The following is a 72,089-nucleotide window of genomic DNA, read 5'->3' on the forward strand; positions in this document are numbered from 1 at the left end:
TCACAGGAGCACATTGATTCCAAGGTCATCTCTGCGGAGTTCCCAGCCAGACAGAACTTGTGTTCTGCTGTCCCTAAAATGTTGAACTGTTTGGAAGTGTGTGGCAAACATAATGTACTGCCAGCTTCTTGAGTCCAGAGGAAGCCCAGGGGCAGGAGACGGCCTGTGTCAGTGCCCATCCATTTGTGCGTTTGAAGTCCTGAGGCAGCCTTGTCCTCTAGAGTCAAGAATCCTGACAGGATCTCAGGGAGATGTGGGATGTTTCCTACTAGTCATCTCCCCACTTTTAAGTCAGTTCTGTTCAGGTGAAGGAGTTATTGAATTTCTGGAGATGTTAGATTTCTCACTTTTCCATCTGAAAGAACTCATGACCAATTTCTTCAGAAGAGTTTGAATCCCCACTCTGCCACTTATTAATGGCCCTGAGCATCAACACACTCATGTGTAAAATACTTAATAAATCCACTTCTAAAGCTGATGCAAAAAGAAATAAGAAGACATATAAAGCTCAGAGCACAGCCTCTGGCCTATAGTAAGTACTTAATACGGGTTGACTATTATTGTTGTTGTTTTTATTAGTATTTTTTAATAGCATGACCTCTGGACTCTGGCCTTACTCACCTCTCTTTTGGCACCAGCCTTTCTCTCCTGGGAAGACATGCGTGATCTGAATCCCAGATCTATACTTGGGAACTGGAATTGTTCTTTGTTACTTCCAGTGGGTTTTTTTTTTTTTTTTAAATTTTTATTTATTTATTTATTTTCAGCATAACAGTATTCATTGTTTTTTGCACCGCACTGAGTGCTCCATGCAATCTGTGCCCTCTCTAATATCCACCACCTGGTACCCCAACCTCCCACCCCCCGCCCCTTCAAACCCCTCAGATTGTTTTTCAGAGTCCATAGTCTCTCATGGTTCATCTCCCCTCCCCCAACTCCCATCTCCTCTCTAACTCCCCTTGACCCTGCAATTGCACTCCTGGGTATTTACCCCAAAGATACAGATGTAGTGAAAAGAAGGGCCATCTGTACCCCAATGTTAATAGCAGCAATAACCACGGTCGCCAAACTGTGAAAAGATCCAGTGGTGTTTAAAGCTGTTTGTGGTGGATAATTTTATGTGCCACAAAAATATTCGGGCCATGATGCTTGGTTAAACATTATTTCTGGGTGTGTCTGTGGGGGTGTTGCAGGAAGAGGTCAGCACTGGATACAGTAGACTGAGGACAGCAGATCGCTGCCCTCCTCAAGGCAGGTTGGCCTCAGCCAGTCCACTGAGGGCCTGAACAGAACAAAAAGGCAGATGAAGGGACAATTTGCTCTCTCTGCCTGAGTGAGCTTGAACCTCAATCTTTTGCCCTTGGACCTGAATTTACAGCATTGGTTCTCCTGGTTTTCAGGCCTTCAGACTTGCCCTTGGACCATGTCGCCAGCTTCCTTGCATCTCCAGCTTGCGGAGAGCAGATCAAGAGACCTTGCGGCTTCCATAATCACATGAACCAAGTCCTTGTAGTAATTTATAACACATATAAATTCTTTACATACCTCTATCTATCTGGGTATCTCCTATGGGTTCTGTTTCTCTGAAGAACCTTGACTAAAACACCGATGTGAAGGCTCAGAGGCACCACCTCAATGATTAGGCCAATGGAGACTAGAGCAGGTATGAAGGATCATGGCACTCATGCAAGAACACCATCCAGAAGCACCACCATTTTCAGGATGTAATTGGCAGTAAATAACAGAGACAATAACAATGCCTACACGCAAGAGGCATCCCTGAGAACACAAGGCCACACAAGGGGAGGGCACAGAGATACAAAGTTGTGCTGAGTGTAGGCAGGCAACTGCACATGTGTGGGCAGTGGTCTGGGCCCAGACACAGAGGGGAGGAATGGGCAAGTGCATTGCCATCATGGATGTTTCTTTCCTGTGCTTTCTAAGACAAAGCAAACCTTTTTCCTTTACCTTGACTGTCCTTGATGCTAGGGCCCCAGCTTGGCCCTGGGGAAGAGCTGTGGTGGTTTTCCTTTTATTCTTTACCTTGTCTTCGAATGTGTAACTCCTTTGTTCTGCTTTTTGGGCCATAATGATAGGACTATTGTGATGCCTGCCCTCTTAAAAAATCATCAGAACTTATTACTTCTAGAAATGAAAAAGTTGCTATTTTTCAAATTAGATAAGATTTTAAATTTAATTAAAAGTAACTTAAAAAACTAGCAAAGAAAAAAACTACTTAGCAATCTTTTTTTTTTTTTTTTTTAAATTTATGTGGACCATTCCATCAGAGGCAACTTGGAATATAAAATACAAAGTTAGTCCTGTGTGCCTGGTCTACCATATGAGTGAAACCATATGGTATTTGTTTTTCTCTGACTGGCTTATTTCACTTAGTATTATCTAGTTCCATTATCTAGTTCCATTACCTATTATCTACTAGTATTATCTAGTTCCATTATCCATTATCTATCTAGTTCCAATATTCATTATCTAGTTCCATTCATGTTGTTGCAAATGGCAAGATCTCACTTTTTTTTTTATGTCTGAATAATATTCCATTTGTATATATGCGACATCTTCTTTATCCATTTATCAGTCAATGGACACTTGGGCTGCTTCCATAATTTGGCTATTGTAAATAATGCTGCAATAAACAAAGAGGTGCATTTATCTTTTAAAATTAGGTGGTTTTTTGGGTGGGGGGCAAATACCCAGTGTCATGATTACTAGATCATTGGGTATTTCTATTTTCAACTTTTTGAGGAAACTCCATACTGTTTTCCACACCAGATGCTCCAGTTTGCGTTCCTACCTTGAGTGCACAAAGATTCTTTTTTCTCCACATCCTTGCCAACACTTGTCATTTCTTGCATTATTGATCGTAGCCATTCTGACAGGTGTGAGGTGGCATCTCATTGTAGTTTTGATTTGTATTTCCCTGATGATGAGAGATATTGAGCATCTTTTCATGTGTCTGTTAGCCATCTGTATGTCTTCTCTGGAGAAGTATTTATTCATATCTTCTGCCTGTTTCTTAACTGGGTATCTCTATTTTTTGAAATAATTTTTTTTCCTCAGGACAAAATGCATGCTTATTGTAAATTATTTGGAAAACAGAAATAGTTAAATAAGAAAACTAAAATCACCCAATGCTTCAGGATCCAGAGGAAGGCCTGGCTTTGTCTGCTGTTACTGCAGTTTTCAATAGACTGTGGAAGTGTCAAGAAGCATAGCTTTCTTCTTCCTCTTTCAGCTCATCTTCTCTCCCCAAACCCCTTCCTGACTTCACCCTCCTGGTGCTTTCTAATGCCATGTCTCTTGTCCTGTTCCTTTCACAACATCATTGCCACGTAATTGAGTTTTGTAAAGGATATTAGAAGGTAAACTTCAATATATATTGTTGAACTCAGGAAGTCAGGAAGTCAAGAATTTGGAAGTAAATAAAAATGTTTAGTTACAAACAACAGGAGCCCATTTGTTCCCAGAAGCCCCAGTGCAACAAGACTCTCTTACAAGGCAGTATCCGGAACCAGCTGCTGGAAGGACCGAGGGGGCTCTTTGGGAGTTCTCTGACTCTCATTCAGCCCATCATGGCTTGCCTGTCTGCTCATCCTATGCACCATGGTGGCACTCTACTCTCTTACAAACTTGTTTGTTGTCTTTTCTCATGGCTGTCCCCACCTGCAGGAAGGCCAGGCCATCCTCTGACCCAGCCCCCTCCTGCTCTCTGCCTCTTGTCTCCTCCTTATTTGGTTCAGTGGGCTCAAACATCTGTGTTACTTCCTCTACGACCATGAATAAGATGGATTCTCCAGGTCATGAGTAAGAGCGTGCACATCTGCTAAATGATAGCCACTAGCCATGTGGGAGGGAGACTGAAGGAAGCAGGTAGAACATGCATTTCGCAGGGAACCAGTTTCCGTCAATACTCATGTCGAACTTCTCCACTGCCCTGCAGGTTCTCTGCCTTTCTGAGGATAGCTAATACCTGTTCCCACCTTCACCTTCTTTGTTGCATTAATTCTTTATTTACCAGCTGTACTTCCCTTGACAGAGGGTGAACTCCCAGAAGGGAGAAAATATTCTTTTTGTTTTTGTGTTGCGATCATTGTCCAGTGTCTAACACATGATAGCCTCTGAGTAAATATTCGTGGAATTAATGCTAAGAATGTAGGACCTGGAAAAGGAAATAAGAGAAGGAATACATGTTTTAAGAAATTTCTACACAGATGGGGAGCCTTCTCAAATAAATAGGTACCCCATATTTACATGAATAATGCTAGGTGTTGATGGAAGGACTAAATAATTTGTCTCTGATTAAGACTTAAAAAAAAAAAAAGCAACACACCAAAAAACTGTTCCTTTTTTGCCTGGCTTTGTTATGACTCTTTCTGAGGGCTTTGAGCATGATACGCCCTGGGAGAACGTGAGGATCTTGAGCCCTACATGCTGTTTTCCAAAAGGCATGACCCTGAACTTGAAGGGCATTGTGATAGTTCCAAGTCTGCCTGGGAATGTTGGTTGGGTTAAACATCTAATTAGAGTGGCTGGTCTTTTTTTATTTGTGGTTAGGTGCTGTGGATACTTGGCAGGCTGCAGAGCAAAGAAAACTAAAAAATGTCCCCAGTGAGTGAGAGGGAAAGCTTGAGAACTTAGTAGCATTTCCATCCCTGCAGGTTCTACAGATACTGGCTTTTACATTTTGACATGATTTTCCCAAAAGATCACCGTGGGTTGGCAGAGAGTCATACGTTTAAGAATGACAGTTAGAGAAATGGGTCACATAAATGCTGGTGGCAGTTAAGGAGGGACCGCATTAACTGTTGTGGACAGTCTAGTGTTGGGAAGAGCCCCAGAAATCAAACTATCTGCCCTCATCTGGACTCTGCCAGTCATTAGCTGTGACATTTTGTGTTGGTCACCCAAGTAAACATCACTACACTATACTATGAAGGGTAAAATGAGGGAAGAGAATGGCCTAAAAGATATGTGTCATTCCTTCCTACTTGATTTTAGAGTCTCATGCCCTAAATCTGCAGAACTGACCATAAACAACATTATTAGTACCATTTATTTTTGAAACCCATCTGTCGTTCTCAGTGTCACATTCATCTTTCTAATTCTCTTTGGTTTTTCTCCCTCCCATCCCTACACTGGCTTGTTTGCTTTATATTTTAATTTGGTGGACTAACTACTATTATGAAAGTCTATTATGAAACTACTATTAGGAAAGAGAGTTTAGCTCTCTTTAAGGTTTCTCTTGTGCCCCATTTTACCCTCATGAAATGCTCTGCTCCCTAGGTTACACAATCTTAGCTCAGTGCTAGGAAGTGTCAGAAATGAATGAACCAACTCCTTGCTTACAAGGACAGGACCAGGCAGGACCAGTAGGCAGACCGTATTCTCAAGCAGAATGTGATGTTTGTAATGGGAGCATGTGTGAACCTCAGTGAATCTCTAGTTGGCAGAAAAATCAGTGAAAACGGAGTGAAGATGTCAGACAGGACACTGTATTTGAAGATTTGGGGGAAAGGTCTTTTTCTATGCCCCTTAAAGGATAGCATGCAGATTGTCACCATTCTGCCTCTATGTATGTTTGGCTCAAACATAAAAGCTTCAGATAAAAAAAAAAAAAGCTTCAGATTAATTTCAAATTAAACTGCCATTCTCCTTTGGTTTCCACAATTACCTCTGAGATGACTTGGGTCTCACTACTTGTTTGATGACTAAAGTTGGACCAACGAACCAGTGCACATTCAGAGCTCCAGTTCACAGACATACTGTGCTGTCATGGTCTGTTCCTTAAATAAGCCTCAACCTGTCCAATAGTAATCTTCTTGCTAATTATCCAATTCTTTTATAGTTCTAAATACACTCTTTACCATTTTGTCCCACTCCACTGGAAGTTTATCCTAGTAGTTTATTGAAAGGGTTTTTTGACTTGACTTTACCCTCTCCACATTTTGCCTATCAGGCAATGCTCTCAGTAAACTTCCTAGGCGTCACAGATAAATTTCTTTCCATGTGACATGATAATCACCTCTCCATGATCTAGATACATTCTTTCTATTTCTTCACATACACTTTGAGTAAAAAGCTCTCTAAGAACGGATTGGGTCAGGTGCCAAGGAGTCAAAAGGAGCATTTTAATGCTTAAATCTTGCCAGACCTCCCTAATACGTGTGTCGAACCCCAGAGGCTAGGAAGTTTTATTCACTAGATCTTCAGAATCCTGAAGCCCTAGGGAATTTTTTTTTTTCCCTGTAAACATACCCAACAGATTAGACAATTATTATTCAGTCCTGCATTTCCTGTCAAGGTACACAGCAAATGTTTTACAGCTGATGTTTTAATTGGGTTGATCCAGAGTCTTGAAGCGGCATGCCACTCACAGATCATTTTTTTAAGCTATTAATTTGCTAGAGATGTCATTGAATGTGCTCACTCAGACATATTTTGAGGAGGCATCTCAGCTGTAAAGCTTGCAGGTTGCTAGTCTCCTTGAAGTTGGTGCCATCAGAACTCCAGTGGGAGACATTGACGGGACCTAAATGACATTTTCTCATTATTGATTTGATGTGAACACCTGGCCCATGTCTACAAGTGTAGAAATAGGTTATAATTGGTTTCTGAAGTGCAGCTTAAGTCTGGCAAATTATTATGTGCATTTAGGTTCATTAACTCTTTCTTTCTCTATGAATTAATTGTTATCATTAGCTTTGCCCTGACATGGAATTTGCATCTGAACCTGCACAGAATTTAACACTTTAAGTAACAAAAACAGTTTCTTTGTTCTGTTCTCTTTTACTGTGATGTTGCTAGGTGACGGATGATATACATCTTCATATAAATCCTCTGTTTATATGTAGGAACATGGTAGACATACATAACAACTTCCAGAAATCTTAGAAGAGGGTATGTCTTAAATCATTACGGGGTTCAGAAAGAGATCAATCAAATTATTTGGGGCCTTCTGAAAAGGTACCATCAGTGATCCAGCTGATATTTGCTGAACTAGGCCCCGTGGTGGGCACCCTACCTATATTATTTCATTTCATGCCACAGGCTCAAGAGGAAAGTGAGAAAGCGACCCTCCACTTTAGAGAGAAGATATTAAAACACAGAAAGGTTAAACAGTTTGCCAAAGAAACTGGCCATGGAACCCAGGTCTGAGCAGAGAGTTTAGATTAAGAACCTGGGCTTCTAATCATTTCGCCACCTGGTTTGTGTATAGGCAGCATGCCTAATGAGTAGTGGTACAAAGTCATTGGAAAAGACACCAGCTGTGATGAAAAGAGAAAGGACGTCTTTAGCAAGACACAAGACGACACGGTAAATAAACTGTGGTACATTCAGATAATGGAAGATTTTTCAGAACTAAAAAGAGCCATGGGATGACATGGAGGAAACTTACCTGCAAATAACTAAGTGAAAAAACCCATTGGTAAGGGCTTCAGGCTGTATGATTCCAACAATCCAACATTCTGGGAAAAGCATTCTGGAAAAAGCATTAGGAAAGGAAAAGATCCTTGGTTGTCAGGGATTGGGGGGAGGGAGGGATGAATACTCAGAGCACGGAGGATTGCAAGGCAGCGAAACTACTCTGTATGATACTGTAATGGTGGACATATGTCTTTAGACGTCTTTCCAAATGGACAGAATGTACATCAAGAGTGAAACCCAATGTGAACTATAGACTTTCTTGATATAGACAATGGGTGTGCCAGTGTAGGTTCACTGATTTTCAACACATGTACCACTCTGGTGCAGATGGTGGTGGTGGGGGAGGTTGTGCATGTATGCAGGTAGGGGTACATGGGAACAATGAACCTCCTGATTCATTTCACTGTGAACTTAAAAATCTAAACATGCAAGGACTTTAGTATAGTACCTGGTGGTTAGCACTCTGTAAAAAGACTATATAAAAGTTTATTAAATAAAATGAATTTCTGTATGTAACAGAAACAAAAGACAACAAGATGAGAAAAAAAGAAGGTGCAAGGATGAGATGAATAAAAAGTGTAAATCAAGGAACAGCCAAGAAGAAGATGACCCCAAGAGCAACAAAGTGAGCTGATGTGTCACCAGCAGTGGACTGGCCAACTGGTCCCTCAGCCTCCCTTATATCTTGGGTCTTTGGCCACTTTGATTACGGAGAACCCAGATGCCACTGCTCCCATCCTAGCTTCAGATTCAGCATTTTCCACCTCATTTACTAGCTCTGGGGTCCATCTTCCTCAGAGCGGGGCTGAGCCTTTGTCATGGCCTCCATCAGTCCGTCAGCTCAGGGATGAGCCTAACGTGACCAGACTCACAAGAACCCTGATTCCTTCTATCACTGCTAGGCACATATACCACAGGACCTGCATCATGGTATCTCCAGGGGCTGCATAGGGCCAGGCGGCATAATCTGGAAGTACCCGGGAGTCAAGTCCCCATATTATTTTCCTGGGGCTCCCATACAAAGTACCACAGAGATCTATTCTATCGCAGTTCTGGAGGCTAGAAGTCCAAAATGTTATCTGCAGGCCCACACTTGCTCTGAAGGATTTAGGGAAGAATCCCTCCTTGCCTCTTCTTACTTTCTGCTGGTTGTTGACAATCCTGCAGGTTTCCATGGTTTGTGGATACATTACTCCAATCTCTGTCTTTGTTGTCACATGTTCTTTTCATTGTGTGCTTGTGTTTGTTTCCTCTTCTTTTAGGGAAAACAGTCACACATTTGGACTCACCTTGATTGACTATGATCTTATCTTAATCATATCTTCAAAAATCCCATTTTCTTTTATTTTTTAAAAATTTATTTATTTGAGAAAGAGAGAGAGAGAATGAGAGAGAGAGAGAGAGAGAGAGAGAGAGCATGAGAAGGAGGAGGGTCAGAGGGAGAAGCGGACTCCCTGCCCAGCAGGGAGCCTGATATGGGACTCGGTCCAGGGACTCCAGAATCATGACCTGAGCCCAAGGCAGTCGCTTCACCAACTGAACCACCCAGGCTCCCAAAAATCCTGTTTTCGAATACCGCCACATTTAACAGGTAGTTGGGGTCAGGACTTCAACATATTTTGAGGGACAGAAGGACACAGTTTAACCCACAACAGTCTCATAGGATGAACCTTGACCAAAGGTTCTTCTTACACCTCTTCCTGATTCTACAGTAGACTGAGGAATAATGAGGAGGTAAGTATAGGGCAACTTTAATTATTTTTCTCTAAAATTATTTCCATCTCTAAATAATTCTACCTTTTTATCAGTGAGAAAATGTTTGTCAACTATTTCTTTTTCAGCAGGAGATAAAATCATTACATTGAAAATGAGCTGTAACTTTTGTTTCAAAGGAAGTCTTTTTGTTTAATCTTTGCTAAATTGCATCATTATGATTGGAAATTCTGCTCCGAAGTTATCTGTACTAGTGCCAATGTTGTTGTATTTCTATTTCACTGGTTTAGAAAGTCTTTGAGCTACAGTAAGAATTATTCCTCCAGTAAAAGCTTTCCTTTGTTTATTGTCCTTAGCTTCCTCCTGGAGGGCTGTGGCAGTGCAGAAGAATGCTTTCTGAATGAATGCATCTCTTTGTTCGAGAGTCACGATTTTAACAAAGTATCTAGTCTCTTTATAGAATAGGGTTTTGTTCAGCAAGCATTTTCATCAAAAATTGTATAGTAGCAATTGCGACAAGAAGGCTCCTTAACGTATCATTTCCTAAACACAGACACCACTGGGACACTGTGCCAATCACCATGAGTAGTGATGCAGAAGGACATGCCTTTGCTTGCTAAGATTTGCAAGGGCTTGCATGCGTCCAGACTCATGGAGAGCAAATTGTCTTGTCGTCTTACATAAATTGAGAAATTGAGTTTTCCATCTTCATTCCAAGATACAAGTAGTTTTACATTTTAAAAAATATTGGGATGCCAGAGTGGCTCAGTTGGTTAAGCATCTGCCTTTGGCCCAGGTCATTATCTCAGGGTCCTGGGGTCGAGTCCCACATCAGGCACCTCGCTGAGCGAGGAGTCAGCTTCTCCCTATGCCTGCTGCTCCCCCTGCTTTTGTGCACTCTCTCTCTCTCTCTCAATCTCTCTCTGACAAATAAATAAAATCTTTAAAAAAATGAATTTTTAAAATATCAAGATAATTGTATCACCATAAAAAATATTTGTATTTATTGGTATTTAAAAATTGCAGGAGAAATCATTGCAATAATGAGAAAGCCTATAATTTCAATCACCAGCTGTAGTACCTGTGATATGAACTGGCAGTATTTTTTTTTCTCCCCCTCCCCCTCATTCTTGCTGGTGGTAGATTGTACCATGTGGAAATTTTTATTTTCATGAAGTCTAATTCTTCATTTTTCATATATGGCTTCTGGGTTTGAGTCCTTGCTTAAAAAGACTTTTTTCATTCATATAAATATCACATAAATATCATTTATATTTCATTCATATAAATATTCCCATATTTTCTTCTGGTACTTTAGTGATTTTGGCTTTTTTTTTTTAAGATTTTATTTACTTATCTGTCAGAAAGAGAGAGAGAGAGAGAGCACAAGCTGGGAGAGGCAGGCAGAAGGAGAAGCGGGCTCACCACTGAGCAAGGAGCTAGGTGCTGGACTAAATCCCAGGACCCTGGGATCATGGCCTGAGCCAACAGCAGATGATTAACCAACTGAGCCATGCAAGCATCCAGTGATTTTGGCTTTTATGTTTTAATTTTTGATCCATTTGGAATTAAAGAATGGGATAAAGATTCAACATTATTTTTCTTCTCAGATGGATAACCATTTGTCTAAAAAATTTATCGAGTACTGTATCTTTTCTCCAGTGCAGTGCCTCCTTTATCATACACTAGTTGTTTATATATATTTGTGCTTATTTTTGGATTTTTTTTTTTTCTGAGAAAGAGAGAGAGAGAGAGAGAGAGAGAGCGCACAAGCAGGGAGAGAGGCAAGGGAGAGAGCAAGAACCGCAAGTAGGTTCTACACTCAGCATGAAGCTGGACTTGGGGCTCAATCTCAGGAGACTGAGGTCATGACCTGAGCCAAAATCAAGAGTCAGAGTCTTAACTGACTGAGCCACTCAGGCACCCCTATTTTGGGATCTTCAAAAAAAAAATTCATGGTTCTAAGGCCAGTAGACCAAATCCATACAGCTACTTGTTTTTGAATATGAAGTTCTATTGGAATAGAGCTATGCCCATTTGTTTATGTATTGTTCATGACTGTCTTTGCACTACGATATTAGAGTTGACTAATTATGACAGAGATTGATCCACAAAGTTGAAAATATTTATCCTGTAGATCTTTACAGAAAAAGTTTGCTAACTCCTATTCTAGTCCAACTGTCCATCCATACTGCACTGTTTTTTAATCACTGCAGCTTTATGTTTAAGTACCTCATAGTGCTAGTCTTTTTATCATTCTTCTTTCTCACAAATTTCTGGATATTCTTGCTTGTGTTTTCTCCATATGAATTTGGCATTAGCTAATCTAGTTTTTGTATATTCCTGTTGCTGTTCTTTTTTGGTGTGAGGGAGCCACCTTGATTGTGTAAGATTATCTAGGGACACTTGATTTATTCATGATGTTAATTCTTCCAATTCAACAACAGGATAGGGGCACCTGGGTGGCTCAGTTGGTTAAGCATCCTTCCAATTCTTGGTTTCTGCTCAGGTCATGATCTCAGGGTCTTGAGATGGAGCCCCATGTTGGGCTCCATACTAGGTGCAGAGCCTGCTTAAGATTCTCTCTCTCCCTCTCCCTCTGTCCCTTCCTAACCCCACCTGTACTACTCTCTTCCACTCACGCACACATGCACACTTTCTCTAAAAAGAGAAAAAAAGAAAACAGAGTATATTTTTCAATTTGTTTACATTTGACTTTCCAAAATATTTTATAATTTTTCTCACATAACTTTTTGTACCTTTCTTGTCACGTTTATTTGTTATTATTTCATCACTTTGGTAGAAATTACAAATGGTATCTTTCCTTTATTAAATAATAGGGATATTGATTATTATTAATTAATATTGATTATTAATTCTATTTTTGGTTCCAACCAACTTCCTGAATTTTCCTACCTTTTAAACATTTTTTGGGGGGGTTACTATCTTAGCTTTTCAGATACCTAATTATTATTATATGATTTTTATCTGGAATATAATATAATATGTATAATAGTACCATCATAGGCCATTTTACCTCTTTATTTTTCAATACTTATACCTATTTTCTTCTTGTGTGCCTTTGTATTAGCCATAATATAAATAATATAAAAAATTTTATGTTGATAGAGATTTTGTTACTGACTTAATGGAAATGTTTTCTCATTCTCCATCAATTCCTATTCTTCTTCTTCTTTTTTTTTTTTTTTTAGATTTTATTTGGCAGAGAGAGAGAGAGATCACAAGTAGGCAGAGAGAGAGGGGGAAGCAGGCTCCCTGCTGAGCAGAGAGCCTGATGCCGGGCTTGATCCTGGGACTCTGAGATCACGACCTGAGCTGAAGGCAGAGTCCTAACCCATTGAGCCACACAGGTGCCCCCAATTTCTATTCTTTTAAGAGTCTTTGTCTGAATCATAAATGGATGCTGATATAACAACAGCAGGAAAACTAACTTGTGCTATTAGAAATCAGAATTGTGTTTCTCTTGTGAGGACTCATGGACAGAAATGCAGCATACGGGGTTTTCTGGGAGTACTGATAATATTCTATTTCATCATCTGTCTAGTATATTCATTTCATAAATATTCACTGAGCTATACATTTATGATATGCTTACTTTTCTGTATGTATGTGGCATTTCAATAAAGAGTTGAAGAAAATGTGCTAAATTTTTTCAGATGCCTTTTTAACAAAGATAGCTCTAGTGTTCGGATTTTTTTAATTTGATATCTTGAATTATGTTAATAAATATCCTAGTCTTGAACCATTTTTGTATTCATGGAGTAATATTCATGGTGCCATAGTGTTGGTTTCTGATTGTTTATATTTCATTTAGTGTTCTTGTTTGGTTTTAGTTTTCTTTTATGAGCTATTCTTGTTGGGGTTTAAAATCTGTGGTAAGCAGAATTCTTAGAAAAGTGGGCAGTTTCCTTCTTTCATGTTCAAGTATAATATAATTGCATGCAAATTATTTGTTCTTTAAATGTGTGGAAGGAGTACTTTGAAAAATTGCCTAGAACTACTGGTCTTTAGACAGTAGCTTTTCAAAAACTTTTTATTTTTCTATTTAATTGGCACACTTAGATATACGGTTTCATTAATTTAGATTTTTTTTCCCTAAAAAGTCAACAGTTTTATTCAGGTTAGCAAATGTGTTTGCCTGGAGGTGACAGAAGCTGTCTGATGATTCATTATCTTCACTATTTGTGGTTGTTGCATTGTCTTTTTTGTTTGTTCGGTTTTCTTCCATGTTGTTTCTTTATTAGGTGTGCTAATGATTTATACTTTATTCATTTTTATTTCTTAGAGGACTAGCTCTTGCATTTGTTGGATTCTAGAATTTTTAAGTTTTTTTAAATGCATGAATTTCTTTAATTTTTTCTTCATTATGTTTCCTTAAGTTTATCTTGTTATTTTTATAAATCCTACGTTAGATGACTAATTTATTTTTAGTAAGTCTAATTTTCATCCATTCAATTGGGTAATTTAGATTGGGATATTTTCATTAATCAAATGTACTGTTCCCTGTACCATGAAAAAAAAATGTATTAAATTATTGGCAGCTCTACAATTTTTTTCATCAAGAAATCCTAATAATTAAGCAAAGATGAAAATGACATAAGCAGTAGCCATTATAGGAACTTCTACTTCATGAGGGCCCACCTAATCTGCAAAGAACAAAAGACATATGGGTGTTTGAGCTGGATTAAGGGTATTGAACAAGGAAGTGAGCAGCCAGAAAAAGGGAGGCTTCCTTAAGAAGACCCCAATAAAGAATTTTCTTGTTGAACTCAAAAAGAGGAAGTTTAACTTAACCTCATGGAGAGCGGAAGAGGCTGTAGGAGAGTCAAATGGACCAAGTTTGGTGGCATCAAAGGTAGGCATTAAATTTAGGGTCACAGAGTTAAGAATTCAGAAATTGAGTTATCTAATACTAAACAAAGGAAAATAAGAGGTATGGAGAGTGGAGGTTCCGAAGCAATGTTCTCAAATGCCAGTTAGCATTTGAAACTATTCCATGGCTGTCCTCACCAATAAGAAAGGGCTGGCCCAGCTCTAAATGGCTTACCTATGTTAGGGAGTAGCCATATTGGTCCCCTCTTCTGTCCCATCCTTCTGGTTCTCATGAAATATTCCTAAAGCATCCCCTCTGTTCTGCAGGAATTATTCCAGACCTGTTTCCTTCCCTATCCTCTCAAACCTTTCTCTGTGTTGGCAGCCAGTTTTATAATCTTCATCTTTTTTCTTGGACAGAGACTCGCTCTGTAGATTAACCATCTAGTTAAAGCTGCTTTCTTTTTCTCCCCCAGTGTCTGCATGTGGAGTTAGTTTAATATTTTTTCAGCCAAAATTTATTTAGTTAAATATGTTAATCTTATACACAGAGTAAATTCGACCCTCAGTATTCAGAGGTAAGTGTTGAGTTTCAGGTATCTCCAATTGTGGGACTTCTTAGTAACTCATTCAAATTCATGTTATGGGTGTTTTTCAATGGAAACAAATGAAATATTAGTCTTGTACTATCTAGAAAATAAAGAAATGTAACAATTTATTCATGAAATTTACTGTAAAATAAATTACATTTAGAAAACACTACTTTTTAAATTTTTATTTTATTATGTTATTTTAGTCACCATACAGACATCACTAGTTTTGATGTAGTGTTCCATGATTCATTGTTTGCATATAACACCCAGTGATCCATGCAATATAAGCCTTCCTTAATGCCCATCACTGGGATCATCCATCCCCCGCCCCCTTCCCCTCTGAAACCCTCGGTTTATTTCCTGGAGTCCATAGTCTCTCATGGTTTGTCTCCTTCTCTGATTTCTGCCCTCTTCATTTTCCCCTTCCTTCTCCTAATGTCCTCCATGCTATTCCTTATGTTCCACATGTAAGTGAAACCATATGATAATTATCTTTCTCTATTTGACTCATTTCACTTAGCATAATCCCCTCCAGTTTCATCCATGTCCATGCAAATGGTAGGTATTCATCTTTCCTGAAGAAGGCATAATATTCCATTGTAGATATAAACCACATCTTCTTTACCCATTTGTCTGTTGAAGCGCATCTCAGCTCTTTCCACAGTTTGGCTATTGTGGCCATTGCTGCTATGAACATTGGGGTACAGATAGCCCTTCTTTTCACTACATCTTTATCTTTGGGGTAAATACCCAGTAGTGCAATAGCTGAGTCATAGGGTAGCTCTATGTTCTATCAAATTTCTATCTGAGTATGATCATTTGACTGTAGCAGTGAAACCACATGAAAGAAAATTCAAAATTACTTTAGAAGAGAAATAAAAAGATTAACAGTGTTTCTGAATCAATAGAAGAGATTTGTTAAGTAGCAATGACAAATCTAGACTATCTAGAAATCAAATTAGAAGGATACAATTTAGTAATAAGATTCATATTTATATAGTGTACATTTATAAAAAAAACTATCCCAAGAACTATAATTCTTTCAGACTACCATTAGAGTTATTGTATAATCACTTTAAAAATAGTAATAAAACCAAAGGAGAAAAAGAAATAAAAATTACTGTACTAAATCCAAGTCCAAGAAGAAAGACAAAAAAATTCTTTGGTGGTTCTGGATTATTCAAATGGATTTGTCAACAATGACAAAAACACTATAATTATACTACCTAAAAATAGAATCAAACAAAAGCAACTGATAAGATTTACATTTAAATGATCTATAATTACAAAACATTATCCTTAGAATTATAATTCTACCAAGCTTCCAGTGAGCCAAAAGACTGCCTTCATTTTGATTTGACATTACCTTAAACTGTGGATTCTGGGAACAACTGCTAGTTAGTTTCACATACTGTAGTTGTCTGCAAATTATGCCAAATCGTTGGAAGCAGCTCAGAATGATATGATATGGCAACCATAGCCTGGCCTTTATCTGCTTCTCTTGAGAATAAGATTGACACAAATAATCAGCAATGGTGGAGGTTCATCACATGAAGATGGTCATACATTTATTTTGGGTGAGCAGACAAAAGAGGTGCATGCTCCTTGGACTACCCTTAAGGCAATGCAACAAAAAACAAGGTAAAGAGGTTATTGTGATTATTTGCTGGTATAGTCCACAGTGGAGCAAGAGACATTGTAGAACAGTCATTGCAAAAAAAAAGGGGGGGGAGGTGTATGTATATATACATATATACATATGTATATTCATATAAGGGCAGTCTGAACTGAACAGGGCTTCTAACTCTGACTTTTTTTTTTTAAGATTTTTTATTTATTTCAGAGAGAGAGAGAGAGAGAGATCACAAGTAGGCAGAGAGGCAGGCAGAGAGAGGGTGGGGAGCAGGTTTCCCAGTGAGCAGAAAGCACAATGTGGGGCTCGATCCCAGGACCCTGAGATCATGACCCGAGCCAAAAGCAGAGGCTTAACACACTGAGCCACCCAGGCGCCCCTAACTCTGACTTTTTAATCCAGGAACTTTTCTAATAACTAGTCAACAACATTCTTTCCTTCTCCTGAACTCTAATTATGCATTAGCTGGACTACTATTTAAACTTTTATCTTACACTATCTTGTGACATAATTTCTTGTTGACTTAACTTTCAACTGTTATTTAGCTTTCCTTAAGTACAAGGCTTCTTTATGCAAATCAAGTGAAACAGTTGCTTAGAACAGGTACTAAATCTTTCCTTCCATAATAAGGAATAAGTTACATTGCCTAAAAAAGGAAGTCAATAAATCATAATTTATTTAATTCCATACTAATATGTGTCATTTTAATTTTTCTAGACTATCAGGACCCAAAAACTTTTCATTAAACCAATGTGGCTAGAGAGGAGACCAGGAGCCTGTCATGTAAACAATGGAAAGGATTTTGTATTTTCTTTCAAATATTATAGGAAGTCTTAAACAGGAGAGTGTAGCTAATGGATTTGATGTAAGCTGTCCTGTTTGGCTATGGTGGGAATAGACAATAGAGGGTAAGAGCAGAAACAGTGATCACCTAAAAGGTTCTATAAGTCTAGGCTTGTGATGATGGTGACTTACATTATGGTGTTAGCAGTGGGAGTGTAAAAATTCCAGATTCAAAATTAATTAGAAGATGGGACACCTGGGGGTTCAGTTGGTTAAGTGTCCAACTCTTGATTTTGGCTCAGATCATGGTCTCAGGATCATGGGATCAAGTGTTGCATGAGGTTCCATGCTCAGCACAGAGTCAACTTGTCCCTTTCCCTCTACTTCTCCCCATGCCCTTTCTCATGCTTACTTTTTTTTTTTTTCTGAAAAGTAAATAAATAAATAAAATCTTAAAAAAAATTCAAAGATAAAGCCAATAGGTATTGCGATAAATTGGCTGAGGGGACTGAAAGAAAGGAAAAACTCAGAATAAATGTGGAGAAACACTGCTACAAGAGAGAAATACTCTGGGTGTTGAGCCAAAAAAATTTAGAAATTGCTTTTCTATGTGAGTATTCGTGTTTCTTGTGTTCATTTTCTTCAAAATGGAAAATGAAGCCTGGGCTTCTTGAACTATCTTTTGTCACCAGCATAGAGGTAAATAAAACATTTTGAAGCAGGCTTCAAATCCCATTTCCTAAGGATTTATTAAACTGTATTAAGCAACTTAGCTATTTGACCAAAATGTAATCTTAATAATAAGTTATCACTTCCATATTATAGTAATAGGGTAGATTAGAAAGCCCAAATATTTTCTCAGTTTGAAATACCCAGAAATTGTACAGGATATAACAAAACCAGTTTTTATTGCAAATCTGTAAAAATAAGAATTCCAGCAGCCAAAATGAAGGATTAAAAGCTACATTAAGGTAGTTCAAGATACAAATACAGAAGCTATAGGGCTATTTAGTAACTTTGTAAGCAAGAAAGTAGCATTAAAATAGATGGGAGGGGATAGGAAACAAATGCTTGGGTCTTCATGAGGAAGTTAGAGCCTTTAATGGGTGGATTAAATAGGAAAAAAAAATCCTAGACATAAAGTTATCTTCCCTGGCAAAAAGGAATGACAAGGAAGATTTTCTGTATTTTTCTGGGCTCTACATGGGGAAATAGCTAAGACATTGAACTAGAGGTGTGTCCTGTCACAGGTTGAGAAGGAGTCAATGTAAAATTCCTGCTTAGTTCAAGAAACTCTAAGCTGGTAATACTAAGATCCATCATTTTTAATACCCTTGGGACTTCTAAGTAGCAGATACAAAAGTCAATATAGAGGAACGCAGTATTTTCCCAGTTCAAACAAGTTTGCCATAGGGAACTGGCTAAAGATGAGCTCATAAACCAAAATTAGAAAACACTGATAAATAACCTACCATGAACAAAAGCAGAGATAATAATCCCCTTTGGAGATTGATCCCCAAAGAACTTGAAACAATAGAATTGTTGAAAAACATTTCTTAAATTAATAAATACAGAAAATAAGAAACCAAAGACATAAGTAAATGTCAAGATATTATGTAGTGATGAGTAGAAGATTTGCAAAAAAGCCAAATGGAACTTCTACAGATGAAACTGAAAAATACAGTATATGAATATAATATTCAACAATTGGGTTAAACATCAGGTTAAATACAACTGAAAAAAAGATTAATAAATGGAAAGAGATATATGAACACATTATCTAACAACAGCCTAGAAGGAGAAAGATAAGGAAAAGAATAAAGGGAATAAATAAAAATGAAAAGTATTTCACTGTATTCTGGTGTACAGATGTGGCAGTTATTTATGCAGATGATTTTGATGGAGATTCAATTTGTTTCTTTCTCTTTTTTTTTTACTACAAAGAATTATCCAAAAAAATCATATGTATAACATTTTGCTTATTCACAAGTGTATGATTTCATTCACATAATGCATAATTCTTGTTATATGCCAGGCACTGTTTTAGGACCTATAGTATAGCAACAAATAAGACAAATTTCTTATCTTTCCAAGGAGTTCATAATAAAACTGGTAGAACAAATAACAGATGAACAAATAACTATATTGTATGTCAAATGTCAAGTTCTATTGAGAAAAATAAAGCAAGTAAGGGATAGAGATTGAATTCTGCTGATGATGGCAGCTATTTTATGTAGGGCTATGGGGGAGCTTCCTGAAGAGATGAGGGAATGAGCCATGTAGATATCTTGGTGAGTAGTTTCCAGATAGAAATCAACTCAAAAGCACTAAGGTGGGGAGAAGTTAGGGAGGAAGGGAGTGATAGGAGCTGAGGTAAGGGATAGCAAGGAGGTTGATAGGGCAAGGTAAGCTTGTGTAAGGGCTTTGATGTTTACTTTCAGTGTGGAAAGAAGCTATTGGAAAGTTTTGAACAATATAATGATGTTCAAAGATTATTTTAATCTTTTAAAGATTTTATTTATTTATTTATTTGTTAGAGAAAGAGAGAGAGCAAGAACAAGCAGGGGGAGTGGCAGGCAGAGGGAGAAGCAGGCTTCCCTCTGAGCAAGAAGCCCGATGTGGGACTTGATCCCAGGACCCTGGGATCATGACCTGAGCCAAAGGCAGACACAAGCTACTGAGCCACTCAGGCATCCTTCAAAGATCATTCTAGTGAGCACTTCCTTCCATAGGATAAATTCCTTACAGTGAAATGGCTTGCTGAAAGTAATGAGTTTGTAATTTTCGAAGATATTGCAAAGCCATCCTCCATATTAGTTGTGCAACTGACATCTCCACTGGAAACGTGCAGAAATAATCAATAACAAAGATAGAAGAAAACAGTGAAATAATATTTTAACAATACAAATAGAAAGTAACAGTCAAGTTGGAATTCTATATGTAGCTGAAGTGTCTCTAAGGAATATGGGTAGAAAAAAAGATATTTTTAGACAAGCAAGTGTCAGGTATTTGCCATTAACAAACCATCACTGAAAAAAAGTCCACATGTTCTATAAAAGAGATTGAATTGAGGAGAGATGTAAGAAATGCTGAACAGAGAAATAGTAAACACATGAGTAAATTGAAAGACGCATTGGCTGTAGGACAATAATAATAGTGATAATTATGACAGTGAAAACAATGAATAATAAGGAGCTATAAATCCAAGTATCAATGAAATATTTACAACCCTACTCTGTGGAATGGGGTAGAGATAAAACTATTATTCTAAACTCTTCATGCTCTCCATGAAGGTAAAGATAACAATTAAAGTTAGATTTTGAAAAGTTATGTGCACATGGAAAATAGACAAATAACCAGAAAAAAATAGAAATAGAATGTCCTACTTTCAGATATGGTTGGGTGGGGAGTGGATTATTTAATGAAAAAGAAGAAAAATAAATACAGCTCACAAAAATCATGGTTAATATAAAGCAAAGATAAGATGACAGAAATAAATTTAAATATAGAGAAAATAACGTTAACCACATCAACCTTTAGAAAAATTGCCTTTGACAGTTATTTAGGTACTTGGCTTTTATGTGCACTGGCGGCTACCTGTGTCATCGCGCAATCACTGGCGTCTAATAATTCCACCTCAGACAACATGCAAAGCACCACAGTCAGCAAGTTAACCATGAATCAAAGACATTTTCAATTGCTTATTTTCTTTGTTTCTTACAAACCCCCCACACAGCAGGGGGTCAGACTGCAAAGGAGTTTGTGTCATGTGGTTTCAACCCAGGTATGTTGACTCAGTGCCCATTCCAATATCCACAGCTGCCTTTATTCTTTGATTCTCTCCCTAATATTTTCTATTCTTATCATCATAAACGTGCAACATTTTTGGGCGCCTGGGTGGCTCACTTGGTTAAGCGACTGCCTTCGACTCAGGTCATGATCCTGCAGTCCCAGGATTGAGTCCCATATCAGGTTCCCTGCTCAGCAGGGAGCCTGCTTCTCCTTCTGACTTCTCCCCTCTCATACATTCTCTCCCATTCTTGCTCTCTCTCTCAAATAAATAAATAAAATCTTAAAAATAAATAAATAAACAAGTGTGCAACATTTCTTATTCTGGGTCAGATTTTTATCATAGAAAAGATCTGTAGGAACTGGGAAGCTAGGGAGAATGGTAATCCTGACCAGCTTGTAGAGGAAAGGAGCATCATAGGCACGAGATGAAAATAGAGGTTTGAGTGATCTTGGAGCACTCCATGCCTGATATCAGATGTTTGGGGAGCCACCTTCTTGGACAGAAGCAGAAAATACACGGGCATATTTTACTTCTAGTATCTGCATTATATCTATCTATCTATCAATATGTTTTTAAAGAGCTGACGGTTTTCTACCGAGTCTCAAACTCCCATCCCTATTTTTTCCAAAACTACCAGGACAGGACATTCATTTGGTTCAAAATTCGCCAGGATTCTGGCAGTCAGGAAACAACTAATGGTCTTGGGTTCATTCTTGATCATATCCATTAGAAGCGTGAGCCTCAAAATATGGTTCATGACTAGGGGAAGTGTGTGTCTTGGTTTGTTCAGGACAGTTCTAGTTCATATGCCATTTTAGGGTCACCCTGTTGATCACACATTGGTGGAGTGTTCCCATGAAGGACTGTAACTGCTTTAAAATACAACTTCTTTCCTCCATTTTTAAAGGCAAATAGCTCTCAATTTTAATTCTAAATTGCCAGAGATTCTGTCTTCATTAACTTGGAGTCATAATAAAAATTTTTTTTTTCAGTGATTCTAACGTGTAGCTATCATTGAAAATGACCACAGGAAGAAGTCCGGTTGCAAGCAACAATTAAGAACATGGATACGTTCTTCCTCTGTGCATGTGCACGGATATAGTTGAGAGTCAATTTGGGGCAAGTATGCCTTGGAATTATGTTGTCTTGATACGATCATGGCCCTTTGCTTTTTATTCATAAATTATTGTTAGGTTAGCTCCAATATTAGGTAGTGAGTTTATCATCTTTACTTTGATTAATCCTACAATGCCTCTGTAATACAGACTTAGAACTGTAATTTTGGCCTCAGATTTCCCAATAACCAGACTATAAGACTGGCAGGCATTGATAGCAATATACCTTAAGATAGACATGAAGCAGATTTTAGATGAAGTGATTTAGTTAATCAACATTTATTGAGCACATATGACATTCCAATCGCTTTATTAAATATTAAGATAAAGAGATGAATGAGACCTGGTTCTACAGGTGAGTGGGAAAGGATGGATATGTGAACAAATCAGTGCAGTTAAGTCGTGGCAGCCTTTCCTAGAGGCGGCGTGGTACTGAGGGAATAGGCAGAGGGGAAAGAATTCTGGGCAGAGGAAGCGTGTGAGCAGGCACTGAGGCCAGATATGAGGTGATCTGGAGATATTACAGGATATTAAATATGCTGTTTATTCACTATTGTTGCTACAGGCTTAGCAAGTCATATATTTATTTCTATAACTTATTTTGTATGTGCATCATGTTTGTTTACTATCAGGAATGTCTGTTCTCCTTTTGTATGCTTTTTAAAGAATTTAATTGTTTCTCCTTTCAGGACTTTAAGAACTAATGTAAAAATGTAGAAAAAGCATATCAAAAGAAAAAAAGAAAGAAAGATAAAAGCACTACAATTTCCCCACACAGAGATTGCAAAGGTTTTATTCTGCAGTCTTACTGCAGCTTCTACACTGCAGCTTCTATCATAGTGTGGTCTTGTGCACATCCACGTTTTGTTTACAATAATGTATTTTTTTTAAAGATTTTATTTATTTATTTGACACAGAGAGAGGCCACAAGTAGGCAGAGCAGTGGGCAGAGAGAGAGGGGAAGCAGGCTCCTTGCCTAGCAGGGAGCCTGACACGGGGCTCGATCCCGGAACACCGAGACCATGACCCGAGCGGAAGACAGAGGCTTTACCACTGAGTCATCCAGGCACCCCTGTAATAATGTATCTTGAATGTTTTTCTGGACTATTAAGATTATGAGACTGCTTTGGCTCTATTTTTTCTTATATAAGCAAAGCATGTTCATTGCCAAAAAATGAGAAAAACACAGGTAACTATAAACAAAGCAATAAAAATTCCCTTAGATTTTGTGACCCAGAAATAATCAACATTCTGGGGTTCATTTTTAAATATATTTTGCTGCATATAAGCTTCTTATTAATTGCTTTAAACATGGTTTATATGAATATTCCACAAGCGTATTCATTTCCTAGGAAGCTACTGTTTGATAATAGTCCCCCATTAATGAAAAAAATAACCAATTGAGTATCTTTTATGTTTTTATTAACTCTGTGGGGTTTTTGCATTTCTCGTCATACTTTCTCCTCACAAAATCATGGGCTTTCTTTTGCAGATGTGGAAACTGAAACCCAGCAAAGGTCAGTGGTTTTTCTAGGGTCTCAGGGCCCCCAAATAACAACTAGAATTCAAACCCAGGTCTTTGGTTACCCAAAGGCCATGCCCTTTTCAAGGAGATGACAAAGGTAAAAGCAGAAGAGTTGGGGATACAGAGAGGGCTCTCTCTCCCTAAGGGCTCCTTCCCTCCCTTCCCTACCAGACAGGAGAACCAGCTGGGTCCTGGTCGTCCGTCCTTGCGGTTTCTTGGGAGTCTCTAGTTCCTTCACGTCTATGCATACGTAAGCTTGGGCAACAGTGTGCGTTTGGCATCTGCTTTGGAAACATGCCTGCAGCTAAAAGCAGAAAGGACATCTGTTGTGAAAGGTTGCCACAGGTAGAGTTTTGCTGCAGCTGTCCACAAAATAAATACAAATGGAGAAAAAGGACCTTGTCCTTTGTTTTCGGTCCCTCCGGGGAGGAGCTGCCTTTCGCGCTCCCCCGAAGGCATGGAACGTCCTCCAACATGGCAGCCTCAGCAAGGCAGCTGCTCTCTGCGCTGGGAAAGGAAGCTTGGGTCCGCAGCCAGCCCGGGAGGCTCCCGGCGGGTCCTCTTTTGGAAAGCCTGTCCAAAAGAGCCTCCCTTCACTCAGCTCTTTGATTTGGGATCACCAAATCAAAATCATCATCATCAAAATCATCATCCGAAAGGCCCCTAAGGCTAACCCACTCTCCCAGATTTCCTTCCCGTTCTTCGCTTTGCCTAGATCTGTGATGTTCCCTTAGAAACAAAGCCACACTGAGAGTGTTCAGTGTCAGACTTTTAGGTGGCAATCATGCTGTGTAGAGGGCAAAGGAGAGGGAGAGAAAAGGAGCCAACATTTTTTAACCACGGAAGGACTTGGATACTTCCACGTGGGTCATCTCATCTAATCTCCACAATATCCCCAAAGGATAGGGATTGTTGGCCCGGTTTGCAGACAAAGAAACTGAGATGCAGACCAATGAGCTTGTGGGAGAGCAGCTATCTGGCAGGCAGAGCAGTGTGTGGCTCAGACCTCTGTGGTTCCAAAGCCTCTCCGCATATATTTATGTTGGAAAGCACTCAGAGGACAGTCACAAATATTGAAGAAGCACATTTCTGTTAACCATTTATATGCTTAATGTGACACGAAGCAGAAAAGACAGACGAGAAGACAGCCAAGGGTTTATTGTTCATTTGAGCAGCTCAGCCATGCAGCTTAATGGTTTTTCTGGAAGGTTCTTGCAATGGCCACAGAGAGGTGCCCAAGAGCAGAAAGCCTGCTTTCCCAGGCGTTCTAATCTCAGGCACTAAAAATAAATAAACAAGTAAATAAAATCACTGAGTGGCTGTTGTTTCCAGTTGGTATTTGGGCTTTTCTGTGGGCCAGCCGACCTCAGATTCCGGGTAATCAGTGTCACACCAGGAGGCCAGGGCTGGGAGGTGGAGAATTTTAAGGCAATCCCCTACATGTAAAGAACCCTGCTCAGCATCTGAAAAGTAGCAGGAGCTCCATAAATGTGAGCTTTCCTTTTCTTCTTCTCTCTCTGGTCCTCTCCACCTCCACTTCTACTCTCTCTCACCCTCTTGTCACCTATTGTCTGTTTTCAATGAGTCAAGAAATTTCTTAGGAATCAAATTACAGCAATTTCAGCGCAAGAAACCTCCCCTTGCCCCAAACCCAAAAATCAAACTGCCGTTCCCCTGGACCTAAAGAAACAGGGCCCATGTGGGAGCCCAGACAAGGCTGTCAGGAGCTTGTGTTATAGGGCTGAAGAAAAATGAACTGGATTTCCTGAACTCAACTCAGATCCCAGCAGAACAAATCAGCTGTGTGACCAGAGGTATTTTGCCTGGGCCACCCTTAACTCTTCTACAAAGCACCTCCCTCAAGAGATTACTACAAAGATGAGAGGAGAAAATGAGGAAAAGTACCACCAATAGTTCATGTATTTTATACATGTGGATGAACTCTTTATTTAAAACAGAATTTCAAGGCGAAAGCCCTGCATGGGCTTTGTAGGTGGGAAGCAGAGACTTAACCTGCTTAGTAATACTAAAATCTGGGGGTTCTGTGTTTCTCTGAGGGTTGGCAAGGGTCACATGAGCCTCTTCTGCTCGTTTTCAGGGCCACAGACCAGCCACCCACCTCCCAGAAAAATCCCCTTGTGAGAAAAACTCCTCGTTGGACTGACTGGAGGTAAAGGGTTTAATTTAATATAAATATGTAGAGCAGGCATGTGTGCATGCGTGTGAGCAGGGAATTTAGGGACCACTTTGCTTCTCTGCTACATAAATTGTGAAGCATAAACAAATAATTTAACAGAAATGTGGTCAGATCCTCAAAGAACATCATGAAGATTCTGAACCCCTGTGTGTGTGTGTGTGCGCGCGCACGTACACACACGCGAGTGCGTGAAACAGAGTGAAAGAAGATGGTTATTCCAGCATTAAGTTTCCAGAAACAAAAAGCAGAAGGTTGTAGATGACCTGATGATCTTAGGGGGATAGTAAGTTTGGTTGATGCCAATGCCTTTCAAAATGTAGCTGTGTGATAGCTTGACTTGGTGGATTTGATCCATCTTTCTCGTCACAGTGTATTTGGTGGAGCCAAGCTTTCTTTCAAGCATAGAGGGAGACCTGAGGGTCTGATCCATGGGGTTATAGGGTTACTCTCTTAATCAGTGCGGGTGCTCTAGCAGAACACCATGCACTGGGTGGCTTATAAACAGTAGAGATTTATTTTTCATAATTCAGTAGGCTGAAAAATTCAAGACCGAGACGATAGCCGATTTGTCTGGTGAGAGCCCATTTCCTGGTTCACAGATGGCCCATCATCTGGCTATGTCTCACACTGGTGGAAGGGGTGAGGAAGCTTTCTGGGGTTTCTTTTATAAGAGCAGGATCCCATTCATGAGGGCTTTAACTTCATGGCCTGATCACCTCCCAAAGACTCCATCTACCTCCTAACGCCATCACATTGGGGGTTAGGATTTCCACATATGATTTGTGACACAAACATTTAGTCTGTGTCACTTACCTCGGAGGACCTGCAGGCCTACAGAAGATGATCTATTCCTTGGCCGAGCCATGTGTATTCCCAGTTTGGGATCTGCCAACCCCTCTGCCTGCAACGACCCTGGTTCAGTAGTTGACTCCTGTCCTCATTCAGGACTCAGATTAATTTCACCTTCTTAGATTGCTCTCTCTGACCACCCATTCTAGAATAGTCCTGTGCAGCATTTGGATTTTGGACTTTGTACATAAATTTATTTTATTTTATTTAGCACATTGACCATTTCCTGACATTTTCTTGTGTATTAGTTTCTTGCTCATTTCCCCTTCACTAGAATTTAAGCTCAATCTGATCAGCAATTTTGTCCATTTTTCGGTCTCTATCATTAGCTCCTGGAATTGTGTCCTGCAATACTAGGAACTCAACAAATATTTGCAGAATGTTGAAAAAGAGTTTGTATTCTTGTACCGTAAAGTTCAAAGCAACTCTAGACTTAACTTTTAAAGAGGAAATTGCTGCTTTTAAACAAAACAAAAACAGAACCAAAAAAACAAAACAGCACCTTAAGAAAAGAGTATGCTTAAAAATGATGGTTTGTGTTTTACATTTTTGCAAAGGTGACATAATTAAAGTGTTCCACTCTCCTCTGAGACCTCTGGCAGCAAAATTAGCAGGAAGGAGAATAGTACACAATAGAAAGCAAAGATTAGCATTAAAATGTTTGTCTCATGCAAATTGCACAATCCAGTTTTGATTCACGGTGAAAACAACCTTTTTTTCAGGAGGCTTTGAATTGATAGATGTCAGTTTAACTGCTTAGGAAACACAAAGCTTTAACTTTGGGTATAAGAATTTGTTTATGCAATACGTATTTACTGAAGACTTCCAAAAGATGTCTGCTGCACTAGGCACTGGGTGACAATGATAAACAAGAATAAGTCCTCCCTCATTTTCTAAAGGTAGTGGAGCTGAGCAAAAGGCCAGTACAGCACAGTGTGATAAATGGAATAAAACAGGGCTGTCATAAAGGCCCAGGGGTGGTACCAGGGGCTTCATCAAAAATTTGGCTATGAAACGAAGTTGAGGAAAATATAACCGTCTTTGAAGATATGCCTAAACAGTAATAAAAGCTGACAGATAAATAAGAAACACACAGGAATCAAATTTAACAACAGCAGATGTGACATGTCATCAGTCAAGCGTTTACTGAGTGTCTTGTGTTCCATGAACTCTGTCAGGTGCTGTGACTCAAGAAGTTCAACGTTGACCATCCCGCTATGTCTGTGAAGCCATCCCAAGAAGCCTGATGTGCTTTCTGCTTTCAAGAATCCTAGAAAAAGGAGCTTTGGCACTCATGGAAACAATCTTATTGCTTTATTTTATTCCACTAGCCTGCCAACATGGTGACCAGACCCTCCAAGGAGGTTGAAATGGGTAGGGCAAGTCTGTCAGATAATTCAAACGGCCATCTCTAGGAACTTTCTACAAATCCTTTGGGAAATGATGTGCCCTCAGTCCTTCCTAGTGCAGAAGGTATCCTCCCTGTGCAAAAGCTCCTCATTTCTCTCTCTTTTTGTGGGCAACTTTTGGATAGGGTCCAAGTCCTACTGAGATGGGTGAGATATCTTGATTTATGACAGCAGAGAAGTAGGCTTTCAGTTAGTTTTTGAGTAAAAACATTTTCTAACTCCAAAATAAATTGTGACAGGAAATGCAGTCCATGCCAAACGCCCTGTGTCGTGTCTAGTTAAGGCACTGAATTTCAAGAGAATGTTAATAGCATTTGCTCACAAAGAAATTTTCTACTTCCTTGCGTAGGAAGCCCTGATACTGAATTCTCCAAAATGCTGACCCTCTTCTTGGTTTCTTTGCTTAAATTTGGCTTATTCCTCGATTTTTCCTTCCTGTCAGCATGGTTTTGGTCAAAGTAATTTCGGGGGTGGGGGGTAATATAGTCAGAATTAGATGCTGCAGTTGACATGCCTTTCTGCCATGGCCTTTCTGACTGGTATTTGAGACCATGAAGAGGGTGGCCACTGCAGCTCTTTCTAGCAGTGCCTTAAGGGAGAGGGTGGTGGGAACAAGGCCACCAGAGCCACTGAGGAGTAGGGATTGGGGAACCAGACTGCGACTTAGAAGATCCCAGGTGGTGTGGACACCCAGCAGCAAGGACACCCTTCCCTGTCTTAGTAGTTCTTGGAGACTTGTGATCATCAATTTACCAAAAGACAGAACTTCCAAGTTCCTGAGTTAACTGTCCCAGAGCTGAAAACCAGTGCTTCTTTCATATGTACTTACAGGCAGACAGCATTAAGTAAGCCTTACCCCAACAAGCATAAAATATCAATGGATTCAGGAAGGGTTTAAATATAGTGCCTAACCTTATTAAGAAGAGATTGGAAATATTTGAGCCATGTCGTCAAAGCTTTTAAATCAATATTATGGGAAGCAACTCCCACAATCTTGCCAAAGACAGATATATGGGTTGGCATTTTGACATGAAGGGGCATTGGAGAATACACTTATGTCTGAAGGGTCCCAGATTATTAATTCTTTTTTTTTTTTTTTTTTAGTTTGAGTGAATTATTATACTTATTTAAATAGAGAGTTGAAGACAGTAAAGGACCACCCCTTTCCCTTCCACATACCTTCATTCTACAACCACCATTACTACCACAACCAAGGATAGCTGACATTACTATGGATGGGGCACCTGGAAGTCTACTTACAGGCAAAATCTCATGTAATCATTACTGTAAGGACCTCTTTAGCAAGAGGCTTTCATTAAAGTTAAACTGTCCCTGCTCCCCTTCCCCCCAGGGGATTTACTTAAAAACAAGTCCCGGAAACCAGCTCCAGGTAACAAAGCCCAGATACTAGGGTGGGTCAGGGCAGGTGGAGACATCCATCAGTAGCGGGATGCATACTGTCTCCCTAGTTACCAAGGAGTATGGGCCCCGCCTTTTGGGCATCTTTATGGCACCAGTTCTGACCAAGGTGATAGGCTGGTTCAAATGTCTACTAGGGTAAATTGCAATTCAATTGGTCACCTAGCATGTCTGTGCAGCTTTCTCTGTGTGTTACAATCTCATTGACCACCTGTACGTAGCCAGGTGTGACCACATGGCCTTTGCCCTTAAAAGCTAGTCTGTGAAACAGAGAAGGGTCGCCCTCTCCTATAAGAAGTGCGTCCCGAACGTTCAGTTAAATTCTTGATGCTTGGCGCGAAATATAGCTTTGCTTGACCTTCGCTTTATATCAGTCTCGCTCCTTTAATCACGGACCCATTATTGGGGCATAACAATTACAAAAACCAAACCAAAACAAAACTAAAAAACTCTGAAGAAAATACCAACACTTTCCTTTTACAGATGGTTAAAGTTAAGATTTCTCAAGGTTATATAATTGACCATGGTCCAACAGCTCATAAATCATAGCGTGAGCTCTAACAGGCTTTGTGATTTCAAACACCTTGCTCTATGACATTACACTTCCTCTCCTTAATGAAAAGTAGCTGTGAGAAGTGGGATCTCCCATTTTCTTTCGGATCAGTGTTTCCCAGGCCTTGGTTTGACCTCTGGTAGGGATAGTGTGTTTCCAGATTTCTCTATTCCGTGAACAGACCCCTCTCACATGTGTCTTATGGCCTTTCTCTTAAGATGTAAACCCAGGCACAAAACAAATGCCACTAAAGAAATACCAAACCAAAATAGAATCTTTGATGTTGCCCTTAAAAATTTTTTCTGGAAAATGATAAATTACACTGCTTAGTGAAATGCAAAATTTCCTCTCCTTCAGTTATTTATTTGCTTATGTGATCCATTCTTCTCTATTCTGGTCCTCTCTGTACAGCCTAGTAAGATTTACTTGAAACCTTGCAGTTTTGCCGCTTTCTTTTTGCTTATTTCTTAGGAACATCTGGCAGCAATTTATACTCTGCCTGTGAGCTTACGGACCACACTTCACAGTGGCGTCCTCAAGAGCCAGTAGTCGGTCTTGACATGGACTAGACTTTTTTCCCCCCCTAATTTGTTCATGAACTCAGTTTTCTGCTGGCCTCTGTCTCTTTCTGCCAACATTATCTGCATTGAGGTTTACCAGATGCTTCCACTGAGTTTTGTTTATTTAGGTTAAGTCGTTAATGTTGTTAGCCCCTCTGTTTTTCTACTAGACTGTGATTCTGTGGAAGGGACTAGTTCTTAGTCAGCTTTGTGGCTCTGGTAACTGGTGTGGGCCTGGCATGGTAGGTGTGGGTGTGCCATGAAACTTAGGAGGGAAGAGTGGAAGGGAGGAAGGAAGAGAGCAAGGTAGGGAGGAAGATGGGATGTTATTTTTATTCCTATTATTTTTAGGGTTTGTTTTCATACGGCATGATATCTGGCAAAGGAAGCTGAAGCAGAGAGAGAGAACAGAGAGGAGGGAGATGGATTCTTCCACCTGACCTCTTGGACTTTTTTAAAGAAGTGATTCAGTAGGAAGGTAAGAGGTCTGACTAAAAGCAGATTATTGGGGTTCAAACCCCAACTCTACTGTTCACTGCTTAGATCTTAGGCAAGTATTTTAACCTCTCTTTTCCTCAGTTCTCTCATCTATAAGTGGGGGAAAATGGAAGTGTACCTTTTTCAAGAGGGTTTGATGGGAAGCAATGAGTTAACATATATGAAGTCCCAGGCAAATTGCCTACACATAGGAAGGACCATTTTACTATTGTTATGAGAGAGCTTTGAGCAGCCAAAATTTTGGGACTTCCCTGTAGAAAAAATGTTTATAATATTTTATTGTTCATTTATAATACTTATTGGGTACCTCATATGTGCCAAGCATTGGGCTAGGTGTTAGAGAAGAAGCTCAATCAGGACAGGAATGACATGAAGGTTCTATCATGACTTATACTTTGAATCATCAGAGGTACAAAGGAAAAAACAAAGTGCTGTAATAGTGAATGAGGTGGGGGGTGGGATAGGGGAGGTGGTACCCTGTGGCACCTTCATCAGACTTTCCCAATGGCGGTTCCAAACAGTACAGCACAGAGCTTCTCCAAGGCATCTCTGTAAGCAGAGGAAATGGGGCCAGTGCCGGTGCGGAACAGGGCAAAGGCTGGGCACAGAGTGAGGCTGCTGGAATGAACTGTGAGCGTGAGTGAGGCATCCCCTGGGAAATGCCAGAGGCTGAGGTTCTGTCTTCTTGGTGAAGACTCAGAGTCAGTGTCATTTTCATATTCCTGTTAGGGTATATGCATTTGTGCACAGAGACTGGTGATGTCCAGGGATTTGGGTCAAAATGAGTTCAACAATTCTTTCTGTTTCCTCTGGCCCTTTTCAGAAGAGCTTCAGTTTCCTCCCTGTAGGTTTAAGAACCACAGGGTTAAATTATAAACTGGACTCCCAAACTCTTCTTCTTTGTTCTTATTTGGAGCTTTGTAATATCTGGTAATTATCCTTTTTTTCCCCTTTTATGATATTATTAAGTATTGATCTCTATGTTTTTTTATTTTTAGCAGGTGTTTTGTGTTTCTGACCTAAAATTGCTATATTCTTGTGTATTGCTTGGGTAAGATTCATTTTCCAGTCTTTTTTAGCATCTGGTAATATTGATATCCCTTTGATAGTTCTGAATCTTTATATGAACAAGATGTCAAATTCCTGATTCCAGTAAGTCATTTAAGGACTAGAAATGACTGTGTTTGTGAGTAATAAGAAAGATCTGGCTTTCTTTAAAAGGAAAGAGAGAGAAAGAGATAGACAGCAATAAGAACCAAAAACTACTCATATACGCTTTTACATGAGACTTCTCTTTTCTTCCATATTTGAAATTTACCAGATATTCTCTAGGAATGAGCTCTATTTAAGAGATGCGCTGATGAACTTGAGACCTAATACTACCTTATTTATAGACATTAGCTCTGTTTGCATCAAATTTTATTATGGCAAGTATATATATACACATATTATGTCACATTATAATGCACTATATGTGTGTATTATTATTTTAGGAAAGAAATCCTCCCCTCTATTCACTATATATATTATATATATTATAATATATAAAATGTAATAATATATATTGTATGTCATAAATATCTTATGTAATTTACTATATATCTTACTATATAGTATACATAAATTTACATATAGTATATATGTAAGCAATTTACTATAAATAATATAAATTGTAATTTATAAGTAAATATTATTAATATTATTATTAGCATTACATATTACTTTTATATAGTAAACACCATACTGAATTAATCAATGATTTCCCCCCTCTTGCTTTTCAATACTAAAACAGTTGACATGGGTGCCCATGGGAAAATGACTGAGTCATGGACTAAGGTTAGGCAATTAATATGATTTTTGGAAAAGATACATTTTATTTACTTATTTGAGAGAGCAAGAGATGGGAGGGGGTGCAGAGGGAGCGGGAGAGACAATCCCAAGTAGACTCCCCACTGAGCTCAGAGCCCAGGGCAGGGCTCCATCCCATGATACTGAGATCATGATGTGAGCTGAAAGCAAGAGTCGGACACTCAACTGACTGAACCACCCAGGCGTCCTGGAAAAGATGCATTTTGAAAATACTATATGTTGGCTAATTGGACATGATATAAATAGATGATAGAGAGATAGATAGGTAGATAGATAATCGTGCTTCCAGAGCCAAACAAATTGCTAGAGGTATAGCCATCATTAAGCATCCTCCCTAAATATGACTTTACCCCAAGTAGACCACAGAATTGCTCAACCTTACAACTTGCTCTCCCAATAACCCTTCTGTCTCTCCAAAGCGGCCACCTCCTCTGCTGTTGGCTGCATGATTCCCATCTAAAAGCAGACCTCTATGAAGTTAGCTTTTAAGAAGGATCGGAAATGACCTGATAGGACCGTGGTTCAGAGGTAGAACACTGTAAGGTAGGTTTCGAGAGGGTCCTCTTTGCAAACACTCCTGTTCCCTGCAGCTGGCAGGGAGAGTGTCCCCTCCTTCAAGCCCTGGGGCAAGTGGCTTTTATTTCTCTTCTGGCATGGAGGTTTGGTGATTTCCTGAAGAGCTGAAAATTAACCACATTTGGGCTGCCCTTTCCCTTCCCAGGTAATAAATGTTTGGAATGAATGAATGAAACAGAATGGAACAAAGTGTCAAGTATGATCAAGTAGGAGTCCCCATTTGGTGAAAAAAAAAAAAAAATTTTCTGGGTCTCGTCAAGTGCACAAGACACCTTGCAAGGAACTGGTTTTGTATTATGATGCTTTCCACCCCCCACCCTGCCCCAGGGCTGTTGTTGCAATTGCTGAAGTTCACTGTCCTCTCCCTTCCCCTCCCTCTCCTGCTTCTCCACCACCTCCCCTTCTCCCCCTCTCTTCTCCTCCTCCCTGTACCATAGCTGGGCTAAATACAGCCTGCTCAATTAGGTTTTAGTTTCAGATGACAAATATATTTTTGACATAAGTTTTTGCCACCTCTTGCATGAGATATACTAATGAGAGTTCCGTAATCAAAGGAGCGAGACTGATACAAAGCGAGGGTCAAGCAAAGGTTTATTTCGTGTCATGCATTGAGAATCAAACCGACCGATGGGGCCGCCTCTTACAGAGAGGGTGACCCCTCCCTGCCTTACCGGCTAACTTTTAAAGGGCAAAGGCTATGTGGTTGAGCCTGGCCACACACAGGTGGTCAATGAGATTGTAACACACAGAGAAAGCTGCATAGTCATGGTAGGTCACACATGAGTGACCAATTGAATTACAATTTACCCTATAGTAGATATTTGAACCAGCCTATCACCTTGGTCAGAATTGGCGCCCAAAAGGCGCCCAAAGGTGAGACTCAAACTCCTTGGTAGCTAGGGAGACAGTATGCGCGCTCCACCGATTGGATGTCTCCACCTGGCCCAACTCATCCCTGCATTCGGGCTCTGTTATCAGGGACTGGTTGACCACATTCTACTGGTTTCCCAGACTTGCTTTTAAGTAAGTTCCCTGGGGTGGGGGCGCGGGCAGGGTCAGTTTAAGTTTTACTGCATAAACAACAAAATGGCTGTTCAACCGAGGTGGAGCCTCTCTGGCTAAATAGGCTCTTATACTAATACTAAAACTTATTCATTGTTTAACTGAAATTAAATTTAATGAGATGTCCTGGGTTTTTATTTGTGAAATCTGGCAAACCTACATATTTCAGCTTCTTTCACCATCTTCATGAGTTGGAAAAATGTTTTGTGGAAACCCTGTCGCCCCTGGTCCTATTATGAAAGTTCTAAATCTACCATATTCTGAAAAGTCTCTGAGAAAAGAAAGCATACATTTTAAATAAAATTGGGCAATAGAATCAGAGATCAGCTATTCCTAACATTAGAAACGTTGTGTATTTTCTGATTATGCTTCTGTATTTGAAAAAAGGAGAAATGTGGTACAGTGAAAGAGAAGCAAGATAGCATTCACTGTTCTAAGGGGAGGGATGTGCCACTCAATTTAGAGAAATAGTAAGATAATTCAATAGGGATACCTTTTCTGTGCAGTTTGTTTTTTCTCAGGCATGCTTTGGATTGATGTCCCTCAGAATTTGGAAGATTCAGAGTTACTGAACAAGCACCACCTTGAGGATGGTATTTAACTTTTTTTCTGTTTTCTTTCCAATTGAAATAATGATCACATTTTGATATGAGAAAAGGAGAAAGTATCCACAGTACCAGGTTTTGTATTTTTCAGTTAGATTTTAAAAGGCATGCATTTCCGGAATGCTGTCTAACTTTGATCAGATGACAAACGGCACTGCAGTTTTTTATCGAGTGCAGAAAGTACCCTCTGGAGCCAGGAGGCCAAGGATTCTGCTCAGCGCTGCTGTTCCCTGGCTGTGTGATCTAGAACATTCCAGCCAGCATCTCCAGTCCCTAACATGGAGGGAGCATGAGATCCCTAAGGTTGTTTCCTGGTCATTGTCCTTTGGCTCCATAACGACCCAGGAACAATAGCAGCAGGTCTCCTTTGTGAAAATTTCCCTTCCAAGATGTTAGATCAACTGGCTTTTTCCTATCTCATTCTGCATCTTTCCCCTTTGCTCCATATAGTCAACAGTAGGGAAAGTTCTGTGAAAAACCCTGAAATAGCTACAGCCGAAAAGCCGATATGGAATCCACTGGGCTCCGCTGGGCCCACAGCCTGCCAAATAGTTGTCATCAAGTCACCAGTAGGACATGGGAAGGAACCAATGCTCGGGTGACGGCGGCTCAGACTTGTGACTTGTGTCATTAACCTCCCCAGAGAACCCAGGCCAATGAGGAAGTCACTGGAAGAGCCCCTAGAATTCCAAAATACCAACTAGAGCAAAAATGTCCTCTGGGATGGCAGCCAGTTGACTGCCCGTGTTCTGGCTGGGCTGGGAGTTCAAATGGTATCTGGCATGGCCTCTCGATCCTGCTCCCCAAAACCCCTCCGTTACTATGGAAACTCAAGAGAGCTCTTTGAAAGAACTCTGAGGCTGGGAAATTTTATTAATTCTGTGCTCCGGAATCAGTTCTGGGCATCACCCCAAATCTACAGGAAGTAGAATCCCAGACCTAGAAAAATGGCTCCTGGTGCCCATAGGCTCAAACTTCCCCAAACTGCCATTGTGTGTGCCACCTTCTGGTCCTTGAGATCACTTACCAAATCCGAAATAAGTGAATTGCTTAGTAGAGGACTAGCTCATGAAGAAAGTGCTTTCTACTTATCCGTACCATCAGAAGAGGAGTTCTTTTGTAACCGTTTCCAGCTACCAAGCACTTCGAGTTGGACCTAAAGGCTTGGAAATCAAGGTGGCTCTGGCTTTACAGGATGGAGGCTTGTTCCCTCTTCTGACCCAGTCGGACAAGTTCTCTGGAATAATTACCCTTTGAAATACAGATTTATATAGCACCTTAAATTCACTTTATTGCACATCTTAGAACTGACCTTACCCGTACAGCTTTCTCCTGGCACTGAATGGTGGAATGTGAAGTGCTCTGAAATACAGATTGTAATTTCCATTAAGAGAGAAAAAAATTCATGTCTTCGAAGATAAGCCATCTGCAATATAAATCACAAGGTTACTGCATTTGGAATGCAGTGCTACTGTAATTTCAGTGAAGAGAAGAAAATAATACAGCTTTCTTTCTCTGGGAGCTTGAAGTTTCCAGCAGACTTTCACTTACATACGCTAGCGGTTCTTTTTAAGTCTGCTAATATGTACTAAGGATCTATGATCTGCTGAATTTCACACCAGGCACTGGAGCTAAGTATATAAACAGACAATTAGGGGCACCTGGGTAGCTCAGGGGGTGAAGCCTCTGCCTTCAGCTCAAGTCATGATCTCAGGGTTCTGGGATCGAGCCCCGCATCAGGTCTCTGCTCAGCGGGGAGCCTGCTTCCCCCTCTCTCTCTGCCTGCCTCTCTGTCTATTTCTGATCTGTCTGTCAAATAAATAAATAAAATCTTTTAAAAAAAGTAAAAAAAAATAGACAAAGCACAGTGCGTTAAATGAAAGATATGTATGGTGTGTTGTGTGAACAATACGGAGAACTTAATCTTTTGAAGTAATGTTGATATTTCTATTTATTAGAGAAGAAAACTGAGGCTGAGGAGTTGATGTGAATGCTTCTTAAAGAGCAGGGCCTGCAAGGGAATCCATATTGAGGCGAGCCCACACTCTTTGCAATGTCTCTGTACGGAATCTTTTTCACTTTCACTAAAAAATTACCAATGCAATGAGCTCAATCATTTTTTCACAGCGAGAATCAATTTCTTTTGTCCTGCACTCCTCTCTCATAAGCTTTCTCGTCTCGACAGTTTGGTCCCAATTGAAAAATCTCACCCATCAAGAAAATACGATAGTCTGAACATCTAACAATGTTAGCTCTTCCCTGTATTCCATCAGCATGTGAAATCTTCTAAATGCTTTCCTCTGGAAATAGCAGCTGTGGGGCTGAACATCAGCAGTCCTTAGTGTTAAACCCTGACCTGTGAGGACCCAGCCTACTGACTGAGTTTAAGGAACAAGGTCTTAGTTGAATTTTGAGGCATACATCATGCCAGAGGTTAGTCTTTTAGGAGAAGATCCTTCACACTGGAAGTAAGGGGACTTGAGTCAGTTGGCATGACTGGAATTTCTTTGGCCATGAATTTGCGTGTGATGGGTAGGTAAAAGTAGAGACATGTCTCCCATACATTTGCAACCCAGCAGGTGGATGAGAAGGATTCTAAATAAAAGCCCATAAAGTGTATGAGTCCCTTGGAGCTAGAATGTATCTCAAGCTACAGTATTTTTTTTTAAATTAACATATAATGTATTATTTGTTTCAGGATACAGGTCTGTGAATTATCAGTCTTACACAATTCACAGCACTCACCGTAGCTCGTACCCTTTCCAATGTTAAGCTACATTATTAAGAACAGAATAAAGCTTGTAAGAATCAGCATGGCCTGGGGCGCCTGGGTGGCTCAGTCAGTTAAGCATCCAACTCTTGATTTTGGCTCAGAGTCCTGGGATGGAGAGCCCTGTGTCCGCTCTCTGCTCAGCAGGGAGCCTGCTTGTCCTCTTTCCTCTACTCTTTCCCCACCCCTTTATCTCTCTCAAATAAATAAATTAAGATCTTAAACAAAAAAAGAATTAGCCTGTTCTGTATGCAGGCTATGGGTTTTCAGATGGTAGCTTAAAATTATTGCTATTCTAGGAAACATGAGGGAAGTATGGCATAAATTAGGAACAGTGGGCAGAATTTATAAGTATTAGTGCTAGTCTTAGAAACATGCCACAATCTTTGGGGAATTTCTAATTGTATATAGAGCAACTGTGTCTGAACTAAAGAAAGGCAATCTCAGAACTCTGGGAACTCTTCATGTTTCAATTTTTGCCCATGATGAAGGAAGGAAAATTAATATCTACTAGTTAAAACTAGCAAACTCTTGGACTACAGATAGGAGTATGGGCAATCACTGATGTTTTCACTGTCTCTATAGTTCTGGTTATCCAGAATGCCACACAGCTGGAATCATACACTAGATAGTTCTTTCAGACTGGCTACTTTCACTAAGACATATGCACTTAGGGATCCCCATGTCTTCCCGTGACTTGGTAGCTCATTTCTTTCCAGTGCAAGTAATATTGCATTGTATGGATATATCACAATTTGTTTATCCATTCAGTCATTGAAGGACATCATGGTTGCTTCCAAGTTTTGGCAGTTATGAACAAAGCTGCTAAAAAACATTTGTGCACACATTTTCATGTGGACATCTTTTCAACTCATTTGGTGATATACCAAGAAGTGCAATTACTGGTTTGGATGGTAAGAGTATGTTTGGTTTTGTAAAAAACTCTCAAACTGTCTTCCAAAGGGACTGTATCATTTTGCATTCTCACCAGCAGTGAGACACCACATCCACCAAACCACTGAGGGCTGTCCATTTTTTAGATCTTAGCCATTCTAACATACGTGCTGTGGTATCTCACTATTGATTTAATTTGTAATTCTCTAATGACAGATGATACATATGATGTGGAATGCCTTTTCAAATGCTTATTTACCATCTCTATGTATTCTTTTTTTTTTTTTTTTTTTTTTTTTTAGTTTTGGAGGTAGAACTTACTGATTCATCAGTTGCATATAACACTCAGTGTTCATTACATCACGTGTACTTAGTGATGTATCTGCTCAGATCTCTTGCCATTTTCAACCAATTGGTTGTTGAGTTTTATGTTTCTTAAATTTATTTTGGACACAAATCCTTTATCAGATAAATGTCTTGCAAATATTCTCTCCCAGGCAGTGTTTTGTCTTTCCATTCTCTTAAAATTGTCTTTTGAAAGGAAGGGTCTCTAATTTTAATGAAGTCCAAGTTATCAATGTTTTCTTTCACTGATGTTGTATAAATGAGCCTGATAGTCATGCTGGCTTAAAATGGACCCAGGCTGCTTCTGATTCACAACAGGCTGAGACTATCAGCTCAAAGTCCATGGGCACAAAACACAAACTCTTACACATGAAATCGTTTTAAACACAATCCAAATAAACATTGCTAGCCATTCAGAGCCTCCCTATTTTGCATACCCTGTGAAACTTCATCTAACATCTAGTAATCATAAACAAGACAAATCATGTAGCTATAAAAGACCAAACACTGCTGCTGCCCTTCAGAGATCTCTGACCCAGAGACTTCCCACTGTACTGCTGAGCGACATCACGCGGACAAGTAGCCCCCTCTCTGATGTCCCCTTTTTTCCTAGGAGGTCCTTGGCCTCATTCCTTTTCTGGGTGATGACATGTGTCACTGGCTCTGGAAAGTCCCTTTTGGAAAGGACTTCCTCTCTAATGCAGTCTATGAATGACTTCTTGTGTGTTATTACTCCTTATTGCTCTGTCTCTTCCTTAATTACTCCCAAGTCCTCAAATTTACCATGTTTATCCAAAAACTCATTGTCAAACCCTAAGTCACCTAGACTCTCTCTTGCATTATCTTCTAGAAGTTTACAGGTTTGAATTTTAAAGTTAGGTTTATAATCCATTTCAAGTTAATGTTTATGGAAGTGTAGACACGCTCTGTGTCCACACTAATGCTTTCACATGGGGATATCCTGTTGTTCTAGCACTTTTTGTTGGAAACACTGCCCTTTCTCCACCAAATTGTGCTTACTCCTTTGTCAAAGATCAGTTGACTGTCTTCATATGGGTTTATTTTGGGGCTCTTTATTCTGCTCCATTGATCTACTTGTCTCTTCTTGCACCAGCCCCACACTGTCCTGATTATTGTCTTGAAGTCAGTGTCAGTCTTGTGACTTTGTTCTTCTGGGTCTTTTGTCCCTCCCTATAAACTTTACATTTCAGTCTATCATGCGCAAAATACCTTCCTGGTATTGCAGTATGCTTTCGTCCACAACACCTCTCATAACGTGCTTACCCAAGCAATCAGTACTCCAGCGAGGAGCCATTGTTTTCCAGTCACTTCTCTTAGGTTTCCTGTTGTCTCCTCTTTTCTGATACTAACTGCTCTTTTTCAATACCTTTGTCTTGGCTAGTCTTTTCAGAGCAATAATAAGTCAAACTGCACATGTAGGCATCTCTACCTTGTTTCTCTATTTGGTTATAATGTGATTATTATTTCACCTTTCAGTTTAGTGTTGCTGTTAGTTTCAGGCAGATCTTTCATCCGGTTTTGTCAGTTTCTTTCCATGCTTTCCTGAAAGTATTTCTTCTTGATCTCCTCCACTAGATATTGACTTTTATTAAGTTCTGCTTTTGCATCTCTGAAAATGACTGTGTGATTTATGTTGTCATGTTAACATAATCATATCTGTCAACCTATCTCTCAATCTTGAATTCTCCTTGAATTCCTAGTTTAAACCTTTCTGGCATTAATCTGGGGAGTTCTTTATTTTAGTGGATCCAGCATTTAACTTGTTAATGTTTGATTTAATATTTTTGCACTTACATTCATAAGTGTGATTGAAAGTAATTTAAAAATAATCTTTGCCTTTGTCTATGCTCTTAAACACTTCAAATAAGGATTGTCTGTTTCTCGATGACTTGAGAAACATTGTCTATGAAACTGTCTGGACTCGACGCTTCTGTAGGAAGTCATCCTCTGATAAAACTCTTCCTATTTATTGTCTGATGAATGTCTTATTTAAGATTTTAAGGCATGAATTTGTATTCAACGTGGGGCATTTGTATTTTCCAAGAAGACTGCTCATTTCAACTTTAATTTCAAATATTTAAATAAGGAGTTTTGTGGAGAATTATCTTATAGTTTAGAAAATCGTTTTTATATGTCCTTACCCTTGTGACTTTTTTCATTTTTTATGGTTTCATTTTTAATATTTAATTTATTTTTATTGAGGTATAGATGACATACAAAGTTATATTAATTTCAGGTGTACAACATAGGAATTTGACAATTCTGCATGTTACACAATGCTCACCATCATAAATTTAGCCACCATCTGTCACCATACAAAGTTATTACAATATTATTGTATATTCCTTATGCTGTACTTTCTCATCCTCATAACTTATTTATTCTCATTACTATTTCTATTGTTATTTACTGTCTCTTTTTTGGTGAAATTTCACAAGAACCAGATTTGATAACCATTTTAAGTCAACTTTACTGTATTTTCCCTTTAAATTCATTATAATTAGAATTTTCTTTTTGGTGGCGAGGGTCTTGTTTCATTTTTTTTGGTATCTGAGGTTGAATGTCCAGTTTACCTACCCTCATTAGTTCACGTGTAATAAGAAAACCACCAAAAGCTACAATTTCTTCTGATACAGCTTTATTAGCATTTAATTTTCTGTATGTAATATTCTCATTGTGACTGATTTCTTTTTCAATATACACCAAAAAAGTGTATTCTTTGTAGAAAAATGAGAAAAGGAAAAAAACAAATGACCCATAGTTTCACTAGCTATAACATCTGTTACTTCGTTTTGACAACACATTTTGTTAAAATGCCTGAATGTCAAAACCCATAATAAACAGGGTTAAAAGGGCAAAGTGGGAGAAAATGTCTGCAATATATATGAGGAAGTTGAATAGTTTTGGTATAAAATCAGCCCTTGGAAAGCTATAGGAAAGGACAGAGTACCCATCAGGTATGTTGGTCTAAAAAAGATTTTTTAAAAAATCAGTTTTATCTCATAAACAAAAGAATGCAAATTACAACCACAGTGACAAATCTTTTTTGCCTATAAATTAGCAAAGATATTTTCCCCCTATAGTTATAATCTCCAAAGTTGGCAAAGTGGTGGATAAATTGGCCGTTTGTCAACTTTTAGTAAAAACTGAAAATAGTGGTGCCTGTGTGGCTCAGATGGTTAAGTCTCTGCCATTGGCTCAGGTCATGATCTCAGGGTCCTTGGATCCAGCTGGCATCAGGCTCCCTGCTCAGCAGGGATTCTGCTTCTCCCTCTCCTTCTGCCCCTCCCTCAGCTCCTGCTGGCTTTCTCTCAAATACATAGATAAAATCTTTTTTAAAAACCCTGAAAATAAATTTTAAAAATGTATATATCCTCAGGAAATCACTGCCAATGTTCCAAAGATTTAGCTACGAAGATATTTATTGTCATAAACATCGTATCATAAACAACCTCAATGCTAAACAATGTTAAAAACATTGTTGTTTTTAACAATGTTAAAAACATAAAAATAAAAAACAATGAGGGCTGGTTGATTTCACTATGGTAAGCTAAATGGAGGAATTAGACAGTTTTTACAAGTGACACTGATGAAAATATTTAAAAAGGGAAGGATTGTCATGATATTCTGAATACCCAAACACATTTGTTGCATGATTTCATTTTGGAAATATAAAGATATTGTGACTTATTTGCGTTTGAAATGCTTATGCACACATATATTATGGATAATTTTTCTCGTTCTCTTTCTCTTCCTTCTCTACTCCCTCCTCCTTTTCTGCTTAATGTAAAACTTAGGAAAAAGCAAAAATTAGGATATATAAAAATTGTCCGTGTTGTCTTCAGAAAAATATTTTCATAAATATTCCAGGATTTTTGTTGCTGTTGTTATATATTATGTTTTCTTTGTTTTTAAAAAGATTTCTTTCTTTTTTTTTCTTTTTTTTTTTTTTTACAGCAGTTTTAGGTTCACAGCAAAATTAAAAGGGAGGTTCAGAGAGTTCCCATATTCCCTGTCATACACATGCACAATCTCTTCCATTAGCAACATGTTCCAACAAAGTGGTACATTTGTTATAATTGATGAAACTTATTCCAGGCTTTTTCACATAACATTGTTTGTTGTACCTTCAGATTTGGCAATTAGAAAGTCACTGTGATCATGTCTTCCACAGACTTTTCAGAAGAAGAGTGAGGACAGAGTCTGTTGGAACTGAGAAGAGCTCTGTGCACACAAAGGCATACAACCCAAGAGCAGAAAGCTATTTGAAAAAGTTTAGTGAGAAAAGATAGAGATGTAAAGACAGAAGCATTGGTAGAGAAGAGTTCTTGAAGGCAAAATTCATACCCATTTCTGGCTTCTGCAATACTTGGCTCATTAAACGTTGAATTGGTTTAAATTCATTTCATAAGACTTAAATGTCTTTCAAAGACTTAAGTTAGCTAAAAGCAGACATTTGCAGTTTTCTTTATATCCTTCCAGAATATCTACCATTTTTTTTTTTTTTTTTTTTTACTGAGTGCTTTTATTTTTCATTGAATTTTTTTTCAATATAATTACAGAGTCACTTGAAGTTTAAGAAATAATGCAGAGATCCCACATGCACTTTACGGAATTCCCCACAATGATAACATTAGCAGAACGATAGTGTCATATCACAAGCAGGATATTGACTGATACATAATTTGCTGGTCTTATTCAGATTTCCTCAGTTAATTACTTGTACTCATTTGTGCATGTGTATGTGTTCTATACAACTTTATCATCATTTATGTTTGGGTGTCCGTAACCACAGTTAAAATACTAAACCATCATCATGAAGATCCCTCATGTTACATTTATAGCAAAGCCACTTCCGTCCCACCACCCCCCTGCCCTATGCCCGCATTTCCATATATCTGAAAACCACTAGTCTGTTTCCATTTCTGAAATTTTGTCATTTCAAAAGTGTTATATAACTTGAATTATACAGTAGTAAACTTTTTGGATTGATATTTCTCCCGTAGCAAAATTCACCAGAGATTTTCTAAACTGTTGTGTTGTGTGTATCAATAGTTCATTCTTTTTATTGCTGAGTAGCATTCCATGGCATTGGATGTATCATGGTATACTGATTACCTGTAAAAGGACATCTGAGCTGATTCCAGTTTTGGACCATTATGAATAAACTGCTATGGATGTTTGTGTATGGGTTATTAGGTAAACATAATTTTTTATTTCTCTGGAATAAATGCTGAAGACTGCCATCACTAGGCTATGTGGTCATTGCATTTTTAGTCTTGTAAGAAACTGCCAAACTTCTTTTCAGAGTGGCTGTACAATTTTACATTTCCACCAGCAATGTGTGAGTGCTCCAGCTTCTTCATATTCTCACCAGCAGCTGGTGTTTTCAACATTTCCTATTTTTGCCATTTTGATAGGTATGTAGTGAAACTGCTTTGCAGTCTTGATTTGCATTTCCTTGATGCCTAGGGATGTTGGATATTTTTTCTTTTGTATATCCTTTTCAGTGTTCATGAGTTTTGCCATTGTTTAACTGGACTTTTTAAAAATGTTGATTTTGAGAGTTCTTTATATATTTAGGATACTACTCCTTTGTCAAATATGTAGTTTGCAAATATCTCCTCCAAAGATGGAGCTTGTGTTTTCATCTTCTTCACAAGGTCTTTCGCAGAGCAAAAGTTTTTAATTTTGATGAAGTCAAATTTATCATTTTTTCTCTAATGGACTGTGCTTTTTGTGTTAAGTTTAAGGGCTTTTTACTTCATCTTAGATCTTGACAATTCTCTTCTTTTCCCCTAAGAATTGAATAGTTTCACATTTTGTGTTTTGTCCTCAATCTACTGTGACAAAGAGGTTCATATTGTTTGCTTCAGATGTCCAATTGCTCCAGCATCCCTTGTTGAAAGACTGTCCCTTCTCCATTAAATTGCTTTGAATTGATGTCAAAAATTAGGTGAGCATATTTGTGTGGGTCTGGATTCTCTCTTCTATTCCATTGATGTATGTATCTATTCCTCCACCAATACCACAATGTCCTGAAAACCATGGCTATACAATATACCTTAATTTGGGGGACAGTTATTCCTATACTTCATATTTTTTTTGTCAAGATTATTTTAGCTATTCTAGGGCCTGCACATTTCTATATAATTTTTAGAATAAACTTGTCAATAGCCACAAAAAAACTTGCTGGGATTTTGATAGAAATGGCATTAAATGGAAAGACAATTTGGTGGTGATTAACATCTTTATGTTGAGTCTTGAACTCAAGACTCCTTTCCATTTTTTTTTAGATCCTCTTTGATTTCTTTCATTAGTATTTTGTTATTTTTAGCATACAGATCCTGTACATGTTTTAAGTTTATACTTAATTTCTTCATGTACTTTGGCGCCACTGTAAATGGTATTGTGCTTTTAATTTTGGTATCTTCATGTTTATTTTAAGTATTAGAAATGAGATTGACTTATGTCAGTTCACCTTTCTGAAACATTGTTGAGTGCATTCTTCTTCTTCTTCTTATTATTATTTATTTTGTAGATTCCTTGGGATTTTCTGTCCATCTGAAAATCCCATTCCTTGGGATTTTCATACCATCTGCAAATAGAGATGGTTTTATTTCTTCCTTTCCGATTGTATACTATATTTCTTTTCTTCTGTCATTATTGCAGTGACTAAATCTTCCAATATATGTTAAATAGGAGTGATGAGACATCCTTGCCTTGTTCCTGATCTTAGGGGGAAAGTATTCGTCTTTCACAATTAAGTATAATGTTATCTGTGGTTTTGTAAATGCTCTTTATCCAGTTGAGATAGTGCTTCCCCTCTGCTTTCATCTTGCTTGCTGAGATTTTTGTTTTGTTTTGTTTTGCATAAATGGGTGTTGGATTTGGCAAACACTTTTTCTGCATCAACTGATATGATCATATATTTTTTTTCCTTAAAAATGTGATTTCGTGTATTACATTAATTGTTTTGAATGTTGAGCCAATCTTGCCTACTTAGAATAAATACCACTGGATCATGGCATATGATTCTTTTTATACAGTGTTGTATTCTATTTGCTAATATTTTGTTGAAGTTTCTTGCAACTTAAATTATGAGAGATTTTGGTCTGTAGTTTTGCCTTCTCTACTGTCTTTGTCTTTTTGGTATTGGGATAATATTGACCTCATACAATGAGTTGAAAAGTATTCCTTCCTTTTTCTATTTCATGGAAGATGTGTAAAACTGATGTTAATTCTTCTTTAAGTATTTTGTGGAATTCTCTACTAAAATCGTGAGGTCCAGGAGATTTAGGAGGGAGTTAATTACAAATTCAGTTCATTTAATTCACATTACCTATATTACATTAGTTGCATTTTAGAAGTGTGATTTTTGAGGAGTTGGCTCATTTTGATTCAGTTGTCAAATTTATGAGTATAAAAATGATTTGTAATATTCTTTATTAGCTCTTTGATGTCTGCAAGAGCTATAGGATAATCTTCTTTTTTAAAATATTGGTCATTTATATCTTCTCTTTTTTAAATATTTGTTAAACTTGCTAGTAATTTATCAATTTTAATAATTTTTTTGAGGAACCAGTTTTTTTCCCTATTATTTTCCTATTTTCAATTTCACTTATTAGCTCTTATCTTTATTTCCTTCTAACTGCTTGCTTTGGGATCATATTGCTTTTCTGTTTCTAGTGTCTGGAGGTAGGAATTTAGGATATTGGCTTGAGATTTTTTTTTTATATTTTTTAATTTAAGCTTCTGTGCTATGAACTTCCCTCTTAGCACTGTGATATCTGGATCTCACATATTTTGATGTGTTGTATTTGATTTTTATTTATTTATATGTAATTTTTATTTCCTTTGAGGTATTTATTTTTACCTGAGATTACTTAGAAGTGTATTGTTTCATTTCCATGTGTTCAGATATACTTCTTTTGTCTTTCTATTACTGATTCTAGTTTGATTTCATCGTGGTCAAAGAACATGCTTTGTATGATTTCAGTTCTTTTAAATTTGTTGTTTGTCCAAACAGGTACGATTTATCTTGGTAAATGTTTCATGTGAACCTGAGAAGAATGCATCTTCTGTTATTGGATGGAATGTTCTATATATGCCAATTAGAGTCTGTTAGCTGACTGTGTCATTGAAATTTCTATATTCTTGCTGATTTTTTGGTCCAATACTATTATTAGTAGCTGAAAGAGAGCACTGAAGTTTTTAACTGTAATTGAGGATTTTTCTTCTTTTTCTATCACCTCCTTCAGGTTTTGTTTCAATATTTTGAATCTCTGTTTTCTGGTACTTACCCATTTAGGATTATTATGTCTTCCTGGTGGATTATATTTTTTTTCCATTATGAAATTCTAGTACTCTCAACTTCCAGTAATTTCATTTATTCTGATGCTTGCTTTATCACATATTAATATAGCCACTCCCACCTATTATTCTAACTATTTTAATATTATTACTCATTTTTATTTTAAATTATTGTTTGTGTCATTTATCTTTTTCTATCATTTTCCTTTTAACTGAACTATGTCATGGAATTTTAACTGAGTTTCTTTTAATAGCATATAATTGGGTAATTATTTTAATTTTTTGTAACTGTATTCATATTTTGGTAATTAAACTATTTACTTTTAAGATAATTATTAAAACATCAATGCTTAAGTCTGCCATTATCTTATATATTTTCTCTGGTGCTCATTCCTTTGTGTCTTTTTTACCTTTCATTGGGTTAGTTGAACTCTTTTGTTAGAAATCCATCTTGATTTATATATAATTTTTTAAGACTTAATTTTTTTGCTGTAGTTTAAGGTTCACCACAAAATTGAGAGGGAGCACAGAGATTTCGTATACACTCCCCACTCCCAGATACGCACAGCCCCCATTATCAATATTTCTGACTATGGGGCACATTTGTTATAATTGACAGACCTACACTGAGACATCATAATAACCCAAACACCATAGTTTATATTATGGTTTACTCTTGGTGTTGTACATTCTATGGATTTGGACAAATATGTAGTGATATATAAATATTATTACAATGCTATACAAAGTATTTTCACTGTCATAAAACTGCTATTTACTTTGTTATTCCTCCTATTCCTGCCAACTACTGATTTCTTTTTACTCTCCATAATTTTGCTTTGTAGCTGGAATCATGTAGTATGTAGTCTTTTCAGATTAGCTTCTGTCACTTATTAATATGTATTTAAGGTCCCTCCATGGCTTTTCATGGCTTGATAGCCAATTTCTTTTTAGTACTGAATAATATTCCATTGTCTGGATGTACCAGAGTTTCTTTAGCCATTCACCCACTGAAGGACATCTTAGTTGCTTCCAAGTTTTGGCAATTATGAATAAAGCTATTATAAACATTTGTATGTAGTTTTTCTGTGTATGTATGGATATGTTATTATTTATTTATTTATTTATTTGAGAGAGACACAGAGGGAAGTGGGGATGGGCAGAGTGAGGGCACAGAAGAGGAAGGAGCAGAGGGAGACAAAGAGGAAGAGAATCTCAAGCAAACTCCTTGATGAGCATGGAGCCTGACTCAGGGATCTATCTCAAGACCCTGAGATTATGACCCGAGCTGAAACCAAGAGTAGGACTCTTAACCAACTGAGCCACCCAGATGCCCCTGTGTGGATATAAGTTTTTAATTCATTTGGGCAAATATCAAAGAGTGAAATTGTTATATCATGTGGTAAGAGTATATTTAGTTTTATGAGAAACTGCCAAACTATCTTCTTAAGTAGCTATACCGTTTTGCATTCTTATTATCAATGAATGAGTGTTTCTATCACTCCATATCCACTACAGCATTTAGTGTTGTCAGTGTTTCCATTCTTATTCATCAAATAAACAAATACAGTGGTATTTTATTATTGTTTTAATTTGCAATTCCTTAATGATGTATGATGTTGACATCTTTTCAAGTGTTTGTTTTACATCCATATATCTTTTTTGGAGAGGTGTTTATTAAGATCTTCGGCCCATTTTTTATTTTACTTAAGATTTCTTTATTTATTTTAGAGACAGCGTCCACACAAGCAGGGGGAGGGGCAAAGAGAGAGGGAGGGAATCTCAAGCAGGCTCCAACTCCTCACTGAGTGTGGAGCCCAATGCAGGGCTTGAATTCACCACTCTGAGATCATGACCCGAGATAAAATCAAGAGTTGATTTCAGGGACGCCTGGGTGGCTCAGTTGGTTAAGCAGCTGCCTTCGGCTCAGGTCATGATCCCAGCGTCCTGGGATCGAGTCCCACATCGGGCTCCTTGCTCAGCAGGGAGCCTGCTTCTCCCTCTGCCTCCAGCCTGCCACTCTGTCTGCCTGTGCTTGCGCTCTGTATCTCTCTCTCTCTCTCTCTAACAAATAAATAAAAATCTTTAAAAAAAAAAAAATAAAAAAAATAAAAAAATAAAATCTTTAAAAAAAAAAAAAAAAAAGAGTTGATTTCATAACTGACTGAACCATCCAGGTGCCCCTGGCCCATTTTTTTAATTGGTTGTTGGTATCCTATATTGTTGAGTTCTAAGACCTCTTCAGACATTTTGGATATTTCATCAAGAGCATCTTTTGCAAATATTTTCTCCCATTCTGTGGTTTTTCTTTTCATTTTCTTGATCTCTCTTTCATAGAGCAGAAATGTTTATTTTGATGAAATCCAGCTCATCAAGTGTTAGAATCAGCTTGTCGTATTCACAAAATAACTGGCTGATATTTTTTTTTTAAAGATTTTATTTATTTATTTGACAGACAGAGATCACAAGCAGGCAGAGAGGCAGGCAGAGAGAGAGGAAGGGAAGCAGGCTCCCTGCAGAGCAGAGAGCCCAATGTGGGGCTTGATCCCAGAACCCTGGATCATGACCTGAGCCGAAGGCAGAGGCTTTAACCCACTGAGCCATCCAGGTGCTCACTGGCTGAGATTTTGATTGAGATTGCTCTAAATCTACAGATCAAGTTGTAAAGAACTGACATTTTAATAAATATTAGGTCTTCCTGTACATGCATATGGAATATCTCTCCATTTATTTAGTTCTTTGGTTTTAATCACAGAGTTTCATAGTTTTCCTTATATGGAGTTTATACATATTTTGTTAGATTTAAACTTAAGTATTTATTTTTGGAGGGGCTAATGTAAATGGTAATGTGTTTTTAATTTTAAATGCCACTTGTTCATTGCTGGTATCTTAGGAAGCAATTGACTTCTATATATTAACCTTATATTCTAAAAGCTTGCTATAATCTCTTATTAGTTCCCAGAATTTTTGTTGGTTCTTTTGGGCTTTCTACATAGACAATCATGTCATGTATGAAAAAAAAGGCAATTATACATATTCTGTCATGGTATTTATTTTATTTCCTTTTTTTGCATTTTGCATTAACAAGGTCTTCCAGTACAATACTGGAAAAAGAGCATTAGGAATGGACATTCTTGTCTTGTACATAATCTTAGTGGAAAACTTAAAATTTCTCAACACTAAGTATGATGTTAGCTATAGGGTTCTATATATATTCTTTTTTTTCTCCAGCATATTTATTATTTTTTTGAAAGGAATGGATTTTGAGTAGCATAAACATAGGGAGAGAAGTATGGAATAGAAAATAGGGGTGCGTGTGTGGCTCAGTGGGTTAAAGCCTCTGCCTTCGGCTCAGGTTGTGATCCCAGGGTCCTGGGATCCAGCCCTGCATTGGGCTCTCTGCTCAGCAGAGAGCCTGCTTCCTTCTCTCTCTCTGCCTGCTTCTCTGCCTACTTGTGATCTCTGTCTGTCAAATAAATAAAATCTTTTTTTAAAAAATAAAATAAATACAAAGGTAAGCTATTTTGCTGTTTTATCATCACAACAAATTCATATGGAGAACGTCTCATACAAAACAACACAATAAAGGTTCAAAGATCAAGGTGTTCCCTTAGGCAAGATGGAAGATTTCAGTATTTGAAATTTAGACTGCAGTCCTTGTCTTTGGGTGGATCGCTGGGTGGGTGACAAAGTTCATGGTTTTAATCAGACTTGAACAGAAGAATGGCCACTTGGCCCAGACAGAAGTAGTTGAAGCATTTGGTTTCATTTGTCACGTAACTACTGAAGTTTCTCGCCATGAGGCAGTCCCAGGTGGGGTTGTATTCTTTGGCAAATTCCTTTTTCATATAGGCCACAGTGTCCCTCTCTGTGTTATATTTCTCCAGTGCCTGAGTTGTACATTCTACCCACTCCTGTTGCATCTCCTCCAACATGCTTCATTTTTTATCAGGGCATTTATCAGGGCATTTTTTATCAGGGCCTTTTGGTTGCACATGATTACCATGGAGTAGGGGCTAGTCAATAGCAATGGTTTTGAAGGGTGGGAGGGCTGGTGACTGTCAGACCCAGCAGGAGCTGTCCTCACTTGGGTCTTTGTTTATATTCTTTAAAAAGTTGAGGAACTCCTCCCTATTCCTAGTTTACTGCAATTTTCATCAAGAATGTTAGTTGAATTTTGTCAAATGCTTTACCTGCCTCTATTGATATCATCATGTGATTTTTCTTCTTTAGTTGGTTAATGGGATGGACTATAATAATTGATTTTTTAATGTTGGGGCATCCTTGCATATCTGGGATAAATACCACTTGGTCAGGTGTATAGTTCTTTTTTTTTACATTGCTGGATTCTATTTGCAAATATTTTTGTTGAGAATATACTTAGCTATGTTCATGAGAAATATGGGTTAATAGTGTTCTATTTTTTTGCAATGTCTTTGTTCCATCTTGGTATTAGGGTAATAGTGACTTCATAAAATGGAGGTAGGAATTATTTCCTCTGTTTCTATCTTCTGAAAGAGATTGCAAAGAATTTGGTGTAAATTTCTTCTTTAAAGGTTTGGTAGAATTCACCAGGGAATGCATCTGGGACTGGTGCTTTTTGTTTTAGAAGATTAGTAATTCTTTCTTTCTTTCTTTCTTTTTCTTTCTTCCAAGAAAGTGAGAGTGTGTGAGCAGGGGTGGGTGGGGTAGGGTGGGGTAGGGTGAGGTAGGGTGGGGAGTCAGAGAGAGAGTGAGACCTAGACAGAGAGAGTGAATCTTAAACAGGCTCCATGCTCAACACAGAGCCTGACACAGGGCTCAATCACAACCCTGAGATCACAACTGGAGCCAAAATCAAGAGTAGGATGCTTAACCAACTGAGCCACCCAGGCACCCCAGCAAAATTAGTAATTCTTGGTAAGATTAATTTATATTTTTTAAAGATTTTATTTATTTATTTGACAGAGAGAGAGAGAGATCACAAGTAGGCAGAGAGGCAGGTGGGCGGGGGGGGGGGACCAAGGCTCCCTGCTAAACAGAGAGCCGGATGTGGAGCTGGATCCCATGACCCTGAGATCATGACCTGAACCAAAGGCAGAGGCTTAACCCACTGAGCCATCCAGGCACCCCTTGGTAAGATTAATTTAAAAGATACAAGCCTATTTCTTCTTGTGTGTGAGAGAGTGAGACCTAGACAGGTCAGATTGTGTCTTTCAAAGAATTGGTCCATTTCTTCTATGTTACCAAATTTGTGGGCATAGAACTATTCATAGTATGTCTGTATTATTCTTTTAATTTTCATAGAAGCTGTCGTGATATCTTCTCTTTTGTTCCTGAGATTAGTAATTAGTAGTGTGTTCTTTCTCTTTCTCTCTTTTTTTTCTTAGTTAGCTTGACTAAAGGCTTATCAATTTTATTAATCTTTTCAAAGAATTGGCTTTTGGTTTCAATGACTTTCTCCATTGATTTCCTGTTTTAAATTTAATTGATTTCTGCTCCAATTCTTACTGTGTTGTTTTGTTTGTTTGTTTGCTTTGTACTTAATTTTGTCTTCTATTTCTAGTTTCCTAAGGTAGAAACTTAGCTTGTTAGTGTTAGATACTTTCTCTTTTCTAGCACCATGCATTCAGTTCCCTCCAAGTACTGCTTTGCTGCATCCTACTAATTTAGTTCAAAATATTTTTAAATTTCTCTTGAGATTTCTCCTTTGACTTATGTGTCCTTTAAAAGTGTATTGATGTGGGTCGCCTGGGTAGCTCAGCAAATTAAGCATCTTCCTTTGGCTCGGGTCATGATCCCAGGGTCCTGGGGTCGAGTTCCACATCAGGCTCCTTGCTCAGTGGGAAGCCCGCTTCTCCTTCTCCCTCTGTTTGTGTTCTCTCATGTTCTCTCTCTTTATCTCTCTGTCAAATAAATAAAGAAAATCTTTTAAAAAATTAAAATAAAAGAAGTGTATTGATGAGGCACCTGGATGGTCCAGTGAGTTAAGCATCCAAATCCTGGTTTCAGCTCAGGTCTGATGTCAAGTTCATGAGATCGAGACCTGCAGTGGGCTTTGCCTTCAGCATGGAGTCTGCTTGTGTTTCCTCCTTCTCTCTCGCCCTCTGCCCCTCCCCCCAACAGATAAATAAACAAATCTTTAAAAAAATAAAAGTAAATAAATAAAAGTGTATTGTTGGCTCAGCTGCCATCATGAGTGATACATTAACTATCTGGACCATGAAGATTATGACCCACTGACTCCTTCAGCAAAAAAAAGGGTCATTGATGTTCTTCACACAGGAAAGGGAACAGTACCTATGACAGAAATTCAAGGAAAACCTGCCAAAATATATAAGATCACACAAGATGTCATCTTTGTATTTCATTCAGATCCCATTTTGATGGTGACAATGCAAGTGATTTTGGTATAATTTATGATTTCTTGGATTATGCAGAGAAAAATGAACCCAAACATGGACTTGTAAGACATAGCCTGTATGAGAAGAAAAAGACCTTAAGAAAATAGTGAAAGCAGCATAAGAACAGAATGGAGAAAGAGGGTCTGCAAAAGCCAGCACTGACACTGGCTCTAAGGAAGTTGGAGATTGGACAACAAAAGGCGTAAAGATTCTGCAGTGACTTTATCTGTGGTGACTATGCAGACAGATTTTTCATGAAAGAATTAATAAACATATTTTTTATGTGTCTGGTTTTTTTAAAAAAGTATATTGGGGGTGCCTGGGTGGCTTGGTGGGTTAAGGCTTCTGCCTTCAGCTTGGGTCATGGTCCCGGGGTGCTGGGATCGAGCCCTGCATTGGGCTCTCTGCTCAGTGGGAAGCCTGCTTCCTTCTCTCTCTCTGCCTGCTTCTCTGCCTACTTGTGATCGCCATCTGTCAGATAAATAGATAAAATCTTAAAAATATATATATTGTTTAATCTTCAGGTATTTGGGAATTTTTTAAAAATTAAAAATGTATTATTTTATTTTATTTTTCACATTGAGGTCCTTCATTCATTTTTAAAAAATTTTTTATTTCTTTTCAGCATAACAGTATTCATTGTTTTTGCACCACACCCAGTGGTCCATGCAATCCATGCCCACTATAATATCCACCACCTGGTACCCCAACCTCCCACCCCCCGCCCCTTCAAGACCCTCAGGTTGTTTTTCAGAGTCCATAGTCTCTCATGGTTCACCTCCCCTTCCAATTTCCCTCAACTCCCTTCTCCTCTCCATATTTTTCTGTTACTGACTTCTAATTTAGCTCCACTGTAGTTTGACAGCAGACATTCCATAATTTCTATTCTTTTAAATTTGTTAAGTTGTGTTTTGTGGCCTAGAATGTGATCTATCCTGGTTAATGTTCCACATGAGCCTGAGAAGAATGTGGATTCTACTATCTCTCCTGGCCTTTGTGATTTCAGATAAGAAATCTGTTATTTGAATGGTGTTCTCCAATTTGTTTCTCTCTGTTTGCTCTCAAGATTTTTGTTTGTCCTTCATTTCTAAAAGCTTATGATTTGTTTTGGTGTGCATATCTTTGGATTATGTTCAGAGTTTGTTCACTTGGCTTCTTGGATCTATAGGTTTATATCTTTCACCAAATTCGGGAAGTTTTTAGCCATTACTTCTTCAAATACTCTTTTAGTCTCACTCTCTAACCCCTCCCTCAAACTTCTGGATTATACACATGTTGGATCTGTTGTGATTGCCCCACTGATCCTTGAAGGTCTACTCTTTTTTTTTTTTCTTTAGTGTATTTTCTCCATGTTGTTCAGATGTGGGGGATTCTACTGATGTGTCCTCAGGTTTATTTACTATATCTTCTGTTTTCTTCACGCTATGACTGAGCTCATCTAGTGAGTTTTAATTTTTTCAGTTATTGTATTTTTTTGATTCTGTAATTTGTATTTTATTATTTTAATAGTATTATTTCTTTGCTGAGGTGTTTTGTTTTCCCATTTATCTCAAATTTTATTTTATTTTATTTATTTTTTTAAAGGTTGTATTATTTGAGAGAGAAAGCAAAAGACAAAGCATGAGTGGAGGGGAAGGGGTAATAGGAGAAGGAGAAGCAGACTCCCTGCTGGGCAGGGAGTCCAATGCAGGGCTCCATCCCAGCACCCTGAGATTATGACCTGAGCTGAAGGCAGATGCTTAACCAACTGAGCCACCCAAGTGCCCCAACTCAACAAATTTTAAAATGGATTGTTGAAGTACTCTTATGATGGAAGCTTTAAAATCTTTGGTGGTAGTGTCAGAGAATTCCAACATCTAATTCATCCCCATATTGGAGTCAGTGGATTGTCTTTTCTCATTCAAGGTGTTTGTTTTTGACTCTTGACACAAGAAACCATTTTGTGTTCTGGACATTTTGTCTAATACACTAGGAGATATAGGTTCTGCTTATATCTATTATTTTAGTAGAAAGTTTGTTTCCCTGTTTAGGGTTAGCATTCAGGTCTTGGGTGACTTTTGTGGGCTGTGGTTCCAAAGGGTGTGCATGTGCAGTGTTCTTTTGTTTGTTTTTGTTTTGTTTTGTTTTGTTTGGCTTCCCTGGTCCCTCTGGGGCTTCCTCAGGTCTCTGCCTATGAATATACAAGGGGTTTCTCAGACCAGGATTCTGGTGTCTCTCTGTGGAGATCCCCAACTGGTGTTCTGTGTCTTCTTTGGTGTCCCTGAATATGGAAGACTTTTCTTGAGCTTTCAGGATCAGTCTTCTCAGGTTGCTGCTTATTTTGTTGCTGCATTCTGATAGCTGTTTCCAACCACCCACCTTGGTGCCCTCTGGAGAGTGGGATTGGTCATTTGTTATGGCTGAATCCTTCCTACTGGTTCTACCTGATGACCTTGGTGGCTCCCAATAGGAGAAGGAATATCTGGAGTATTAGGTTTGTGGTGCCTAAGGGGTAAAAGAGGATTCCCAGACTAAGTCCCTTGTGATAAGTGTGTCCCTCTTATTTGTTCTGGCCCCTTGCCTCAGTATATTTCAGCAGTGCAGGCTTGTGGGGGCCAGTGGAAGAGAGCACTCTGCCTTGCCTTTTATTGTTGATGAGTTCCCTAACTGGTTTTCCCTGCTAGTGGTGTCAGGCTCACTCATGTTGGCAGAGGGTCTCCCATTCAACCCAGGAAAAGGATGAGTTTACCTGAGTGCATTTTGTGGCCAGTTGGGGGTCAGGAAATGCTAGATCTTGATGACCTTCCTCTGTTGGTTGGGGAAGGATGCAAGACTCCCATTCACCGTGTTGTTCCTCCAGTTTGGGGGTTCCAAATCAGCTTGACTTCTCCTTACTACCATTCAGACTTCTTGCTTATTTTCATTATTATTTCTTGCACTATTTCTAGGGTTTATAGTTGTGCTTTGGAGTTAAACAGGGAAAAACAGGTCTGTGCCACTTGTCAGGCTGGAAGTCTTACCAAAACGTTTTTGCTGAAAACTTAGAAGTTGACCTCTCAAAAGATTTCACAAACGCGGTAAGTTAGTTTCTGTGCTTTATCACACCAAATAGTCTGCGAAATGAACATAGGATAGGGATACACATTATTTTAATGTGATTAATCCTCCATAGGTTTAGTCACATTTATGGCTTATACTGGTTTGCAAAGCAAACCTTAGAATTAAATAGGGAAAAAGTGTTTTTCTCTATAGTGATGATATATAAGATTTCCCTCTTGATGAACATAAGAAAAAATAAGTTAAATTTCAAAATGAATGTATGTCTGTCCTCTCGAGACAATATATCTAAACAAACTTACAGAATTTCTACAAGGTTTTCGATACAAAACTTCATTATCAAAATCATATACACATGGTAAAAATATGCAAACCAATGATGTGATGCTGTATCAGGCTCCCAGCATCTCTCTTGACTGAAATTTACAACTGGAATTAATTGCAGATGACTTTGGCTCATGACTGTGTAATTTATTCCAGGCTAGAGGTTTCAGAAACAAAGCATCTTCATCTGTCTCTGTCTTCAGCCCTCCCGAGAGGAGCCCATTTATCAGCCTTCTTTATTGATTTTTTTATTTGGAGAAGTGATGCAACACATACTAGATATCCAGATAAATTAGTGATTATTGCCTCCTTTGCACAGTTCTGAATTTTGAAAACCCATATGCATGTATGACATATATAATTCTGTTATAGATGAATACTTTATAATACCTAGCAAGTGTCTCATCACCTAAAACATACAACACACACACACACCTATGTCATCTTACTGGCTTTACTGGTTTAGGAGTGAAAATTATATTGACAGGTTATTTTTGATATCCCTTATGTGATTATTTAGACAACATTAATTATCATTGTGATACGTGATTGTATTTATGCATATGCTATTTGAATATTTTTCATATTGTCAATTAACATTTTTTTCAGGACACTTTTCTATTCATGACCTTGTTTTGTTCTTTTCACAACTCTGCTTTTTAAAGTATCTTCATTTTGCAGATGTGAAAGCTAAAGAGAAGTGTAGAACTTATTTTTATTAAGGTCAAACAGTTAACTTCTAGCAGCCTGGAAACCAGAATATAGATCTTCTGACTCCAGGCTCTTTGCAGTAAACATCAATCCCTCTGTGACTAAAGTCCAAACACAGGATGAAAGAAAACAGAACAGAATACAAAAGGAGTTATTTCATGCTGCATGGAGAGGTGCTGTTTATAACCAGGGAGCACTGCTAATTACCAACCTGGTGTTAATTACTGATCTGTGTCTAGTTTATGACTAAACATTATTCAGCCCATGCTAATTAATTCTGAAATGAATCAGATCATTTCATCATTGGCTAAAATTCACACTTGGGCCATAGCTCTGTGATCAGTCTCCTAGTTCATACACCCCACATACAGAGCTAAATGCAGTTAACAAAAAAAAAAAAAAAAAAAAAGTGATCCATAGGAATCTAATATCTAAATTTCCAAAAATGCATTAAAGATTATTATATAGAAAATGATGTTAGGCTAATTAAGTGTCAATTAATCCAATTTCCATTCAGAATCCTATGCAGAACAGGAGACTAAATTTAGGATCAATTCTTTGTATGCTCATATTTAACTAGACAATCCGTCTTCACTTTATATGAACAATATAACTTTCTTTGTTTATTCAATATGCTGCCGTATTCATTTTATTATAAAAATTGTCTACTCGCTAAGTTTTAAAATAATTGAGTCTATTTGTTTCATTTTCCCTGATGTATTAATATTTTCTTTGCATGGTACTTTAGAAAATATATGACCTAGAAAGCCGCCTAATTCTTGTCACAGCTGCAACCTTACTGAGGCAGAAAATTTGGCATTTATATAAAATGAAACCATCTCTAATGCTTTGTCCGTCCTTCTAGAATCCCCTTTGTTTAATCACCATGTTTGGAGCTTATAAAAGGACTGCTTTCAGGAATAAGTAGATAGAAATGAGGCGATGCTGATGGTGATATAAAAGAAAATTGATTTTGTTCCCCCTCCAGCTCAAGTCTGTAGAGGTTGCCCTGCCTTTCACTGATGGCTGTATGGTTAGTCTTTGATTCGTGAATTACAATCCTGACTGCTCTCCCCCACTCCTGCACCGGGATTGCCCTATTCCTCGTTTCCATGGTGCTGAGCTTCCCTATCATAGCACATTATTGTTATTGCTTATTATGTCTTCTGAATCCTCTGATAGACATACGGAGTCAGGGACAGTGTCTGCTGCCATTGTGTCACCGACATCTAGCCCAAGGCTGGCACACGGGGTCCCTTAATAAATGTTTGTTTAAGGAGAGGACGAACATAGCTTAAAATTTGCACTCCTGGCCACTCTCACTCACACACTGGACATTTTGCCTCAATGTTCCTGTGGATACCACCCTTCAGAATAAGACTCTTGTGTTCCCATTGGTAGTACCAGCACCGACTTCAATGTCTGCAATATATTAACCTCCTGATAAATATTCCTGAAGTAACTGAATCACCAAGTTCTCATCTTGGGAGGGAACCTGTTATTTGTAGATCAGATCTGGAGACCCTCTGGTGATCACATCACTAAGAGTTATCTTCTGGGCTATGTAACGGGATAGGCACATCTACCTGTCAAAGACATTTCCCTGATGCGTAAGTTAAAGTTTATATCCTGATACAGTTTTCAGCTGGGTATAAACTAGATGCCCTAATAAATTCAAGAGTTTGATTCTGATTTTCCAGGTACACTATTTTTTTGAATCTATCAATGAGGAATGCAGTCCCAGGTTAATTTCAGAACACCCTTCATTTTGATTCTGAAACCTGTCCCACAATGAAGAACAGCAACCCCTTGGGTTTTATGTCACTGACCTGGCTTTTTTTTTTAGTTGTTTTTTTCTCCCTAAATTCAGATTGTCTCACTTGGCATTTAGAAGACTGACTCAGCATCACCTAAGTAATGAAGATTTAAGTTAATTAAAAAAAAAAAAAAAAAAAAGCCAAACAGAGCAGGTCTCTGAAAAACAGAGCACCTAAGAATGCCAATAAGGAGACATTCATGTTTATATTACTACAGAGCTTTGCAAAATGTTTAATATTCTAATGTGTTGGGTTAGCCAGTCACTACTACAACAATAAGCTCCTAGGACAGTGCATCACAAATAATAGGATTTTACCAATTTTTTTTTTTTTTGGTCACATTAGTGAATACAGGTTATAAAGTATTCTACTTTATACTGGGAAAAATACTGGGGACATGTAAAACATGGTCAAAAACCAGAGTATGGGAAATACAAAAAAAAAAAAAAAAAAGACAAAAAAAACAACAAAAAAACCCATGAGGTCTTACAGGTGTATTGACATTCTCAGTGAGGAATAGGAAAGATGAATTTGCATAGCTAGCAAGGGAAATCTGGGTGGGATGAAAGAGTTCCTTACCAGAGAGAAAAGGGAACAAAAGGCAGGGGGCTCTTAGCTCTTCGTGATAAAAGGAGGAATGCTTTCCATCTCAGAACTTTCCAACTCCAGATACTTTCTGGACTGGGAATGGAAGGGCAGGTTGTTCTGCATTGCAGGGACTGTGAAACCACCTACACCTTGAGGCTGTGCATGTCTGTTGGCCTGCACTGGACTGGGAAGGCGGTTCTGGCCAGGCAGCTTGGTAGATGTAAAAGCTGGAAGCTGGAGTGACCCAACCTCAAGGCAAGTAGAGACTCATTTCAGGTGCAGCCTCAAAGAAGGTAGTGTTAGGGCCATGAGGGAGGGGACAAGTCGTGTTACCAGGAAAGGAGCCACAGAGAAGATACCAGCTGGATCCCCTGGTGAGTGACAAGTTATTTAGCAAGTGGTAGTGGGAAGGAAGTTTCCTGAGACTCAGAGCACCTGACATAAGAGGGAGTGATCTGGAGATTTTCTTGGTCAGTTCCTGTTGCTATAACAAAATGGCATAGACTGAGAGACTTACTCAATGAGCATTTGTTTCTCCCAGTTCTGGAGATTGGTAAGGGTGAGATCTGGGTAATGGTATGCTTGGGTTCTGGTGAGGACCATCTTCCCAGTTTGCAAATGGCCAAATACTTACTATGTCCTCATATGGTGGGGAAAGAGTAGGCTCTCATCTATTCCTCTTCATATAGAAATACTAATCCCGTTACAGGGGCTCTGCCCTCATGGCCTTATGGAAATCTAATTCTTTCCAAAGACCCATCTCCAAATACCATCATATGGGGATTAAGACTGCAAAATGATTTTTTGGGGAGATATTTGTTCTATAGCAGGGATTAAAGGAAGGAATTAATGTACCTCTGGGTGAGTGTTCAGAGACACAAGTATTTCTATTCCCTGAATTACATGACCCATACCCACTGTTGATTTTTCCTGTGGAGATCTTTAGCTGTCAGTACCATATATCAGACAACAAGGGATGTGGTGGTTCTGTGTGTGTCCCTCTGACTCTCATGTTCCCTTCAGCTTCAAGTAAGGCACTGCTTTCATCAACAGAGTTTGGAACTGGAGAGGAATGACCTTGGGCAGACACCAATTCAGACATAATCCATTAACCATGTGTCAAGCATTCTTGATTTTGTAGAGATACGAATGCAAACAAGAGATCTAGTTTGGGTTCTCATGAAGCTTATGTTCTAGAGAGGAGGCAGACAGCGTGCAGGTCACTCAATATATTAATAAGATAATGTTGAGCAGTGACATATGCTATGAAGAAATGAATAGCAGAACTTGATGGAGTGATGGGTCGGGGGGTGGAGGGATGTACTTTAGATTAGGGGAAAAGAGTGAATTTGAAGGAGGTCATATTGGAACTGAATAATGACAGAAGATGGAGGCATGTCAGGATCTGGAGGCAGAATGTTCTAGGCAGGGGTCACAAAGCGTTTTGTGGCATAGTGAGTTAAATGTGTTTGAGATATAGAGAGAGGGCCAAGATGACTGAAGACTCTTCTGTTCCTCACCATCTGCAAAGAACTGAATGCTGTGTCCCACCAAATGCATATGTTGAAGCTCTTACCTCCAGTGTGATGACATTTGAAGATGGGGCCTTTGGGAGATAATTAGGGATATTTTGGAGATAATCTTAGGGAGATAATTAGGTTAGGTCATGGGAGTGGAGCCTCATGATGTGATTAGTGCCCCTAAAAGAAGACACACTAGAGACTTTGCCTTCTATCCTCCCATCCACCAAGGAAAGGGTCTGGAAGAAGGATGCCACACCTTGAGAAGGAGGCCATCTATGAGCCAGGAAGAGGGCCTTCACCTCTATTGCTATTGGCAGTCACCTTGATTTTGGACTTTCCAGTCTCTAGAACTATGAGGAAGAAATTCCCATTGATTTGAGTCACCCCAGTCTCTAGTATTTTGCTATCAATGCCCAAGCAAACTAAGACACCATCAGAGTAACCTTGGGCAAATTGGAGCCAAATTCAGCCTTGTTTATCTCTCCTGTAAAATGGCACTATATCTGGGCCACCACATGAGAGTTTAGTGAGAGAATTAAATGAAATTTTAGCATTTCAAGTGTTAAGCACCTTATCTGAGACATAGTAAATGCTCAGAAATTCTGTATCTATTAACGAATTCTGCAGGAATAAATATGAATGATGATAAAGACCACAAAAAAAATTTTGAGGAGTTGTTTTATTTTGGCTTGTGCCATCAAAATCATTCTCGCTGGGGAACCACGGGGTGAAGGGGGAGATGTCACATGAGCTATGGGATCTTTGGGATGTGAACCACAGTTGAAACTTTGCCAGTGGGTAAGCAAATCAGGTGCCAAGAATTTCTTTGGAAAAGGAAAAAATATAAGAATGATTGACTGAAAATGATTGGATTAGAAAATGATCTGAAGAAGGACAGAAGTTGAGAAGAAGTTTATGTGCTTTTCATTGCATTCCACTGGTTTCCATAGGACACACAATCACACAAAGTGGTAATACTGTGTTCATTTATTTCTCTTAATCAGTTATTTGAGTTTGCATCTAGTGGAATAAAAACAGAAGCTCTGAGAATTTTCCAAGGAAAAGAAAGCCATCTCGCATAAGGCAAAGGACATTACTTACCAATAGTATTTCTGCATATTTCATAGATTGCCCTTTTATTGTCTGTAAACCCATATATTAAGGGAGAACATCATGACTATCTCTTCCGTAACATAATGTCTGCAGTGTAGACATTTATTCAAAAAATCTTTCATGAGCTCTACCATGTGCCCAGCATGCTCTGAGAAGCACTCAATGCTCAGAACATGGTCATTGTCCTTAGAACAGTGGCTGCAGAAATGCATCTGGTCAAAGAACAATGAGATGCTATACCATTCTTGTCCTGGCAAACCCATGGGTAGGCCCTGACCACTCAAGACAGACACTGAAGACTCTCCTTGCCAGGGAGATGGTGGGCAAGTCATCCAGATGGACTCTCTTGTGGAAAGCAAGTGAAAATCATAGTTGGAATGGGAGGCAAAATCTCATAGCATCAATACCCTAACTGGAAGGGAGCTTCCAGCTGAAATTTAAGTGAAGGTAGAGAAGGTAGAAGAAGAATCACACAATAACTCCAACTTTGCTCAACAAGATCACACTGAGATTTGGTTTCCATGAACACATGGGTATGGGGTGCTGGTGCAATGCTCAGGGCCTAGCTAAGGTGATGGGTCTTATAGAAATCCCTCACCCAGGAAGCTGGGATCCCAGTAGCCATGTCCTCAACGTGAAGGTGAAACAGAAATAAGAACCACTACATGAATACATGGGTAAGTAACCATCTTTCACTCAGAGTCACAATGACCAGGATTAACAGTCAGAAATTCCACATCATTTCTTCTGTTCACCAGCAATTTATTTCTGAGCAGATGATCTATCTATTCTGACAAGGAGAAACAGAGGGTATTCAAAGAGGATTAAAAGTGACATCAAGTCAACATAACAGCATATGTTGGTTTCAGGTTCAGGTTGAGGTATTTTGGCAGCAAAATCTAGTCCTTTTTCTTTTTTGGCATGTCTTAAGCGCCCTGTGTGGTCATGTGACAAAGTTCTCTCTAGTGGCGTGTGAGCGAAAGCAACATGGCTCCTTTCCAGAGCTGGCCCATAAAAGCTCCTCCCCATGTTCTCCACTTCTGCCTTTGGAATGAACAGTGATGGTGCTGTCCAGTGTGATCGAATGTCAGGAAGCAAGAGTTTCCATCAGCCTGAGTGCCTGAATAGCTGCCAGTAAAGATGACCCACAGACCCGAACAATGGTGAGGAAGTAATAAGCTGCTGTTGTGTCAAACCCCCCGACATGTCAGGGTCGGTGGTGGCTTCCAGCTAGCCCAAGCCAGCCAGTGCAGAATCCACGCACCTGCTATTCTGAAGAGTAAGGACCTGCAGCTGCAACAGCTCCAAACCACAAAGAAATTGGAGGCTGGAGAGAGGGGAAAAGTGCATCCTGAGAAAGGCAGGAGACGAGAACACTGATAAACTAACTACTTATTTTCATTTGTTTTATTATGGTGACCATTGCTGTTCATAAAAACCCACGTTGAAATGAAGAATAAAGCAAATCATGCTAATGTCCTATCACTACCATCCTCAAATATTGTGAACTCCTCATGTGGCCCTTCCTGATGATGTCCCTTCCACGCTCTGAGAGGCAGCCCCCATCCTGACTAATCATTCACTTGCTTTTCTTCGGTTTTACAGACATACATTTGTATCTCTAAACATATTATTCATGCCTAATATTTTGTTACATTTTTAAATAAGTGATACATAGTTTTACACAAGGGTCATCTTGTACACTGTGATGGTTAATTTCGTGTTAACGGTGGGATGCCAGATAAAGCATTGTTTCTGGGTGTGTCTGAGGCAGTTTCCAGGTCAGACTGGCATCTGAATCCGTAAAGCAGATCGCCTCCCTTCCATGGGAATCATCCAATCCTGTGGGGGCCTGAACTGAACAACAAGATTGAGGAAGGAAGAATTTGCCCCTTTTCCCTTCTAGCCTACTTGTGTGAGTGGGGACATTAGTCTTCATTAGTCTTCTTCTTAGTCTTCTTCTGCCCTACGACTTGTACCATCAGCAGCCTGGTTCTGAGGCCTTTTGCAGTCAGAGTGGAAAGATGTCACAGGCTCCCATGGGTCTCCAGCTTGCAGAGAGCAGATTGTGGGATTTCCCAGCCTCCGTAATCATGTGAGCCAATGCCCTACAGTAAACCAGTATGTACACTGGAGAATCCTGTCTCTGGAGAATCCTGATTAATCTAATACATATATGGTCTATGACTGATTATTTTCCTTAATATTCTGTTTGTGAAATTCATGCCCATGGATGCATGAAGTGTCAAGTTCACTTTTTGCTATTGAATCATATTCTATCTTGTGAATAGCATAGTTGCTGGATCATAAAATACATTCATGTTCACATCTATTTAATCAAATTACATTGTTTGCTGCAATAATATACTAATTCCCACAGTGGTGTAAGAAGAGTTTCTTTTGCTTTCCATTCCTGCCAACACTTGGTCTTATCACATTTTATTATTATTTTATTTATTTATTGAGCCAAACTAGTGCCAAAACTAATCCTTTGTCCTGTTCCTATATCTTCTCCCAGATTATGGCTGGTTCTTTTAGTCTCTAAATTGAAGAAAATTTTCTTCCCATCAAGGTCAGTGGTAACTTGAGCCTCAAACCACAGGAAAGCTGACTAATGGATGAAATCTTCAGGTGGACACTCCCTACCACAGCAAAAGCTGAGAAGATCAAGTTGACTCCTGTCTTTCTTCGCAAGGTGCATTCTGCACTCCTCTTCCCCATCCTTTATCTTCTTGTTGATTCTAAGGTCCTTCAGGGGTCCTACTTCCTTTCTTAAAAAATATTTTATTTATTTATTTGTCAGAGAGAGAGTAAGAGCGAGCGTGCGTGAGCACAAGCAAGGGGAGCAAAAGGAGAAGCAGGGATCCCAATGTGAGACTCGATCCCAGAACCCTGGGATCATGACCTGAGCTGAAGGCAGATGCTTAACCAACTGCCTTCACCCAGGTGCCACCCAGGTGTCCCCAGCAGTCCCATTTCCATTAAAAGATGTCCAATTGCCCTCTATCTTGTATGAACTCTTGTATTTAGCGTTCTACTGATGTGCTTCCGTTTGAACTGAAGCTGTCCGTGTATAAGACTTGTGAGGCACTTCAGGCAGCTGTGGGCTTCAGCTGAGATCACTCTCTGGATTGTACTTTAGCTTTGTTTGCACTTTGAGGATTTTCCTTAGTTTCTTACCATCTCTGTCATGTATTCAATAAGAGATTTTAATGGTTTATCCAGACTTTAAGATTGTTTTTCAATGGGAGGATTTTCCAGAGTATTTTGTATGACCAGGAACCAAACAATGCATTTTTCAGACAAGGAAAAAGGAATGCACTTATTGGGTGGATGGGTTTAATGGAGGAGGGAATATAAGGTATAGCAGTGGAGAACCGAGTCCAGTTCTTGAGCCCAAAAGGGAAACAAATAAAAGCCAAGGCAGATTTTAGTCTAGTTTCTTTCTGAGTAAGTGTGGAGCTCTGCACTCTTCCCAAATCTGGTTAAAGCTCCTTTAAAATAATTTATCAGCCAGAGGATCACCAGTGTTATTTAAATCATAGCACAGTTACTGACATGTTTAAAAAAAAAAACTTGAAAAAATTTAATTTATTATTATTTTTAATTTTTTTATTTCTTAAAAGTAAGCTCTAGGCCCACTGTGGGGCTCAAACTTGACCCTGAGATAAAGGGTCTCATGCTCTACTGAGCATGCTTAGCCAACCAGGTGTCCTAAGAAACTTTATTTTTTTAAAGATTTATTTATTTATGTAAGAGAGAGAACCTGCATGGCAGTGCATGAGTGGGAGGGTGGGGGGTGCAAAAGGAGAGGGAGAAGGAGAGGATCTCAAGCAGACCCTTCCAAGAACATGGACCCAACGTAGGGATCAATCCCACGACCCTGGGATCATGACCTGAGCCAAAATCAATAGTCAGCACTTAACTGACTAAACCAGTCAGGGACCCCAAGAAAACTTTTTAATGGAAATTTTAAAATATACATATGGTTCTGTCATCCTTTGCTTAACATACATCAATATCAATGGCTTTCCATTGTTTACACATTTCTTAGCATGATAAATAAGACGTTCCATTGTCTGAACCTTCGCATGTACTGTTGCAGTTCTCTTGTTTTGTCCACCCAGTTTTCTCCTACTCATCCTTGGAGAATCTACATAAACTGCACCACTTCCATAACAGTTTCCTCCTTCACCTTCGATTCCTGCTTCTGCACAGATGGTCTCTTCCTCTTCCTCATTCCATGGAATGGTCTACACAACAAATTATCTCACATCACATCATATCGTATGGTTATTTGTTAAGTAACTGTTTGGCCACCGAGTACACTGTAAGTTATTTGGGGATACTGTCAGTATCCTAGACAGCTCCTTGTCCCCAAACACTCAATTATTGTTCCTAGAACAAAGAAGGTGTTCAAAAAAATTGATCAAATGACCAAAGGGAGTGACATAATTTCCTAATCAGGTTGGGGGACTGTGCATTTTAAAAATAAAATCAGGAATGGTATTCAGTATGAAATCTGGGTAGCATCCCCATTTCAGCCTTTTCTTAATTCTTGTTAAAGTAACAGTGAAGTAGGGCACCTGGATGGCTCAATCAGTTAAGTGCCTGCCCTCAGCTCAGGTCATGATCCTGGGATCCTGGCACTGAACCCCGCAGTGGGCTCCCTGCTTTGTGGGGAGCCTGCATCTCCCTCTCTGTTTGCCCCTTCCCCTTGTCATGCTCTCTCTCCCTCACATGTTCTGTTTCCCTCAAATAAGTAAATAAAATCTTTGAAAAAATAACAGTGAAGCTAGAGAAAAATGGAAAATAAAACTTGTGTCTCTAAAAGCTAAGCCTAACAGACAAGCTAATGACAGAATGTGATGGTAATCTCTCCCAGCAATAAAATAGATAAAACTGGACTAAAATTAAGCACATCTAAGACTCACATTACTAGATTTTGTCTTGAGTCACACAGGACTTCTGGAAATGAAAAGCTGAAGGACATAGCATGAGTGTGTGGAAACCCACTGTCTTTATTCCCACACTGAAGAGACATAGGGATGTACTAGTAAAGATAATATGCTAATGACTCTTCACCACTTTGGGCACTGACTTCAGATATAAGAGGGTTTCTCCCAGCCTCCTCTGCTTCAACATCTATCAAAGAGTGTCCCACAAAAAACAACATGCAGGAAATGAAAGAAAAGTATGAGCTCCTCATAGGAGTGGGGGCTCGCAGTAGGGCACAATTCCCAGCAGTGAAATCACTGTAGTCTGTGTTCTTGCGTATGTAGGGGACAGGGGCAAGCAGAACATCTTCTTAAGGGCTCACCAGAAATTTTCTTCACTGGATCAGAAGAATGAAGTTTCAGACAGTGAAAGGCAGAAGGTGCCCGTGTCCTGAAGATTCTAGTTAAGAAATCATCCATTCACTCCCCACATAGATATCGGAAAGCAGATGAAACCATTGAACAATGGGGTGGCCCCACTTATAATTTATGTATTTTACTTATTAGTCAGCATGCAATGTGTGCAGATTTCTTACGAGTGTGGGTAAAGAAAATAAGACTGTATACTTTACCTAGACATTTATAAAGTATAACCTTGTGAGCAAAAAGTAAAATTATTTAAAAGAATAGAGAGTCTGAATATGTGTAGCATTTAAGAAGCATGCAGGGAAATGCGCAGGACTCTTGGGAGGGGATGGCACTTGACATGCCTCCTGATGGCTCTTGAGGGACATGTGGAATTTTCTGTTTACAAGAAGGGTAACGGCGAAGTGATACGGAGGAGTGAAGTTTGTTCAGGGAAGAATAAGCAATTGAGTGTCTTGGAAAGATAGGGCTTGAAAGTCAGGCTGGAATCTGAGTACAAAGTGAAACTAGGAAGCTTGAACTCTCTCTTTTGACTAATAAAGAGCCAATGAAGTGTCTCTTGAAGGGGGTAGTGTGATTAGATTTGCCTATGGAACTACACAAGGTGTATTCTTCCTGTCTTTCACCTGCCCAGCTGTGCCTCTCACTTCCCAGCCAAGGCCCAGGAGCATCCTGGGGTTTTCAGCTTCCCCCAATTGTCAGGAAAGTCTCACAGTTCTTGTACCTTGTGTTCTCCCCAAATTCATACATAGAAGCCTGACCTCCCATGCAATGATATTAGGAGGTGGAGCCTTTGGGAGGTGATTATCTCAGGGAGGGTGAAGCCCACATGAATGGAATTAGTGCCCTTATAAAAGTGACCCTAAAGACAACTTTGTTCCTTCTGGCAGTTGAGGATGCCATGAGAAATCCTGACCCAAGAAGCAGCACCTCAGGGTACCTGGGTGCCCAGTGGGTCTCTGCTTTCGGCTCAGGTCATGATCTCAGGTCCTGGGATTGGCCTGCATCGGGCTCCCTGCTCAGCAGGGAGCTTGTTTCCTTCCCTACCTCTGCCTGCCTCTCTGCCTACTTGTGATCTCTGTCAAATAAATAAATAAAATCTTTTAAAAAAAAGAAGAAGAAGAAGAAGAAGAAGTAGCACCTCACTAGACACTATAGCCTTGATCTCAGACTTCCCGACCTCCAGAAGAGTGACGAGTAAATTTCTGTTTCTAAGTCACCCAGTCTATGGTAATTTATCATAACAGCCTCAATGGACTCTTATGCACTTTGTTATTTAAATGTGTTTCTTTTCACTAGCAACTGGAATGTTCTTCACCTCCCTCTTAGAAACATTTATTTCATTTATATTTACCCATATACTTTTGCCTCAATTCATTAACAGGATTATATCAAATAAGCTTTCTAGTGCATATTTTATTTTACATTAAATATTTTATTTATTTATTTGACAGAGAGAGACACACTGAGAGAGGAAACACAAGCAGGGGAGTAGGAGAGGGAGAAGCAGGCTCCCCGCTGAGCAGGAAGCCCGATAGGGGGTTTGAACCCAGGATCCTGGGATCATGACCTGAGCCTAAGGCAGATGCCCAATGACTGAGCATCCCAAGCACCCCTCTAGTGCATTTTAATAACAAATTTGATTTGATTCGTTCCAGAGGTTTTCTGGGGTTTTTTGTTTTGTTTTGTTTTGTTTTTTTTCCGTGCAGACACAAACAGTGTCACACCCACAGCCACACATAAACGCATGTGTGGGATCTTTGTCATCATTAGGTTTACAGAAAAAAATGGGAGCATATCACACACGCTTTATTGAACGTTCATTCCTTTCTCAGCAGTAACTATAAATATCTTCAAATTAATTAGTATAAGGCTCCGTCATTCTTTTCAAAACTGCACATCTTATTGTTTCTAAATATGTTTTTAGTCATTTTCTTCCTGATTTATTTTACTTTGTTCCTAGTTTCTTATCACTACAAGGCAATAAACGGGATACCCTAAAATTTTATAGGGTTTCTGGGTCCAAGCATATGTGTTAATTATCATTGTAATAGGAAGTGCCCAGATTGTTTTTCAAAAAAGCTATAACACTACATTTCCAACAGCCCTGGGAAAGAACACCATGTGGTGGAGATCTCCACCAGTGATGAATGTCATCACTCTTTTTGACATTGCTGTTGCCAGCCTGATGGACATAAAATGATATCTTAGTATTATTTTAATTCGCATTTCTCCGACCACTAGTGAAGAGCAGCATCTTCTCTTGTCTATTGGATCTGTACTTCAAAAGTTATGACTGATATCTTGTTTTCCAAATTCTTGTGCCTTCATCATCTTTTTTGATAGAGGGCTAGCCGACTGGTCAGTTTAGATTGTCTCTGGCTTCCATCGCCACAGTGTTTCTGAACACTGTTAGATTCCCCTTTTAAGACATGAACTGATGCCTCTGTACAGGTCTCCCTCGAGAAAGTGAATATGCCTTACCCAAGCTAGACAAACTCTAGGCGGGAGGAATCAGGAAATTCACTCACATCGCTCTTCTGGGGGAAAAAAAATGGGAGAACGGTGCACACATCCCTAACTCCTGAAACACCTAAGTGAGTGAAATGCCTGATCAAGAAATGCAGGTCTGTAGCTGTGGGATAAAGTCTCTCTGTCAAATACCACCTCCGCAAACACGAACTAGCCGGAAAATAAAGCATTTCTGTGGGCATAACAGGATTTCAGAATGACAGATGTGGCTCTGGGCGGTCTTGAAGGATACTCTGATAAGGTGGCGTGTATCTCTCTGGTTGATGAGGCAGTGTCTGTGCTCACCATTCTAATCTATCCCAGCCAGCTGCACACGGCAGATTATTACCTAGTCAATATGGAACACAGCCAACTGCTGAGGAACTATTGGTCATTACGCCAGCGTGCTGAGCGGTCACAGAGACCAACCCTTTCCCCTAGAGCCCATTAATATTTAAAATGATGTGGATTGCTCGATCTTCTAGATGCTACAAAAAAAAAAAAAAAAATTTAGAGAACCCAGTCTCATTTTTATGACTAACAATATCAGAGTTGCAAAAGGTTTAATGCCCAGTAGGGATTCTCTGCTCCTAGATGCCCCTCCACCAAAATATCCATCTGGCCAAGGCATCCTTATCCGGTGTTAGCTGAGAGCATGGCCTGCTCCAACTGATACTAACCCCTTTGCTTCAAAATGATAAAAGAAGAAGACCTTTCTATTTCCCTGTTAATGCAATAATCTCTTTGATGCCAAAATAATTTACATAACCACAGACATTAAAGAGGAAAAGACCATCCCTGTACATTTGACCAATTCCCAGATCGAATCAAGAAAGCTTAAACAACTTGCCAATTACAGTTAGCCAATGTCAAGGTCAGGACCCTGACATGGGTACCCTGACTACAGCATGAGTATTAGAATGCTCATGGATGATTTTCAGGCAACCTATGAAACCTCTAAAATTGTGTGAAAATTTTGTATTTTCTTTTTTGTGTGGAAAGGAATCCATGATTTTTATCAGGTTCTCAAATGGGTCCCAGGTCAAAATAAGTTACAGGGGAAGCACAAGTCCTCATTCCCATTGCCGGGAGGGACTCTCATAAGGACTAGACCAACTTAGAAACCTTAAAGAGAGACAACAGGACCCAGGCAGCAAAAGGCATAGTACTTTGGGTGGAAAAGCAAAGACTGTGATTCTCTTTTAGCTTGTGGGTTTACTCTCTATGTGCTTTGTTTGTTTGTTTTTCCTGAGGCAGATGTGATCACATGGAGCTCAGAGTGTCCTCTGTGTGGGACTTTCCTTCATTCTTTGAAGGCCGAGGGACCCTGTCACCAGGTTCAGGGGATG

The 72,089-nt window shown here is 39.0% G+C and overlaps 1 long non-coding RNA gene and 1 pseudogene across 2 annotated transcripts; one reads left to right on the forward strand and one right to left on the reverse strand.

The window, feature by feature from the left end:
- The first annotated feature begins 9,095 nt into the window (after positions 1-9,095).
- LOC116582966 lies at positions 9,096-29,404 on the forward strand. 2 transcript variants are annotated; one of them, XR_004282570.1, is made up of 3 exons: positions 9,096-9,177; positions 25,530-25,601; positions 27,656-29,404. It is a non-coding gene; the product is annotated as an uncharacterized LOC116582966 (long non-coding RNA). The 2 variants fall into 2 exon arrangements; XR_004282566.1 differs by lacking the exon at positions 9,096-9,177 and adding an exon at positions 24,797-24,921.
- A 21,668-nt stretch (positions 29,405-51,072) lies between these two features.
- Positions 51,073-51,368, reverse strand: LOC116584131 (annotated as a pseudogene).
- Positions 51,369-72,089: the final 20,721 nt, after the last annotated feature.

Source organism: Mustela erminea, chromosome 2 (genome assembly GCF_009829155.1).
Source record: "Mustela erminea isolate mMusErm1 chromosome 2, mMusErm1.Pri, whole genome shotgun sequence".
NCBI lineage: Eukaryota > Metazoa > Chordata > Mammalia > Carnivora > Mustelidae > Mustela > Mustela erminea.